The sequence below is a fragment of the Schistocerca serialis genome, chromosome 8 (genome assembly GCF_023864345.2).
Source record: "Schistocerca serialis cubense isolate TAMUIC-IGC-003099 chromosome 8, iqSchSeri2.2, whole genome shotgun sequence".
In the NCBI taxonomy this organism is placed as follows: Eukaryota; Metazoa; Arthropoda; class Insecta; order Orthoptera; family Acrididae; genus Schistocerca; species Schistocerca serialis.
The window spans coordinates 582,102,185-582,174,273 of NC_064645.1; positions in this window are offsets into that span (position 1 = coordinate 582,102,185).

Here is a 72,089-nt window from a genome sequence, read left to right on the forward strand (position 1 = left end):
ATATTCCTAGGAAGCAGCTGTGCGGAAGGCAAATGGGAGACGGATTTGTTGAAAGGATACTGCGAAAGCGCATTACATTCTATAAGAAAACTACATACAACCCTGTAATGTAACGAACTCTAAGAGTATTTCGCCAGCTCGTAATAAAGGAAGAGATCGAAGGAACTGACTTGATGGTGGGATCGTAACAAGTCGATATAGCAGAGACACTCAGCGAACATAAAGGAGATTTGTAGGAAGATCATTTAGAAAACAGTTGCCGTAAATAGACTATGCAGCAGTTCTGCTTGCTCCGTAATATACCTCGTCCAGTGAGAATAACAGAGATTTGGATCGTATGCAAGGACTTTTCTCTTTGTTCGTACAAGAAAGAATGAAATTCGACAAGGTGTTCTATAGATGTAGATATGCCTTAATAACTACATCTCTTCACACGGTCATTATAAATCAAAAGCAAAATATGATCTATTTCCATGGACGAGAAGTGCAAGGCAAGAGCGACATTACTTGAATTGTATACACTCATTATTTAGTTGCGCTTATATTTGTGTGTTACCCTACGAAAAACAGAGTTCACAACGCTGACACTAGAGAAAAGTCTATATCTTCGCCCAAAATAAATATTCTGCATAGGAGCTTTGATCCAGTATATGTCACTTCATACCAGTTTTTCTTTCTTTGCATTTGTGCGATGACTAGCAGGTCAATGCTGTTAGGTGCCAGAAAAAAAATAATAAATGAGAAACTCTGTGTACATCACACAACTGAAAATGTGAGTTAAGTAGTACAATAGACGCAACAACCTGTGATTTCGAAGTCATGTAACAACTACAATGGCTCCTGTTGTAGACTGAACTGTTCTTTGAAAGAGTGCAAATGAATATCGTCCGAGGTAACTTCCGTGCTTCTTCCTTCCTAGCCTCCATAAGACTAGATATGATAGGTGTAACGTTCCTTCCTCAGATTTACGGAAGGTTGCCCCTGGGCACTAAAACCAGGAGAGCCATGGCAGCAGCATACGCTCCCATCTTGCTCTTCTAAAACAGAATGAAAATAACTTAGTGAAATCATTTGGATTAAAAAACAAAAAAAGGCACACGTACAGCTGCAGAACGCAGATACGTACTCGTTTTCTATCTCGTCTTCGCAATCATGCGAGTCTTCGGGTACACTGTCCAATAGTGCGTCATTTTATAGCCTACCAATCAAAGTGTTTTCGTTGAATGGCAGCTACTTGTTGACGAAATATGAACTGTTAGAACGAAACCATTGGCTATTACCATGTGGTACTCAATATAATGCAAGAAACAGACAACCTCCAAGGCAACAAGAAGAATACACATCAATAAAATATTTTCTTCATTGCCTTCCAAAGATGCCTTCGTTTATTAAACTCGTACATTTACAAGTTTCTGTCGCAAAAGAAGAACCACACAGTGTAGAAAGGATTGTGGCTGTTGCACCGTTTTCACTGAATACTTGAAGTACTTCCCGTATTTTACGCGACACACTACGGTGCTGCCTAAATCACCTGAAACACACTTTGTCAGGCTACAACTGATGTTACAACTGAGAAAAGTGACGTCACCCTCGAGTGTAGGTTGATTTAGGCAACCAGTGACGCACACTGATTCGAGATTAGCGTTCGATTGCACGACAAAATTAAGCGTACGCTTTTTCAGATATTGTTTCCTGTCTTATACAAACGAAGACCATTTTAACCAGTATCATGAGACGGAGCAGTGAAGTTTCTGACCATCTTTATAAACTGCTGAAAACTTCCTTTCTTCCGTTACCAGATTTACCGCACTCTTAAAGCGATAATCGGCGAGCGAAACAAATTACTTGACGTACCGTTCCGCAGGTTTACTCGTAAACGTTTGTCGCGAGAGCAGGATTAATCGTCCTCACTGCTACACTATTAAATCAGTCTAAGTAAACGTCGCCAGCGTGGTTCCACCCGTGAGAGTAAGTTAAACTTCTCACTACTCCAAAGTCAACAAGTAAACGCTTGAACTATGTAAGCACTCTCAGCAAGATGCCGAGATTTGACCACTGGACTGGAAGATGAAGGCCGTAAATAGTTCACACTCCGCCTCCAAATGGCAACTTCCACTCATCTTCTCCTTAGAAACAAAACAGAGTGACTATAGTCAATATGAGGCTCAGCTATCATTTGTTGTCTTTAATTGAAACACTCTACATGCGCTTCGTGCCGTAACACCACCTCCAACAAGCGAACGTTCCCCTATTTGGTAATAGACCCGTTCCAGCTGCTCCAGTGCACACACGAAACCTGTGAAAGCCGGGAAGTGCCTACACAGATTTCCACGCCCACAAATGGGACGCATGTTCGCATAGTTGTAAACATTATGTACCGCAAAAGTAGCCTTGTTGGTCATGAAGGATCGCTAACCACAGAATTCCGAAATAAAAACCATTTGAAAATGATGTCACGCCCCCAGGGGGACGGGACATCCCATCCACAGCGGCGAAGGTAGCACTTGTATGTTAGTCCTCATTTATGTTAGATGCATTCCACTCTCTGTCTTCGTCTGTCGCTCCCTCTAGTACTATGGAAGTTATGCCGTTTTATGTAGTAGCAAGTGTCCTGTCAGTCCATTCTTCACGTCAGTGTTTTCAATGCTACTTATTTCGCCTATTTGCGGAAAACTTCCTCATTCCTCTTTTTATATTCAGCATTCTTCTGCAGCGTCACATCTCGAATGCTTCGAATCTTTTCTTTTCCGGTATTTCTACATTCCAATATTTACTTCCATACAATGCTGAGCCCCAAACGTACATTGTCATAAGTTTCTTCCTCAAATTGAGGCCTATGTTTGATACTACTAGACTTTTGGCCTTTAATGCCATCCATACAAACAAATTCAAACTCCGCCCGAACAGGCCTCGGAAGACCCAATGGCATCGACCGACCGCCGTGTCATCATCAGCCGATAGGTGTCAGTGGATGCGGATATGAAGGGGCATGTAGTCAACACAACGCTCCCCCAGTGTTAATTTGCTTCTTGTGTCTTGCTCGCTTCGTCCGTCATATTTTACTTTGATTCCAATGTAGCATAATTCCTTTACTTCGTCTACGTCTAGGTCTCCACTTTCGATATTAAGTTTATCGCAAGCCTCATCTCTGTTATTCCTCATTACTTTCATCGGTTTACTCTCCACCCATATTCTGTACTCATTAGGCCGTTCATTCCATTCAACACATCCTGTAATTCTTCTTCACTTTCACTGATGTTAGGAATGTAGTCAGCGAATCTGATGATTGATATCCTTTCATCCTGAATTTTAATCCCACTCTCGTATCTTTGTTTTATTTCAGTCATTGCTTCTGGGCTGTATAGAGCGAACAATAGGGGCGAAAGATTACAACCCTGTCTTATATCCCTTTTAATCTTTTTAACTGTTATTGTTTGCTCTTCCTTCTTGCACATATTGTATGCTACCCATCGTTCCTAACAGCTTACTCCTCTTTTTTTCTTGGAATTCCGAACATCTTGCATCATCTGACATTGTCGAATGACTTTACTAGGACGACAAATCTTATGAACGTGTCTTGATTTTTCTTCAGTCTTCCCTCCATTATCAAGTGCACGGTCAGTAATGCCTCTCCGGCGATTTAAAAATTCCGAATATTTGATTGCAAGTCTTTCAAAACTCAAACTCTGACTCCAACACTTGATTCCATTTGTATTCCATATTGTGTCCCATCTCTTCCTCCATCACATCATCAGTCATGACCCCCCCTCCTCCCCCCTACGTAGAGGCCTTCAGTGTCCTCTCTCCACTTGTGCAAGTCTCCTTTCACACTTAATTTTGAGCCACGTGCTTTTAATTTCTCTAAACCTGTTTTGACTTTTATATACGGTGAATCAGTCCATCCGATGACCATTTCTTTTTTGATTTCGTATTTTTTCTGCAGCCACTTGGCCTTGATTTCCCTGCCCTTCCTGCTCGTTTCATTGTTAAATGACATATTTCTGTAATTCTGAATTTCCGGACTTCCACTGCAGTAATAGTGTATAAAATCCCCTTTGAAGGTATAATGTTTGCCTATGGTTGACTCACTGGTATGCGAAAGACGAGTGTTGCTCTCGTGTTCCATGCACTTCCCACCTACTGTCCAATGTAGGCTCTACCACACTCATGCGGTATGCTGTAGACTTTCCCAAACCCACATCATCCTTTACCAAGCCGACAAGGGCACGGGTCTTTGTAGATGGTCAAAAGATTAACACAGTGTTTTTTTAGAATTCTGCCTAATTTTTAAGGGAAATATTACCCACGTGCTTCGAACACCCTGGATTTGATCTTTTCAGTGGTCACGTTCCTTTCTCGTTGAAGATGTGCTAATTTGATGTGGAGACTATCCATTATCTTTGAACACAGATTGTAGGTGTTGCGGCTCTTTTGCAACATTGTCTGTTTCAGACACAACATGTGCCCGGTGTACCAACGTTCGAAGTACGCCCATAGTTTGTGAAGGGTGGGTGGCGGTTTGACGCCTGAAAATGCAGGTCCGTATGTGTGGGCTAAACGGAATACCCTAATGACCCATTCACTTTCCTACTGTCTAACACGTCTAGAAATGCGAGACAATCGTCTTACTCCTTTTCCATCGTAAACTGGATATTCTTATGGACTGAATTTACGAGGGTCATTTCAAAGCTCCTGGACACTTCGCATGCGCGACCGGTACGTTGGCGTGAACAAGTTGAAATCCACGTCAGTTGTGAGCGAGACTTTAGATGTGACTGCTGGTTCGTGTGGCTGTGTCGTGAGCAATTCTATTTTAAAATGGAAGCTCAAACCGTGTCAATCGGGTTACACATAAGACCAGCGTTCCTACAACAAAATCGAATCCCTACGAGGAAAGAACCCGAAGGAAATTTACAACGCTTTAAGAGAGGTGTGGGGGAAAAGTGTAGTTAAATCGTACATAGTATCACGGTGGTGTCCTCGTTTCTGTAAAAGTGGAATAAGCACTGAGGGCAGCCTAAGAAGTGGAAGGCCATCAAATGCAACGGACTACACGAAAAAAAAAAAAATGTCTCTGAGCACTATGGGACTTAACTGCTGTGGTCATCAGTCCCCTAGAACTTAGAACTACTTAAACCTAACTAACCTAAGGCCATCACACACATCCATGCCCGAGGCAGGATTCGAACCTGCGACCGTAGCGGTCGCGCGGTTCCAGACTGTAGCGCCTAGAACCTTTCGGCCACCCTGGCCGGCCGGACTACACATCTCAGGTTATTGTTAATGACATTTTGAGAGAGGATCGACGAGAAATATGTGAGGAGATTGTATATTAGGCCAGAACGTCCGTCGCTTCAGTTAACAGAATCGTAACTGAAAAGTTGAAGATGAGAGAAGTTGTCGTCAGTTGGGTTCCGCATGATCTGAATGAAGAGCAGAAAGCAGATCGCAAAAGAATCGCGGAAGAACTGGTTCAGCGTTATCGAACAGAAGAAGAACAGTTTCTGAGAAAGATTCTTGCACTTTAAACCTGGATACGAGGTTTTGAGCCAGAACAGAAGTCTCAGTCGTCACAGCGGAAAAGTTCCGACTCTCCGCGTCCGACAAAAATTCGGCCGCCAACAGTCAAAGCTGAAACTAATGATCTCTATGTATGACATCAATGTAGTCGTAGTTACAGAGGGTCACAGGAAACGTCTGTAACAGGCGCGTGCTAGAAACTGTTTCTGCAAAATGTTTTGCGCCCGAAAATTCGCCAAAAAGCCCTGACATGCTTGCAGGCGGTGTCCTCATTTTGCACCGGCAGCGAAAGAACCGCTGGACAAATACCGTACGGTCCTGATATGAGCCCACCAGACTTTGATTTTAGAACTTTTAACATTGCAGCGCGTCAGCATTCGTCAATAATTTAGTGATTATAAAGAATCCGCCTCAACTGCAAATAGAAACGGGATGTTGACCTAGGTTTCGGTGCGGATAACCACGCCTTCCTCAGGTTTACCTGAGAGACCGCGGCCCACCGAACGTTGGCTGGTGTGAGGAAGCACGATTCTCACGTTTGAGCTAAGTACAGCTATTGACATGGTACACACGTACCGTTTATTTTACATTTTATGCGAGTCTTTTGCCCTTTTAGGCGTTCTCTATTAATGTTGGACCATGCCTCTTTAGGCAGTTTGTAGTTTTAGTGTTTTCCGAAGAAGGTGTGGTTATCCGCACCGAAACCTAGGTCAACACCCGGTTTCTATTTGCAATCGGGACGGATTCCTTATAATCTTTACACTTTGATTTAATTCCCAAACTGAAAACTCCGTGGAAAACGTTTTGATACAAGTGATGAAGGTTCCAGTGACGTGACCTGCGTAATCAGACCGCTCAACAATGAAATTACCCTATCCGGCATACAGAACTTGACAAAACGTTAAAGCTGTCATAAGCAATAATGGAGACTACACTGAAGATCTGTAAAGGTATTTTGAACAATAAATTAGTTTCTGCAGTTTTATCATTCCGTGTACAGAACTTTAGAAATGACCCTAGTAGATGTAAAAATAGTGACAGGTGTCCTCCACCGCGGGTCCACACTCTAAACTGTAATTGAGTTATCGCCAGAAGACATGTGGTTGAAAGTTCCGTCGAATCGAGTGGTCTCTCCTCAGTCTTTCATAACAAAGAGTGCCACAATAGGGGAGAGAAAACTACTCATATCGACAGCGCCAGTGTCTTCGGAATTCTTATAATTGAATAAAAAGTAGAATGGTGAAAGAGCATGATGAAATATCGCTGTTGAGTGACAACAAATCCGTGAGAAGGGCTCCAGTGAAAAGTAACTCCTGCTTCTAAGTAGTCAGTGTACCAGAGCGACTAACGACATTGCCACAGAGCTCAACGAGGAGGGTATCCATCATCAAAACATGTGTACTGTAAGGATGTGCCAGATGAAAGGAGTGAACAATGGACGAAACTCATTTCGCTGTGGCCGGCAAGAGACGGGTATGTACCAGGTCGCGGAGCGCCTCGCGTTGTATGTTCAGACGCCAGACATGCCATCCTCGCGTTAATCATAGCCACCAGGGCTCGGGACAAACGTTCCCACGAGCGACAGCAGTGAGACGCGCGGACAGCTGCGTAGCTCCCAAACAATACACCTGCCGTGGCCTTCCCGAGTAGGCGCCGCGCGTGCGAAGACGGCCCGCTTCCCAAGCAGCAGTCTGCTTCTGGTGCAGCGGTGCCTCTCGCCCACCAATGTTTGTTTCCTCCTTGCCTAATGTAGTCGAAGGGACACCAGCGAGATGTGCAACCAAGAAGGCGACTGGCATGCTGCGTTCTGCGGGCAGCGGGACGGAGCACACTTAAGGCGACCACACCCTGCCTATCTAAGCCGTGTTAATTTACGCAAGTACAGGGTTATTACAAATGATTGAAGCGACTTCACAGCTCTACAATAACTTTATTATTTGAGATATTTTCACAATGCTTTGTGCACACATACAAAAACTCAAAAAGTTTTTTTAGGCATTCACAAATGTTCGATATGTGCCCCTTTAGTGATTCGGCAGACATCAAGCCGATAATCAAGTTCCTCCCACACTCGGCGCAGCATGTCCCCATCAATGAGTTCGAAAGCATCGTTCATGCGAGCTCGCAGTTCCGGCACGTTTCTTGGTAGAGGAGGTTTAAACACTGAATATTTCACATAACCCCACAGAAAGAAATCGCATGGGGTTAAGTCGGGAGAGCGTGGAGGCCATGACACGAATTGCTGATCATGATTTCCACCACGGCCGATCCATCGGTTTCCAATCTCCTGTTTAAGAAATGCCGAACATCATGATGGAAGTGCGGTGGAGCACCATCCTGTTGAAAGATGAAGTCGGCGCTGTCGGTCTCCAGTTGTGGCATGAGCCAATTTTCCAGCATGTCCAGATACACGTGTCCTGTAACGTTTTTTTCGCAGAAGAAAAAGGGGCCGTAAACTTTAAACCGTGAGATTGCACAAAACACGTTAACTTTTGGGGAACTGCGAATTTGCTGCACGAATGCGTGAGGATTCTCTACCGCCCAGATTCGCACATTGTGTCTGTTCACTTCACCATTAAGAAAAAATGTTGCTTCATCACTGAAAACAAGTTTCGCACTGAACGCATCCTCTTCCATGAGCTGTTGCAACCGTGCCGAAAATTCAAAGCATTTGACTTTGTCATCGGGTGTCAGGGCTTGTAGCAATTGTAAACGGTAAGGCTTCTGCTTTAGCCTTTTCCGTAAGATTTTCCAAACCGTCGGCTGTGGTACGTTTAGATCCCTGATTGCTTTATTCGTCGACTTCCGCGGGCTACGCGTGAAACTTGCCCGCGCGCGTTCAACCGTTTCTTCGCTCACTCCAGGGCGACCCGTTGATTTCCCCTTACAGAGGCATCCAGAAGCTTTAAACTGCGCATACCATCGCCGAATGGAGTTAGCAGTTGGTGGATCTTTGTTGAACTTCGTCCTGAAGTGTCGTTGCACTGTTATGACTGACTGATGTGAGTGCATTTCAAGCACGACATACGCTTTCTCGGCTCCTGTCGCCATTTTGTCCTACTGCGCTCTCGAGCGCTCTGGCGGCAGAAACCTGAAGTGCGGCTTCAGCCGAACAAAACTTTATGAGTTTTTCTACGTATCTGTAGTGTGTCGTGACCATATGTCAATGAATGGAGCCACAGTGAATTTATGAAATCGCTTCAATCATTTGTAATAGCCCTGTATTTGACACATTTCTGAAAAAAACTATTTGTTGCAGGACCTTAATATTTTAACTGTATGTTACATGATGTTAATAGAGTCAACAGTACTAAAATCTACTTTGTCCATTTTATAGTTGTTAAGAAATACTTTTTAAATTTATTAACAAAAATATTAAGCTTTCTGCAGAAAATATTTTTTTGTAAACTTCCTAACGGGGGAATATTAATTAATGTAGTACAAAAATGGTTCAAATGGCTCTGAGCACTATGGGACTTAACATCAGAGGTCATCAGTCCTCTAGAGCTTAGAACTACTTAAACCTAACTAACCTAAGGACATCACACACATCCATGCCCGAGGCAGGATTCGAACCTGCGACCGTAGCGGTCGCGCGGTTCCAGACTGAAGCGCCTAGAACCTCTCGGCCACAAAGGCCGGCAGTTAAGGTTTGAATGCGTGGCGTTGCGTCGATCTTCTGTCAAAATAATTTCAACAAGACACAGTATGAAAATTCACCCATTGCTATAACACACGGAAAATTTTCAGTTAACACATATTCCAAAGAAAAGTATATCAGCAGTCAAGACAACTGAGGCCTGTAAGCCCAGGAAATCAAATAACTGGTGGCTAAGCATGAGGTACAGGCCTCAGATAAATCGGAAGAATAAGAGTTCAAATGGCTCTGAGCACTATGGGACTTAACTTCTATGGTCATCAGTCCCCTAGAACTTAGAACTACGTAAACCTAACCAACCTAAGGACATCAAACACATCCATGCCCGAGGCAGGATTCGAACCCGCAACGGTAGCGGTCGCACGGTTCCAGACTGTAGCGCCTAGAACCGCTCGGCCACTACGGCCGGCGGAAGAATAAGACATGAACTCTTTAGATAAAATATAAATGGCTCAGGGTGATTGCATAAAACAGTGTATAAATAAAATTCAAACAACGCCGCCCACAATGCTTTCACTAAAACAACAAGCAGTTACATTAGTCCTGAGTATTAAATAAAATGACACACAGGTAACGCAAACATCGATAAATTAAAACTCACTAAACAAGAATGACTGTATCATGAATAGACAGAAAACATTAGCAACGTAGATTAGCCACCGGTAAATAACAAAATTAGGTCAGACCTAAAACACATGATATATAATCTATACAAAAGAGCCGATAGCTCCGAGCGTACACACTAATGTCCTCAATAAGCCAGCCCAACGGCCGCCAGTGACTGTGATTCAATAATTCCACTTTGCTGGTGCATTCTGTAGCCAAAAATAACAGATCAATTTCCAGGGCTGCTATCCATCAAATCCGAGCACATGCTTCCCGGGCGTATAAGTTAATAGAATAGCGCCACCAGCTCGCTCGAAATAATGTTCAGTTCCAGCAATTGCTAATGGCTTCCATGTCTCACATGAGTGGCAGGAGTTGCCCTCGGATGGCGTTCCTCCAGCTATCGGTGGTAAACGAGTGAAAGCAGAGGACGAGGACCGCCGTTAAGCCGGCGCAGTAATGCATCGAGAATATGTCTTCAGTACTGACAGATAACATAAGTAATCGGAATGATTAAAAGTCTTTCGCGAAACACTTATAAGAAAAACGGAGAATTCGTTACCTACAACTTGCAGCGCAGCTCATCGAGAAGAGGTTCTCCCTATTCTCCAATCGCACGGAAGAATGCCTATTCACAGAAAAGAAATGCCTGTGTTTCTCCATAGCCAGAAAGAATCGTTGCATTCTGTGACGAACCTAACAAAGACGCACGTAATGCTGGTGCTCAAAGAGTTTCCTGCTTCGGGAATGTCCATAATGAGACGTATCTTATCTTCGGCAGGTATTTCATCTACTGTTTGATCTACAAAAAAAATGGCTCTGAGCACTAGGGGACTTAACTTCTGAGGTCACCAGTCCCCTAGAACTTGGAACTACTTAAACCTAACTAATCTAAGGACATCACACACATCCATGCCAGAGGCAGGATTCGAACCTGCGACGTAGCGGTCGCGCTGTTCCAGACTGTAGCGCCTAGAACCGCTCGGCCACTCCGGCCGGCGTTTGATCTACATCTGCATCTACATCTACATGTATACTCTACCTTTCGTGAAGTGCATAGTTTTACATCTCTGTATATTTAATTCAAATTGCCAATCGTTCCAGCACTTTGAAACTTTATCAACATTCATCTAAATATTTACGAATATTTTTCGGACTGTTCTTCATTACTAGTACCTGAATCCTCTCCGAAAAGGATTCAGGGTTACGTTGAGAACTCATCGCGCAGTACTTGCCTCGATTTCAGCTACGTTCGTAATAGGAGCACTGATCACAACATGTTTCAGGTAACCCCACAGCCAGAAGTCACACGAATTGGAGTCAGGTGGTCTGGCCGGCCAGGCTGTAAGGAAATGACGGCTGATAATTCTACTATATCCGAAATGCCTCTGTAACAGCCGATTCAGTGGCTGTGAAATGTGTGGAGGAGCGTCATCGTGCATAAAAACGATCCTACTCACACATCCATGCTGCTGAAGGGTTGCAATGACGTTGGTGCACAAGAGAATCTTATAGCGTGTACTAGTGACTGTACAGGACGGCACTACGATAAACGATGGCGTCATCCTGTACTTTTTTGGAATGCAGTGGTACCGGCTGATGTGCGTGCGTATTTTCTGTTGCCCATGTTCTGCTGTTCTCCGTACTGACAAGTCCTCAGAGATGAAAGTATCATTCGTCTGTCCTCATAATGTTCCATGGGCATTCATTGTCCACATCCACGCGAGGATAAAATTCCAGACCGAGCGTTTGTTTTGCTGGCAGGGCAGCAGGAAGCCACTTACGAACATGGGTGCTTTGTTTGGACAGCACCACTCTGCCCCTCCTGCAATGATATGGCCACATCTTCGGAGGACGTAGTATCAAGTGCTTTCCTCCCTCTCCCACACGGCGCTTCAAAAGAACCTGTCTTTTCGAATTTCGTGATCATTCTCTCCAGAAATTGCGTTTTTTCATACACTAGAGTGTCTGGGACTTACGCAGGGCTACTGACACACAGACAAACCCTGTCCGACCAGGCCTCTGCAGGCGCAACGGTGTCGTCCGACCGCCGTGTCATCCTCACCCCGTAGCCGCCACTGGATACGGATATGGAGAGGCACGTGGACAGCACACCAATCGCCCGGTCATTGTCAGTTTTCGTGACTGATGCCATTACTTCACAACTAAGTAGCTCCACAATTGGTCTCACAGGGGTTGAGTACAGCCCGTTTGCCAACAGCGTTCGGCAGACCCCGTTGATCAGTTATCCAGGTGTTAACTAAGTCCGACAGCTCTTAACTTCGGTGATCTGACGGGAATCGCTGTTACCAGTGTGGTAAGGCCCTTGGCGATGCACAGTCACCGTTTTAGTAGAAGAGCTGTACCAGGAGCGCGCGATGCATGTTGAGAGTCTCGGGCGGAAACAGAGGAACGTCCTTGCGCTCCGCGTCTGTAGTAGTTCTTGGAACTTCCCCTGCGTCAATAATATGTTGCTCACATTTGACGTAGTTCTGACCAGTGGTTCTCTTTCTATAGCGTTTTGAATCTGGAACTTCTTTAATTATGGATACTTTGTATACTGACACAATATTATTGCGCTTTAAACGTTGAGTGTTCGAGGGTCCCTTTGAGCGTTTGGTGTAGGGCTGCGTTCACAATGGCACCGACAACTGTCGTCAGACACCGTCTCCAGAGGTCGTCCGATAACATAGGTAAGAGCGTGGTCATAGTGCGTCTGATCTCCTTCGTCAGTTTTTGGCAGGGTCAAGGAGGTGAGGGTAGGTTAGGTTTGAAACTATTCTGTGTACGAAGTACGTTAGATTTTAACCTCTTAGGGTTGGGTAGATACCACGACGCCTCTGTGCTTGGATACGAGTGCTGCACAGCGGCTTCTGCTAGTTAAGAGACGGTGAATGCATGTGAATGAGCTTCCCGTCTCGTAAAGAACGCGGCGAGTGCTATACACCCTGTGCTCGGTTATAGGAATGACCAGACAAGTTATACGAACATATAAGATAACGGGAAAAACGTTCTGATACATACTGGAGATAATTCGTCGTGACCTTCAAAAGGAAGTTATAAACATGCTGTTTCGCAGTATTTACTTAAACTTGTGCAGACGAACGTCAATTAATCTTCAGTGACTGTCATTTAGCACACAAGTGAAACAAGCGTTTAGACTAGCATAGGATACTCTGATAACCTAGAGCGCTTAAAAGTGGAAAAATGTACCGTACACTGCATTTGCAAACAACTTCATATTAACAGAATCATCACCCTACTGGCATAAAACGCCAGTAAGCAGTAGTAATAATTTGTAGACAACTACCGCAAAAAAGTTCCAGTACAGTAGTTATAAGCAAGTAAGGTACGCCATCTTTTTCACTTAGACAAATTATTTATTGAGGTTATTATCTGTGCCTTAAATTCCCAACGAAGGTTTTGCTTGCCTATTTGAGGTTTCGAATAAACCTGCGATTTCAGTCCATAGATTCTGAACTACACTACTGGCCATTAAAACTGCTACACCAAGAAGAAATGCAGATTATAAACGGGTATTCATTGGACAAATATTATACTAGAACTGACGTTTGATTACATTTTCACGCAATTTGGGTTTATAGATCCTGAGAAATCAGTACCCAGAACAACCACCTCTGGACGTAATAACTGCCTTGATACGGCTGGGCATTGAGTAAAGCAGAGCTTGGATGGCGTGTACAGGTACAGCTGCCCATGCGGCTTCAACACGATACCACAGTTCATCAAGAGTAGTGACCAGCGTATTGTGACGAGCCAGTTCTCAGTCACCATTGACCACACGTTTCGAGTTGGTGAGAGATCTGGAGAATGTGCTGGCCAGGGCAGCAGTCGAACATTTTCTGTATCCAGAAAGGCCCGTACTGAACCTGCAACATGCGGTCGTGCGTTATCCTCCTGAAATGTAGGGTTTCGCAGGGATCTAATGAAGAGTAGAGCCACGGGTCGCAACACGTCTGAAATGTAACGTCCACTGTTCAAAGTGACGTCAATGCGAACAAGAGGTGACCGATACGTGTAACCAATGGCACCCCGTTCCATCACGCCGGGTGATACGCCAGTATGGCGATGACGAATACACGCTTCCAATGTGCGTTCACCACGAAGTCGCCAAACACGGATGCGACCATCATGGTGCTGTAAACATTATCTGGATTCATCCGAAAAAAATGACGTTTTGCCATTTGTGCACCCAGGTTCGTCGTTGAGTACAGCATCGCAGGCGCTCCTGTCTGTGATGCAGCGTCAAGGGTAACCGCAGCCATGGTCTCCGAGCTGATAATCAATGCTGCTGCAAACGTCGTCGAACTGTTCATGCAGATGGTTGTTGTCTTGCAAACGTCCCCATCTGTTGACTCAGGGATCGAGATGTGGCTGCAAGATCCGTTACAGATGCCTTTCATCTCGACTGCTAGTGATACGAGGCCGTTGGGATCCAGCACGGCGTTCCGTATTACCCTCCTGAACCCACCGATTCCATATTCTGCTAAGTCATTGGATAAACCGCAGTCGCGATGGGCTACAATCCGACCTTTATCAAAGTCGGAAACGCGATGGTACGCATTTCTCCTCCTTATGCGAGGCATCACGACAACGTTTCATCAGGCAACGCCGGTCAACTGCTGTTTGTGTATGAGAAATCGGTTGGACACTTTCCTCATGTCAGCAGGTTGTAGGTGTCGCCACCGGCGCCAACCTTGTGTGAATGCTCTGGAAAGCTAATCATTTGCATGTCACAGCATCTCTTCCTGTCGGTTAAATTTCGCGTCTGTAGCACGTCATCTCCGTGGTGTAGCAATTTTAATGGCCAGTAGTGTATATCGCGATTATGATCTATTCAATCTCAGGATGTCATGAACTACTCTTTCTTGGATTCAGCTTACCAGTTTCCACTCTCCATATTTCGTGTGTGAAAACGTCGGTCGACCTGATCGAAGAAAACAAACTGATTTGAATGCCACCGATTGTGTCAAGAGTCTTGTAACGTTCGGGAGAAAAGATCGGCTATAGTGTGACAGCGCACGCAGTGGCGTACTGATTTGAAAAGATCGGCCGTCCCCGGCCGATGTCGCTCGTCGGCGGAATCGACCGATATCGGAGCCACTGTGCCCGCAGCCTAGAGCGCCGCTGTTGCGAGGTCGGTCTGCAGCGGCGGCGCGCGGAGCGGTGGCTCGGGCCAGGCGGGCGGTTCGCCGCCAGCATCCGGCCGCCCCGCTGCGCCAGCTGGCCGCGCCGCTCTGTGGCCGGCTCTCGCGCGCGCCCGCGCCGGGTCGATGTCCCGCCGGATGCGTGCCGCCCGCTGCGTCCTCCCTGCTGCCCAGCGCCGGCCCCGCTTTCCTGCTGCCCGACATTGCTCCCTACCACGTGGCTAGCTGCAGCCGCGTAACGTTACACTAACGTCCGTCCTTCTTTTAGATACTCGTCGATCCGCAGCTCCAACGAAGCTCAGGAACTTCAGCATGACTGGAAGCCGACATTGCTGCATAGGATTTATTTTTAGAATGGTCCCAATGGCTCTAAGCACTATGGGACCTAACATCTGAGGTGATCAGTCCCATACACTTACAAGTACCGGGCGATCAAAAAGTCAGTATAAATCTGAAAACTGAATAAATTACGGAAAAATTTAGATAGAGAGGTTCAAATTGACACACATGCTTGGAATGACATGTGGTTATATTAGAACCAAAAAAAAAAAAACAAAAGTTCAAAATATATCCGGCAGATGGCGCTTCATCCGATCAGAATAGCAATAATTAGCATAACAAAGTAAGACAAACCAAGGATCATGTTGTTTACAGGAAATGCTCGGTATGTCCACCATCATTCCTCAACAATAGCTGTAGTCGAGGAAGAATGTTGCGAACAGCACTGTAAAGCATGTCCGGAGTTATGGTGAGGCATTGGCGTCGGATGCTGTCTTTCAGCATCCCTAGAGATGCCGGTCGATCACGATACACTTGCGACTTCAGGTAACCCCACAGCCAATAATCGCACCGACTGAGGTCTGGGGACCTGGGAGGCCAAGCATGACGAAAGTGGCGGCTGAGCACACGATCATTACCAAATGACGCGCGCAAGAGATCTTTCACGTGTCTAGCAATATGGGGTGGAGCGCCATCCTGCATAAACATCGTACGTTCCAGAAGGTTTAGCAGCCAGTCTGGGGATGATGCGATTCTGTATCATATCGGCGTACCTCTAACCCGTCACGGTAGCTGTTACCTGCTGTCCAGCGCCATCTGTCGGACATTTTGTGAACGTTTTTTTTTTTTTGTTCTAATAAAACCCCATGTCATTCCAAGCATGTGTGTCAATTTTTACCTCTCTATCTACATTATTCCGTGGTTTATTAAGTTTTCAAATTTATACTGACTTTTTGATCACCCAGTACTTAAACCTAACTAACCTAAGGACATCACACACATCCATGCCCGAGGCAGAATTCGAACCTGCGACCGTAGCAGCAGCGCGGTTCCGGACAAAATTTATTACGACCGATCGGCATCGGGCCTCATGAACTGCGGTTTGGGGTTACACTTTTTTTTCTTTTTAATGTATTAGCTTTAGGGAGGCCCCCACTCACCCAGATCAACAGTGGGATGTCAATTACGACGATTACTGTGTGATCAAAAGTACCCGAAGACCCCCAAAAACATACTTTTTTCATATTAGGTGCATTGTGCTGCCACCTAGTGCCAGGTACCCCGAATCGGCGACCACAGTAGTCATTAGACATCGTGACAGAGCAGAATGGGGTGCTCTGCGGAACTCACGAACTTCCAACGTGGTCAAGTGATGGGGTGTCATACGTATGTAAGCGAGATTTCCACACTCCTAAACATCCCTAGGTCCACTGTTTCCTATGTGATAGTGAAGTGGAAACGTGAAGGGACATGTACAGCACACAAGTGTACGGGCCGACCTCGTCTGTTGACTGACAGAGACCGCCGACAGTTGAAGGAGGATCGTAATGTGTAACAGGCAGACATGTATCCACACCATCACACAGGAATTCCAAACTGCATCAGGATCCACTGCAAGTACTGCGACAGTTAGGCGGGAGGTGAGAAAACTCGGACTTCATGGCCGAGCGGCTGCTCATAAGCCACACATCGCACCGGTAAATGCCAAACGACGCCTCGCTTGGTGTAAGGAGCGTAAACATTGGACGATTGAACAGTGGAAAAATGTTGTGTGGAGTGACGAATCTTGGTACACAGTGTGGCGATACGATGGCAGGGTGTGGGTATAGCAAATGTCCGGTGAACGTCATCTGCCAGCGTGTGTAGTGCCAACATTAAAATTCGGAGACGGTGGTATTATGGTGTGGTCGTGTTTTGCATGGAGGGGGCTTGCACCCCTTGTTGTTTTGCGTAGCACTGTCACATCACAGGCCTACAACGATGTTTTAAGCACCTTCTTGCTTCCCACTGTTGAAAAGCAATTCGGGGATGGCGATTGCATCTTCAACACGATCGAGCACCTGTTCATAATGCACGGCATGTGGCTGAGTAGTTACTCGACAATAACATCCCTGTAATGGACTGACCTGTTCTGACCTGAATCCTATAGAACGCCTTCGGGATGTTTTGGAACGCCGACTTCGTGCCAGGCCTCACCGACCGACATCGATAAATCGTCTCAGTGCAGCACTCCGTGAAGAATGGGTACCATTCCCCAAGAAACCTTCCAGCACCTGATTGAAAGTATGCCTGTGAAAGTGGAAGCTGTCTATCAGGCAGGTGTCCGGATACATTTGATCACGTAGTGTACGCATGGACGACATAGGATCCAGTTCCCGAGCGGAGAAAATCTCCGACCCGACCGGGGAAAGTGTACGTTTCAGACTTTCCTTTCGTCCGAATCTCAGAGTTTTGCGACGGTTCTCGTGTTTACATGACCTGAAAAATTGCAATTCACTGACACAGGTTGAATCAGGAGAAAAGGTAAATGCTTTGACGAGTGATCGTAGGCCTATTAGTGATTTTTAGCAAAAAACATCAAATGGACGTATGCCCCATTCCGAATGGTTTCCGAGTCAGAACACATTTAATATTAATTTTTATTTACTTTCAGAATTATTCAAACATTGGCATTGTTTACAGTCTACCACAGCAGGGGTATATCAAATCGGGAAACTACCTCAATTTGCCCTACTGAAACTACGAAAGCTACAGCGCATGCACGTTGCGCGAGATTTTGAATACTCTCGCGCTCTCTTCGCGGAAACTGTTAGTCCTAGAAAAAAAAAAAGAATAAGACATTTTTGTAGGAAAATGAATGTAGTTTAATTTCATACTGAGACACGTTTTCACTGGAGGGTACGGTTTTCGGATTCTTCAAGGACAATGTACAAAAGTGATATTAAATGTGTTCTATCCCCGAAACCACTCGGAATATTGTATACGTCCATAGGAAGAGTTTATTGTTCTGAATCACTAATTCTATCGCCCATCCTTCTGACTCTACCTGTATACAAGGGTTGGACAAAAATATGGAAGCAACGCGAAATGCATGCTTGAACATAAATGCAGATGCTAGGCAAGCCGGCAGGTTGCGCTGTTATATATGTGATCGCGAACCGCACCTGTGCAATGTCCTCAGTACACTGCAGGTGTCAGTATGGCTGGGACATTGTTCTGTGTAGCTGTGAGTGCCCTATGTCGGAGCTCAGTGGATTTGAACATGGGCAAGTTGTTGATGCTCGTATCATGCTTACTTCAGTAACCCTGGTAGTCTAACTATTTGGTATTGCAACAGGCATCGTATGAAGAATTTTACCGCATACAGGGAAAAACGTCATTCGCTAAGTCACAACATGGACGAAAGTGTGTGCTGCGCGACCGTGATGAACGGTCGTTGAAGAGGACTGTGACGAAAAATAAGAGAACGAAAACTGCAGAAGTCACTGTGGAACGTAATGTCGCACTTGCAAACCCTGTCAGCACCAAAACAGCATGAAGCTCCATAAGCAGAGAACTACAAGGCTAGCTGGTATTGCAAAATCACTCACCAGTGATGCAGATGCCCTTAACAGAAAACATTGTGCTGAAGCCGTAGAATAATGTCAGTTTGTCGGTTGGGTCTTGTTTCACACTGTGTCCAACTTCTGGCCGAGTTTGTGTCCCAAGTTCGAAACATAGCGGGAGTTCGGTGATGTTTTGGCCAGCCATGTCTTGGCATTCCGTTGTTACTCTGCAAGGTAGCATTATTGTCAAGGGTTATGTGACCACTCTGGCTCATCAGGTTCATCCCCTGATACAATATCTGTTCCCCAATGGTGATGCTGTGTTCCAAGACGACACCTTCCGCATCGTTCAGGGCTGTTTTTGTGACCACGACGACCAGCTGTCGCATCTCGCCTGGTCACTACAAGCACCATGTCACAGTATTATTTGTGGTCTACTTCGGACAGAAGAGTGCGTGATCTCTTGTCACTTGTTGTACAAAATATTCACACCTGACTGCTGTTACCGTACCGAACATGAGATTCATTGGTGAAATGGAATGGCCAGAAGGGGAAGATGGCTGGCATGGGGCGAGGCAGTGTGTGTGTCTTCGCAAGCGGCGCGCCGTTCCCAACCATCGGATGGGAGGTGCCGTCAGGCAATCCTTCCGGCGGCCAATGAGCCGCTGCACCGTTCGCACCAGTCGATCCCTCCTATCTTTCGCGCCTCAGTTGCAAAGGCCGACAAACGGCTGCATCGTAGGTGCTGCACATGGAAGGAGAATGGTGTATTCTTAGAGAAACAAGAAAAAAAAAGTATCGCCAGCAAGGAGAGAAGAAGCAAATGGTAATGTGGATCGCTACCGAAAACTGCTACAGATTTCAATGCTGTGTCAGTGTGCGATCTATTCAACGGAACATCATCGATATGGGCTTTCGGAGCCGAAGGCCCACTCGTGTACCCTTGATGTGTGCGCGACACGTAGCTTTATGCCTCGCATGGGCCAGTCGACATCGACATTGGAGTGTTGACGACTGGAAACACGTTGCCTGGTCGGACGAGGCTCGTTTCAAGCCGGCCACGGTGGTCGAGCGGTTCTAGGCGCTTCAGTCCGGAACCGCGAGACTGCTACAGTCGCAGTTCGAATCCTGCCTCGGGCATGAATGTGTGTGATGTCCTTAGGTTAGTTAGGTTTAAGTAGTTCCAAGTTCTAGGGGACTGATGACCTCCGATGTTAAGTCCTACAGTGCTCAGAGCCATTTGAACCTCGTTTCAAATTGTATCTAGCCGATGGACGTGTACGTGTATGGCGACCACTTCACCAATCCATAGACCCTGCGTATCAGCAGGGGACTGTTCAAGCTGATGGAGGCACTGTAATGGTTTGGGGCGTGCGCAGTTGGAGTGATATGGGACCCCTGGTATGTCTAGATACGACTCTGACTGGTGACATGTACGTAAGCATCCTGTCTGATCACCGGCATCCATTCATGTCCATTGTGCATTCCGATGGACTTGTTCAATTCCAGCAGGACAATGCGACACCTCATACGTCCATAATTGCTGTAAAGTGGCTCTTGGAATTCTCATCTGAGTTTAAGCACTAACCCTGGCCACTAAACTCTCGAGACGTGAACATTATTGAGGACATCTGGGATGCCTTGCAACGTGCTGTTGAGGAGAGATCCCCAACCCACTTACCGATTTATGGACCGCCCTGCAGGATTCATGGTGTCAGTTCCCTCCAACTCTACTTCAGACATTAGTCGAATCCAATCCACGTCATGTTGCGGCATTTCTGGGTGCCCGCGGGGATCCTACACGATATTGTACCGAGCGAGGTGGCGCAGTGGTTAGACACTGGACTCGCATTCGGGAGGACGACGGTTCAATCCCGCGTCCGGCCATCCTGATTTAGGTTTTCCGTGATTTCACTAAATCACTCCGGGATGGTTCGTCTGAAAGGGCACGGCCGACTGCCTTCCCCATCCTTCCCTAATCCGATGAGACCGATGACCTCGCTGTCTGGTCTCCTTCCCCAAAAACAACCCAACCTAACCCCTACACGATATTAGGCAGGTGATCCAGTTTCTTTTGGTCTTCAGTGTATTAGCAAGAAACTCTTCAATGCAATCACAAAGGTGATCCGATATTCCTTACGATCTTAATTTTATATTTAATTAGGGGAGACTGCCTAACTGTAGCGACGTATTCTGGAAGTCAAGGAACACGGACAGTATCAACACGACCAAGTGGCCGCTAGCACAAAGAAACGAGCCGGGGCCAGCAGACGTGTTGTGGGCGCGTGTGCCGCACGCTGAGGGCGGCGCGGCGGGACAAAGCGAGCCGGGGCCCTGGCCCCCAGCACAGACCGGCCTGGCCCGGCAGCCGGCAGCCGGCGAGCGCCGAGCAGCGGCGATGAATCACCCGTTATCTGCCGACACGCCGCGCACCGCGCACCGCCCCTCCAGCCAGCCGCCTTCCGGTAGCCCGCCCGTGTCTGCGTGCCGGGCTGCCTGCGTCCGCTCTCGTTCTCACAGCGAGCTGCACAGCCCCGCTCAGGAAGCAAGTAGCGTACAGTGCGGCCTTAGATCCCTCGGGCCGTCTTCACTACACAGCTTACACCCTCTCAGTTTCACTTGTGGCGCCCTATCGCGCGTTGTGCGGGATCTAATACTGGGAGGCAAGCTCTGAACGCCGCATACTCGTATATTCGATGTCGGTCTCGGACTTAAGCAGGCAGCATTCGGTTTTTTCGTGACTAGGTGTTACCTGCCTTCGTAGTGCAGATGATAAACGGGTATTCATGGGACAAATATATTATACTAGAACTGACATATGATTACATATTCACGCAATTTGGGTGCATAGACCCTGAGAAATCAGTACCCAGAACAACCACCTCTAGCTGTAATAACGGCCTTGATACGCCTAGGCACCCCATACCATCACGCCGGGTGATACGCCAGTATGGCGATGACGAATACACGCTTCCAATGTGCGTTCACCGCGATGTCGCCAAACACGGTTGCGACCATCATGATGCTGTAAACAGAATCTGGATTCATCCGAAAAAATGACGTTTTGCCATTCGTGCACCCAGGTTCGTCGTTGAGTACACCATCGCAGGTGGTCCTGTCTGTGATGCAGCGTCGAGCGTAACCGCAGCCATGGTCTCCGAGCTGATAGTCCATGCTCCTGCAAACGTCGTCGAACTTTTCGTGCAGATGGTTGTTCTCTTGCAAACGTCCCCATCTGTTGACTCAGGGATCGAGACATGGCTGCACGATCCGTTACAGCCATGCAGATTAGATGTCTGTCATCTCGACTGCTAGTGATAGGAGGCCGCTGGGATCCAGCACGGCTTTCCGTATTACCCTCCTGAACCCACCGATTCCATATTCTGCTAACAGTCATTGGATCTCGACCAACGCGAGCAGCAGTGTCGCGACACGATAAACCGCAGTCGCAAAAGGCTACAATCCGACCTTTGTCAAAGTCGTAAACGTGATGGTACGCATTTCTCCCCGTTACACGAGCCATCATAACAACGTTTCACCAGGCAACGCCGGTCAACTGCTGTTTGTGTATGAGAAATCGATTGGAAATTTTCCTCATGTCAGCACGTTGTAGGTGTCGCCACCGGCGCCAACCTTGTGTGAATGCTCTGGAAAGCTAATCATTTGCATATCACAGCATCTTCTTCCTGTCGGTTAAATTTCGCGTCTGTAGGGCGTCATCTTCGTAGTGTGGCCAGTAGTGTAGATTTGTTATGATGAGTGGCGGCGAGTAGCATCTCGTGGTCGTGCGGTAGCGTTCTCGCTTCCCACGCCCGGGTTCCCAGGTTCGATTTCCGGCGGGGTCAGGGATTTTCTCTGCCTCGTGATGGCTGGGTGTTGTGTGCTGTCCTTAGGTTAGTTAGGTTTAAGTAGTTCTAAGTTCTAGGGGACGGGACTGATGACCATAGATGTTAAGTCCCATAGTGCTCAGAGCCATTTGAACCATTTTTTTTATTGGCGGCGAGTAAATAAGCTACTGTACGTACAATAACGCCAGGTACCCTCACATGTCTGCCTGCGACCACACAGCACGTGGTACATTCTGCAACAAATTTAGTAATTTTTTATACTGTCTTTGTTCACTGATGTGATAAAATGCAGCACAAAAAAGTGATACTGATGAAGTCATAAATGCATTAGGCCAATTGCAGATGGGTGAAATGTGAGAAGCGTCTTGGCATAAGTAATGGCCATAGGTAGTCCACTCAGTCCGTGGTTGCCAATCACTGCATAAAGCGTTTCGAAAGACAGGGGCATCACTTTGCGTCTTGTAAACGAAAGATGTAATATAAGTACGTGGAGTCATACTGTCGAACAGTTCGATGATTTATTTTTTTACTAACATTATTGTCTTGGTCTGATAATTAGATTACATAGAACAGACCTCTGTTTTTAAACATCACTACCCATCCTTGTTCTAAGTAACTGCTACTTAGTCCCATCTCTTAGTAAGCCCAACGATGGGTCAGTACCAGGGTTTACTATCAAGCAAAACCACTGCTTCTTATCACAATTTATGTTCTCTCTCCTATAAATTTTGTTAAATATTAACTAATGGTGCTCTAACTAAGCTACTTATCACCAGGAGCACCTCAGTTTAGGAAACTGCATTGGATGGCTGGGAGGCAAACCAGCACCATATAGCATACTATGAATCTCTCTCTGTCGCTGATTTACGTTACGTGGGGTAGTAGCCCTACTTTTACACTACTCCCGGCGTTTTCCTAAGCCACTTTAGTAATCTCCATGCTAGTATTAAATTTACCGCGGGGATAGGAAAGGATCAACAAATTTCCTAGGTAGTTACGGGGAATGGTGATAACCGGGGTAAGAGTGGTATCGATAACCGACACACATGGATAAGTAGCTGTAAAAGCGTTCAAATCATTTCCTGGAGTCATGCTGTGGAACAGCCTGATGATTTGCTTTCGACTAACATTATTATATTGGTCTGTTAAACAGCTTACAAAGAACAGACCTCCGTTTTTAAACATCGCTACACACTCTTGTTCTAAGTAGCTGCTACTTTGTCCCGTCTTTTAGTAAACCCAACGAGGCCGAGCGGTTGTAGGTGCTTCAGTCCGGAACCGCGCTGCTGCTACGGTCACAGGTTCGAATCCTGCCTTGGGTATGGATGTGTGTGATGTCCTTAGGTTAGTTAGGTTTAAGTAGTTCTAAGTCTAGGGGACTGATGACCTCAGATATTAAGTACCATAGTGCTGAGAGCCATTTGAACCATTTGACAGCCCAATGATAGGTCAGTACCCATCAATAACTGCTGGCAGGTGACCCAGAAAAGAAGTGTGATTAATACACTCGCAACGTTCACAAATCGAATATGTGAGACGCAGCACCTCGGACGCAAGTTCAAACACTTAGAATAAGTTCTGGGGAACAATGGCTACTCCACCAGTGACATAAGAAGTTTCACAAAATTTAACACGAGTGTAGAGCCACGCCGGAAGAAGAAATGTCCAGTACAGCTGACGGAGAGACTCGGCAGTATAATCGCTAAAACGCTGTGAATACTATTTATAAACCGACCAAGAAGTTCAATGGAGTTATTTCCTGCAGAACGGAAAATTGTGAGAATCAGAAAATACTTTCCCATAAACAAGCTTCCACTTTGGGCTAAGTCATCCTGGATTTGTAGGTGAGTGTTTATCTAGGCAGGAACCTCAATTTAGGCTTTCGAGCCAAGTTAGCTAGACGATAGGGTTTAGCGAACGAGCATGGCAAGCCAGTGCTTAACTGAAGCAAATAAATAGCATTCATTCCCTGTAAATTCTGATTGTGTGTCTTTTGACCTGTTCACTTTGAACTGTACGGGGTAATTTAAAAAGAACGAACAGATTTTCAATTGTTTATTGCATACCCAATATGAAAGATAGAAACATACTGTGCGTGTCACTCAATGGAGGAAGGTTCAAAGTTTTTTCGCACAGCCACTGTATCATACACTCGACATGAGCACTAGACATTGCTGGTAGGAGGAGATTAGTGTTTAACATCCCGTCGACAACGAGATCATTGGAGACGGAGCACAAGCTCGGATTAGGGAAGGATGGGGAAGCAAAGAGCCCGTACCCTTTCAAAGGAACCGTCCTGGCATCTACCTGAAACGATTTAGGGAAATCATGGGAAACCGAAATCGGGATGGCTGGAGACAGGTTTGAACTATCGTCCTCCCGAATGCGAGTCCATCGAAACGGTAGTTCATTTCATTCCACACACGAATGACTGGTACATGTTTATTCAATCGGCAGCTTCAACAGTTCGATTTCTCAGCTCTTGAAGACTACATGCCACAGGTGAGACAAAGATTCTCTCTGATAGGCCTATATACCTCCATAGAAAAAAATCGGAAAGAATGTGGTCTGGTGACCTGGGAGTGAACAAGACCTTGTTGTCCAGCACTGTGGGATGATGTTTACACAGCAAACTTATCCCACCTCACGTCTTCGTATGAAGCAATTGTATAACGATTGGAATTCACGATATCCAGTAATTTATGGCTCTATACTAGTTCGTTTATTTGGATAGAAGCATATGTGGCCTGAAGATGACATAATGAAATGCTGATACTGGTTGCTTTTATAATAAAAAAAACAATATCGTAGAGTATAAGGCTGTTAGTGAATTTTATTGACATTCACAATTTTTGTCGTAGGTCGAAGCAAGGCTTGCGACCTCTACTTTAAACTCATTTTCCATGTGTAGCAGTGCAGAGAATTAATCTACATCTATCAATGAACGTTTCTGATTTAATCTGTAGAGCAATTCATTGCATTGCATTTCACCAAGTCGGCACCAGGTGATTGTGCAGATACTGGGTAATCATGATTATACATCTCTATGAGACGATTATTTGGTATCCACATCATCTCTGTGAGATGATTATCCAGTACGATAAGAGGGCCTTTGGATGGCATAGTGAGCACCAAACTCAGCTGCAAATGAAGATAACTGAAGGTGTCATCCCTACTACAAAAAGACAATAGGTAGAGGGGGAGCTAAAAAAGAAACTTTGTTAGCAGAGACTGTGCTAATAAGTAAGCTGTAACTACTTAAACCTAACCTAAGGACATCACACACATCCATGCCGGAGGCAGGATTCAAACCTGCGACCGTACCAGCAGCGCGGTTCCGGACTGAAGCGCCTAGAACCGCTCGGTCACAACGGCTGGCTTTAATGTAAGATTATACCTGTTAATGAGCAGATTATCACAGCATTTTTAATTTTTATATTCGACTGATCACTATAAGAAATACTGAAAATGAAGTGTTTACTATCCCTGAGAGCCAGACACTTAAGTGTGAATTGCAGAGTAGTTATGTACAAGTAGATATGGACAGGCAACCTGTAACTGAGTCGTCTGCACGGTTTAAACATGTAGTAATATGAAACTATTGCCTCACAACGTATCGAATTGAAATTATGACATTTCATTTTTGACTCAATAGAAACTCTGTTAGTAATGATTACGATCTATTTATAAGATGGTTCAAATGGCTCTGAGCACTGTGGGACTTAACATCTGTGGTCATCAGTCCCCTAGAACTTAGAACTACTTAAACCTAACTAACCTAAGGACATCACACACATGAATTTTATTGACATTCACAATATGTCTCGTAGGTCGAAGCATGGCTGGCGACCTCTATTTTAAACTCATTTTCCATGTGTAGCAGTGGAGAGAATTAATCTACATCTACGAATGAACGTTCCTGATATAATCTGTAGAGCAATTCATTGCATTGCATTTCACCAAGTCGACACCAGGTGATCGTTCAGATACTTGGTAATCATCATTATACATCTGTATGAGACAAGTATTTGGTAGCCACATCATCCCTATGAGATGATTACCCAGCATAATAAAGGGGCCTTTGGATGGTGTAGTGAACACCGAACTCAGCTGCAAATGAAGATAACTGAAGGTGTCATCCCTACTACAAAAATACAATAGGTAGAGGAGGAGTCAAAAAGGAAACTTTATAACTGGAGATTGTGTCAATAATTGAGCTAGATTTTGTCATCTCATTAAGAGAGATGTAGAAGTAATACTAAGATAAAATTTTAAGATTTTTTAACAGATTCATTTTAACTATTCCAGCATGTTATTCCTAGCCCAACGGAAGTTATCGGTAGCCTCGTAAACGAGCAGCTGGAAAAGTCGGCTCACGCGCGTCTACAGCACGGTGGCTGGCGCCGAATCTGCGCGGGTCGCACCTGCGCGCCGCGCTGGAGTCACGCGCCATTGTCGGCGCTGCGGCCGCTTGCTTATTCATAAGGCCGGCTGGCGGCTGCTGCGGCCTCTGGCGCGGCGCGGCGCGCCGCACAATCCCCGGCTGCATCCCGCCCCACCCCGCCCCCCGCCGCCCCCAACCGCCGCCCTCCGCCCGTCAGCTCCGGCAAGCCACGATGCGCAGCTCGGTCGCCCGCCGCCCGGCCTCGCCTCGCCTCGCCTCGCTCCGCCTCGCAGGCCACTAAGCCCGCTCGCGGAATATTTCGCCAATGCGCCGCTCGCTCGGCCGCCGGAAGCCGCGCTTGCCGATCGATCGGCCGATGCCGGCCGGAGCTGCGCCGCACGCCTCTGCGGGCCGCTACACTACCGCTGCCTCCCAGCTCTTTTTTTTCCCCCCCTTCCCAGTACAATCCCTTCACGCGAGGTCCCAATAAGTGGAAATATGGGAGATGTTGGGCACATAGATATAAACTGTACATTGATATGTTCTAGACATATCATGTTTTGGATATTAAAGTCTATGCACTTGCTCTTACTATCCTTGCCTTATGTTGCATGTGAGTTCATACACAGTGGCAAGGAGAAATGGGCTAATGAGTGGTGTGGCAGCTGTTGTTGCAGGTAAGCTGGACTAGAGTAGAAACAACTAGCAAACAAATCAACACAACTTGTATTTCTCCAAGCATATGAAGACTCATTAATGCAACAGGAAATAGAGTCCAGCTGTCGATGTCACAAGGAAGAGGCACCAAGTGCGAGTGAGTGAGTGGCTGTTAGCAGCTGTCCTATATCGCAACAGCAGAGGGCACTTGTGGTATAGAGCCAGTGCTGGTCTGGCTCAGTGGGTGCATGCCATTGGGTCCACCAGATCCCACGCAACCACTGTTGGCATCAGAAAGAAACTTATAATTCAGTTACCAGCTGTAGAACGCACCAGTACATGATACCACACCTTATCCCATCTGGCCAATATGGAGCGCTGCAATTACATATTTAGTTGTAAATATCACCAGCTCATCCGATTCGCTTTTGTGGATGCTGGAGCCAGTTTTCAGCATTCAGGGGCTTTGTCCAGAGTGATGGTCCGGCTCCCTGTATTCCCTCTGAATGGAATGTAGCCATGACATACTGTGTGAAATAAGGGTTAGTGATTATTCAGTGACAGCAGTTGTTGTTCACCATCTGTTGCAAATCAATTTTGAAAAGGAACAGTTCATGCAGAAGGTTGCTATTAGTTGGATCAGCACATCCGCAATGGAAATGCCAGAGGCTGATTGGTTGAAAGGCCTAAAATTCCACGGAGCAGTGTGGAGTAGTGAAATCTAGTAGTCGGCTGGCAGCCCTCCGTGATATAATTGGTCATGTTAAGTTACTTTTCCCAGATGGGAAACTTTAACGACTTCGTGACTGCATCGCCGTATGCGGACACAGCAGTCTATTTAGTCATTTTGCGGTCACCTAGGCAAGTGTCGCAGTTTTGTACGTGTCCACGTGCTCGGTGGACACAGGCCTTACATGAGATAGTGGAATTTATTCTGGTAGACCTGTGGAGAAAAACGTCTTATTATTTGTCTCGCCCAAAGCACATCGCCAAGAGGGTGTGGATTCAGGCTGCGGCCTCGTGTAGGACTTCACTTGGTTTCGTGTCTCGCTCATCTTCATCTCATTTGGATTATAGTTATAATTGTGTCCACAGCGCTATTCAGTTCTCTGATCCAATTGTTCGTTTACCGGTCATTTCCACCATGAATCTTTCCAGTGTTCCCTGGACATCATACAATATTTAGTGGATTTAGTATTTAACGTCCATGTCGTAGTGCAGTACGAGAAAAACCGGTAAATTTTCCTTTTCAAATGCACTGGAAGCCTAGTTTTGAAAACCTTGTTTAGTTGTCGAAAATCGCTCCAAGTTATTTCTGTTCTTCTGCTCGTTTCTTTTTGTTGCCCGTCCAGTCATTGCTTTCAACTGCCCTACATGAAAGAAAATCTCAACAACTGGTTGTACTGTTTTATTTTTATTAGCTCGATTGTGCTTTATTTTCTTCTTGATGTAACTGATTTTCAGGCCTATTATCAAACTTGCCCTGGAAAGTTGATTCATTCGTAGCTGAAGTTTGACTGCACTAGAATACAATCCACAAAATGGAGGTGATCCGGTTATGCTTAGTTAACACATCATTATACTTACTTCGTCCAATTGAAGAATATGGGTACTTCCTCTAGTCTCTATCTCTGACAGTTACTAGTAGCCTAATTATTTGTGGAGATTTAAGTTACAGCGTTATATTTTTGTTGGGTTCAGTGAAGATAAGAGAAGAGGGGACATATCAACAGAGAATCTCATTCAGATCTGCTGTCTCTTTGTAAATAGAGGCCGGCCGGTGTGGCCGTGCGGTTCCAGGCGCTTCAGTCTGGAACCGCGCGACCGCTACGGTCGCAGGTTCGAATCCTGCCTCGGGCATGGATGTGTGTGATGTCCTTAGGTTAGTTAGGTTTAAGTAGTTCTAAGTTCTAGGGGACTAATGACCTCAGCAGTTGAGTCCCATAGTGCTCAGAGCCATTTTTTTTTTTTTTTTTTGCTCAGAGCCATTTGAACCATTTTATAAATAGATCGTAATCATTACTAACAGAGTTTCTATTGAGTCAAAAATGAAATTTCATAATTCCAATTCGATACGTTGTGAGGCAATAGTTTCATATTACTACATGTTTAAACAGTGCAGACGACTCAGTTACAGGTTGCCTGTCCATATCTACTTGTACATAACTACTCTGCAATTCACACTTAAGTGTCTGGCTCTCAGGGATAGTAAACACTTCATTTTCAGTATTTCTTATAGTGATCAGTCGAATATAAAAATTAAAAATGCTGTGATAATCTGCTCATTAACAGGTATAATCTTACATTAAAGCCAGCCGTTGTGACCGAGCGGTTCTAGGCGCTTCAGTCCGGAACCGCGCTGCTGGTACGGTCGCAGGTTCGAATCCTGCCTCCAGCATGGATGTGTGTGATGTCCTTAGGTTAGGTTTAAGTAGTTCCAGCTTACTTATTAGCACAGTCTCTGCTTATAAAGCTTTTTTTTAGCTACCCCTCTACCTATTGTCTTTTTGTAGTAGGGATGACACCTTCAGTTATCTTCATTTGTAGCTGAGTTTGGTGCTCACTATACCATCCAAAGGCCCTCTTATCGTACTGGATAATCATCTCACAGAGATGATGTGGATACCAAATAATCGTCTCATAGAGATGTACGAGGGCTATCCACAAAGTACATTACGTTTTGGAATTAAAAATAAATAAAGTATTGGAAATTTTTTTTTAATTATATACAGATGAAAGCCACACTTAAATACTACTTTTCTACATAGTTGCCATTTAAATTAAGGCACTTATCGTAGTGATGGACAAGCTTGGAAATTCCTTCGGCGTAAAATTCGGCCGCCTGCGCCTTCAGCTACGTGGTTACCTCTTCTTGAAGCTGCGCGTCGTCATCAAAACGCTGCATAGCCAACCACTTCTTCATTGCTGGGAATAAGTGGAAGTCGCTCGGTGCCAGGTCGGGACTGTACGGCGGATGAGGGAACAACTCCCACTTAAAAGATTCGAGAACTTCACGAGTGGCATTTGCCGTGTGGGCCCGGGTGTTGTCGTGAATCAGCAAGATCTTTGAGCCCAACTTTCCCCTGCGCTTGTTTTGTATTGCTCTTCTGAGGTAGTGCAGAGTTTGGCAATACCTTCGAGAGTTTATTGTAGTGCTCTTTCCAGGAAATCCACAAAAATCACACCTTTTCTGTCCCATAAGAGGTAACTACGTGGTTGAAGGCGCAGGCGGCCGAATTTTACGACGAAGGAATTTCCAAGCTCGTCCATCGCTACGATAAGTGCCTTAATTTAAATGGCAACTATGTAGAAAAGTAGTATTCAAGTGTGGCTTTCATCTGTATATAATAAAAATAATTTCCAATACTTTATTTATTTTTAATTCCAAAGCGTAATGTACTTTGTGAATAGCCCTCGTATAATCATGATTACCCAGTATCTGTACAATCACCTGGTGCCGACTTGGTGAAATGCAATGCAATGAATTGCTCTACAGATTAAATCAGAAACGTTCATTGGTAGATGTAGATTAATTCTCTGCACTGCTACACATGGAAAATGAGTTTAAAGTAGAGGTCGCCAGCCTTGCTTCGACCTACGAGAAAAATTGTGAATGTCAATAAAATTCACTAACAGCCTTATACTCTACAATATTGTTTTATTTTATTATAAAAGCAACCAGTTTCAGCATTTCATTATGTCATCTTCAGGCCACATACGCTTCTATTCAAATAAACGAACTTGTATAGAGTCGTAAATTACTGGATATCGTGAATTCCAATCGTTATACAATTGCTTCATACGAAGACGTGAGGTGGGATAAGTTTGCTGTGTAAACATCATCCCACAGTGCTGGACATCAAGGTGTTGTTCACTCCCAGGTCACCAGACCACATTCTTTCCGATTTTTTTTCTATGGAGGTTGTAAGTGGGCTGTTTAGTTCTTATATTGGTAACGCCACCGCCACGTAGGGCTCTGTATGAAAATCACTGGCTGTGCTGTGTGCAGTCTGTGGCTGGGTGGCATTGTTGGAATTTGCTATTGTAGTGTTGGGCAGTTTGCTGTTAACAGCGCGTAGCGTTGCGCAGTTGGAGGTGAGCCGCCAGCAGTGGTGGATGTGGGGAGAGAGATGGTGGAATTTTGAGAGCGGACGATCTGGACGTGTGTCCATCAGAAAGAGTAAATTTGTAATATTGGATATCGTGGACTGATATTTATATATTATGACTTTTGAACACTATTAAGATAAATACATTGTTTGTTCTCTATCAAAATCTTTCTTTTGCTAACTATGCCTATCAGTAGTTAGTGCCTTCAGTAGTTTGAATCTTTTATTTAGCTGGCAGTAGTGGCGCTCGCTGTATTGCAGTAGTTCGAGTAACGAAGATTTTTGTGAGGTAAGTGATTTGTGAAAGGTATAGGTTAATTTTAGTCAGGGCCATTCTCTTGTAGGGATTATTGAAAGTCAGGTTGCGTTGCGCTAACAAATATTGTGTGTCAGTTTAAGGACAGTCATGTATAATTATTCTAAGGGGACGTTTCAAGGTATATCGGCCTACCAGAGAGAGTCTTTGTCTCACCTGTGGCACGTAGTCTTCAAGAGCTGAGGAATCGAATTGTTGAACCTGGCGATTGAATCAACATGTACCTAAGTGTAGGGGGCTGATGACCTCAGATGTTAAGTCCCATAGTGCTTAGAGTCATTTTTTTAATCTTACGTTAAGTGTTTATCACGAAAAGAAAAGTATTCAAGTAAGAAACTGTATGAATGTCTTGAGGCACCATGAATCATAGCGCGCAAATTACCCAGGTTGTATTTATCCAATGTTTGAGAATGGTAGCCCTTAACAACTTCCAGTAACCTTTACAGATAAGTTCATGTCTTTACAAAAATTTCTGTCGCTTCCCGAAATGATGAGAGGAAAAAAGTTTATCGTTTACTGCATTCTCGCTGTTATACAGTGAAACACCAGCATCTAGCATAAAATTTTAATTTATTACATCTTTACTACGAACTCTATTCGTTACTCATTTGGCAGACAGTATCGACATATACCACCGAATGTGCATGCAAAAGTGTGTCTCTCCGAAGAGAAATCGGGCGCAATTTCTATGGTGTTTCGGCAAATATTTGCAGTTTCGTTTTTGAGACGTGTAGCTGGAGGCAGCGCAAACGAATGCTGCTCACGACGTGTTTCATGCGACGCCTAAAGTGGGTTTGTTTCCAGTGTCAAACAAAATTATTTTTAAATCGGAACTTTACTTGCCCATTCGATAGAGAACTACCAGACCGATCTAACGCTATATTCGTTTTACCGGTAAGTATTAACAGCAACAATAAAACACGAAGAATAACAAGTACTATAGCAGCGACAGCACCATCGTGGCCCCCTCTGACTGCTACCGCCATGTAGAAGCGTGCTTCTCAGTCGCTGTTGCAGTACTGGTTATTCCTCGCGTTTTACTGTTCCTGTTAATAAATACCGGTAAAACATATATCGCATTAGACTATTGTGGTAGCTCTCTATCGAATGGGCACGTAAAATTCCGGTTTCAAAATAATTTTGTTTGAAACTGGAAACAAACCGACACATTCTGTCGACGCTGCGCATCGCATGAAATATGGTTCAAAGGACATAAGATCTGAGGTCATCAGTCCCCTAGAACTTAGAACAAACCTAACTAAGCGAAGGACATCACACACACATCCATGCCCGAAGCAGGATTCGAACCTGCGACCGTAGCGGTCACGCGTTTCCAGACTGAAGCGCCTAGAACCGCTCGGCCACTCCGGCCGGCATGAAATATGTGGTGAGCGATGTTAGTCTGGGCTGACTCCAGCTACACGTTGCAAAAATGAAACTGAAATATCTTCCGAAACACCAGAGAAAATACGCGTCACGACTCACAGAAGAGACACGCGTTGTGTCACAGTACGATACATTGTTCAGGAGATGTGATGCCAAGAGCACTCGGATGAGTGGAAAATTAGCTTTTCGTAAAGTGGAGCTGTTCTATACGCGAGAGTCCAATCCTTTATAGGGTCGGTGTGGGAGCACTTGGCCGCGAAAGGTAAAGGTCTCGAGTTCGAGTCTCGGCCCGGCATACAGTTTTAATTTGTCAGGAAGTTTCATATCAGCGCACACTCCGCTGCAGTGTGAAAAGCTTATTCTGGAAACATCCCCCAGGCTGTGGCTAAGCCATGTCTCCGCAATATCCTTTCTTTCAGGAGTGCTAGATCTGCAAGGTTCGCAGGAGAGCTTCTGTAAAGTTTGGAAGGTAGCAGACGAGGTACTGGCAGAAGTAAGGCTGTGAGGACGGGACATGAGTCGTGCTTGGGTAGCTGAGTTGGGAGAGCGCTTGGCCGCGAAAGGCAAAGGTCCCGAGTTCGAGTCTCGGTCCGGCACACATTTTTAATCGGTCAGGAAGTTTCATATCAGCACACACTTCGCTGGAGAGTGCAAATCTCATTCTGGTGTGGGAGAGATGGCATTTGGCTCAAAGTTAAACATAAAATAAATTAGCTGAATCATGAAAATCTCGGATTCCATACGAAGAAACAAACGCTAGGAAAGAGAGAGAGAGAGAGAGAGAAGGAGAGAGAAATAATGAAGGACTTTGAGGCAGTGGTTGTAGATAGAGACCCCATATGATTCATTGCCTCCAGAATCAAATTTACTATTCGTTATCAGTAGTGTCTTTCTCTCTTTTTCTTTTTCTTTTTTTTTTCTACCGGCCGTGTTCATTAGCCTTCCTGAGGGCGGATATTTTTCTTCACTGGAGAAGTAGTTGCTCGTTACCGCTGCGCCAGTAGCGGAGCCGCCGGATCGAGCAACGCAAATAAAAAGAAAAGCGAAGGAATGATGGTGGGGGGAGGGGGAGGGCTGGAGAAGACGCGGCGGCGCGGACAGAAAAAGACCGGCCGGCCGCGAGGTGTGGAAGGCGGCGGCGGCGGCGGCAGAGCTGTGTGGCAGCGTGTGCGCGGCGCGCCCGCGCTGGCCCGGCCAGGCCGGCACGATTTATCGCGGGTGGCCGCAGCGGCCGCCACAAATCACCGCCAGCCAGCAGCCGCAGGCGCGCCCCGGCTCTACTGTGCCGCGCCAGAGCAGGGCAGGCGGCGGCTGCTGCTAGCGCGCCGTTCACTGCGAGTAGCCGCCACCTCTCAGCCAATAGACACACCTGGCAAAAATAGTGCCTCTAGACTTGGTCAGGTCAACGGCCTTGCCGCAGTAGTAACACCGGTTCCCGTCAGGTCGTCGAAGTCCAGCGCACTCGGGCTTGGCTAGCACTTGGGTGGGTGACCGTCCAGGTTGCCGAGCGCTGTTGACAAGCATGGTGCACTCGGCTCTTCTGAGGACAACTCAGGAGCTACTTGTTTTGTAAACCCTCGTCAGCAGTTTACTAAAGGCTGTTTAGGTTTTTATGTTGGTAACGCCACGTAGCGCTCTGCATCAAAATCATTGACTGTACTGTGTGCAGTCTGTGGCTGGTCGGCATTGTTGGCATATTCGCTATTGTATAGCGTTGTCCAGTTGGAGGTGAGCCGTCAGCAGTGGTGGATGTAGGGAGAGAGATGCCAGAGTTCTGATAGGGGACGATCTGGACGATTGTCCGTCAGAAAAAGGAAATTTGTAAGACTGGATGTCATACGGGGTGTTACAAAAAGGTACGGCTCAACTTTCAGGAAACATTCCTCACACACAAAGAAAGAAAATATCTTATGTGGACTAGTGTCCGGAAACGCTTACTTTCCATGTTAGAGCTCATTTTATTACTTCTCTTCAAATCACATTAATCATGGAATGGGAACACACAGCAACAGAACGTACCAGCGTGACTTCAAACACTTTGTTACAGGAGATGTTCAAAATGTCCTCCGTTAGCGAGGATACATGCATCCACCCTCCGTCGCATGGAATCTCTGATGCGCTGATGCAGCCCTGGAGAAAGGCGTATTGTATCACAGCCGTCCATAATACAAGCACGAAGGGTCTCTACATTTGGTACCGGGGTTGCGTAGACAAGAGCTTTCAAATGCCCACATAAATGAAAGTCAAGAGGGTTGAGGTCAGGAGAGCGTCGAGACCATGGAATTGGTCCGCCTCTACCAATCCATCGGTCACCGAATCTGTTGTTGAGAAGCGTACGAACACTTCGACTGAAATGTGCAGGAGCTCCATCGTGCATGAACCACATGTTGTGTCGTACTTGTAAAGGCACATGTTCTAGCAGTACAGGTAGAGTATCCCGTATGAAATCATGATAACGTGCTCCATTGAGCGTAGTTGGAAGAACATGGGGCCCAATCAAGACATCACCAACAATGCCTGCCCAAACGTTCACAGAAAATCTGTGTTGATGACGTGATTGCACAATTGCGTGCGGATTCTCGTGAGCCCACACATGCTGATTGTGAAAATTTACAATTTGATCACGTTGGAATGAAGCCTCATTCGTAAAGAGAACATTTGCACTGAAATGAGGATTGAAACATTGTTGGATGAACCATTCGCAGAAGTGTACAAGTGGAGGCCAATCAGCTGCTGATAGTGCCTGCACACGCTGTACATGGTACGGAAACAACTGGTTCTCCTGTAGCACTCTCCATACAGTGACGTTGTTAACGTTACCTTGTACAGCAGCAACTTCTCTGACGCTGACATTAGGGTTTTCGTCAACTGCACGAATAATTGCCTCGTCCATTGTAGGTGTCGTCGTCGTTCTGGGTCTTCCCCAGTCGCGAGTCATAGGCTGGAATGTTCCGTGCTCCCTAAGACGCCGATCAACTGCTTCGAACGTCTTCCTGTCGGGACACCTTCGTTCTGGAAATCTGTCTCGATACAAACGTACCGCGCCACGGCTATTGCCCCGTGCTAATCCATACATCAAATGGGCATCTGCCAACTCCGCATTTGTAAACATTGCACCGACTGCAAAACCACGTTCGTGATGAACACTAACCTGTTGATGCTACGTACTGATGTGCTTGATGCTAGTAGTGTAGAGCAATGAGTCGCATGTCAACACAAGCACCGAAGTCAACATTACCTTCCTTCAATTGGTCCAACTGGCGGTGAATCGAGGAAGTACAGTACATACTGACGAAACTAAAATGAGCTCTAACATGGAAATTAAGCGTTTCCGGATACATTTCGACATAACATCTTTTCTTTATTTGTGTGTGAGGAATGTTTCCTGAAAGTTGGCCGTACCTTTTTGTTAACAACATACATATATTATGACTTTTGAACACTATTAAGATAAATACATTGTATGTTCTCCATCAAAATCTTTCATTTGCTAACTATGCCTATCAGCAATTCGTGCCTTCAGTAGTTAGAATCTTTTATTTAGCTAGCAGTATTGGCGCTCGCTGTATTGCAGTAGTTTGAGTAACGAAGATATTTGTGAGGTAAGTGATTCATCTAAGGTATAGGTTATTGTTAGTCAGGGTCATTCTTTTGTAGGGATTATTGAAAGTCAGATTGCGTAGCGCTAAAAGAAAAAAAAAATTGTGTGTCAGTTTAGTGTTGACCAGAGTAAGTAAAGAGAGAAATGTCTGAGTACGTCCAGTTTTGAAACTTCCTGGCAGATTAAAACTGTGTGCCCGACCGAGACTCGAACTCGGGACCTTTGCCTTCCGGTACCTCGTCTCCTACCTTCCAGTCTCGGTCGGGCACACAGTTTTAATCTGCCGGGAAGTTTCATATCAGCGCACACTCCGCTGCAGAGTGAAAATCTCATTCTGGAAACATCCCCCAGGCTGTGGCTAAGCCATGTCTCCGCAATATCCTTTCTTTCAGGAGTGCTAGTTCTGCAAGGTTCGCAGGAGAGCTTCTGTAAAGTTTGGAAGGTAGGAGACGAGATACTGGCAGAAGTAAAGCTGTGAGTACCGGGCGTGAGTCGTGCTTCGGTAGCTCAGATGAGCCGGCCGGACTGGCCGAGCGGTTCTAGGCGCTACAGTCTGGAACTGCGCGACCGCTACGGTCGCAGGTTCGAATCCTGCCTCGGGCATGGATGTGTGTGATGTCCTTAGGTTAGTTCTAAGTTCTAGAGGACTGATGACCTCAGAAGTTAAGTCCCATAGTGCTCAGAGCCATTTCAACCATTATGGTCAGAGAGCCGGTTGGCCTCTGTAATAAAAAACTGAGTGGAAGGATCAACCACCGAACTTGAACAGGATGTCTTGCGACGTCCGGAACGACCAAACACTACGATCGATAACAAAAAAAAAAAAAAAAAAAAAAAAAAAAAGATGGTAGAGCACTTGCTCGCGGAAGGCAAAGATCCCGAGTTCGAGTCTCGGTCGGGCACACAGTTTTAATCTGCCAGGAAGTTTCATATCAGCGCACACTCCGCTGCAGAGTGAAAATCTCATTCTACGTCCAGTTTTGCTCAGCTGTTTGACAATCAAATAACGTAAGAGGTTTTCCAGCACTGTCATTTATAAATTTTTGTTAGGGGATTTTTCAAGGCCTTGTCGCTACTGCTGTAGAGTTCGAGTTGCCGCTGTTGCAACGTTAGGCCGAGTTTGTGAGTTAGAGAAACGGCGTCTGGTGCAGTATAGCACTAATACTATTTCTCCCTGCCAATATTACACAGTTATGCCCCAGTGTCAGGTAACAGGATATAAGAACGAATGTTCTTCAACACTCCAACAAATTAGTACCAAAGTCACACAAATGAGTTAAAAGGATTTAGTTATCTTTGTGACTTCTCGAATAATGAAGTCTGCAACAGAGCTTGTAATACGTAAGGGGCGTTCAGAAAGAAACGAGCCGGAGGCATAAGTACAGAAGCCAGTACCGGTGTGTTAGAAGTATTGACCCTGGCTGTTGAGACACTTGTCCCACTGTGACACAAGGCGTTGAATGGCTGTCTAATAAAACACCCGGGGCTGCGGTGTTAACCAGTTCCACACGTACAGATGGACGTCGTCGTCCGAGATGAATCGTTTGCCCCTCAGTGTCTTTTTAAGGGGACCAAAAATGGCGTAATCACAGGGATAGAGGTCCGGACTGTAAAGAGGGTGGCCGAGAACCTCCCGTTTGAATTTCTGCAGGAGTGTCGCGACTGGCCGGCCTGTGTGGACGTGCGGTTCTAGGCGCTTCAGTCTGGAACCGTGTGACTGCTACGGTCGCAGGTTCGAATCCTGCCTCGGGCATGAATGTGTGTGCTGTCCTTAGGTTAGTTAGGTTTAAGTAGTTCTAAGTTCTAGGGGACTGATGACAACATATTTTAAGTCCCATAGTGCTCAGAGCCATTTGACCCATTTTTTTGTCGCGACTGTGTTGGCTGTGTGAGGCTTCGCACTGTCGTGGAGCAAAATGACCCGACGGGTGAGATTGCCTGGTCGTTTTGATTTGATCGCTTGGCGAAGGGTGGTCAAGGTTTCCGAGTAACGCTGGGCGTTCACTGTTGTCCCATGCTGCAGGAAGTGAAACAGAAGATTACGCCATTTTTGGTCGCCTTAAAAAGGCTCTGAGGTGCAAACGATTCACTTCGGACGACGACGTCCAGCTGTACGTGCGGAACTGGTTATCATCGCAGCCCCGGGAATTTTATGAGACAGCCATTCAACGCCTTGTATCACAGTGGGACAAGTGTCCCAACAGGCAGGGTCAATACTTCTAACATACCGGTACTGGCTTCTGTACTTATGCCTCCGGCTCGTTTCTTTCTGAACGCCCATTATATATTACAAGCACTGTTGCAGATTTCATTATTCGAAAAGTCACAAAGATAACTAAACCCTTTTAACTCATTTGTGTGACTTTGGTACTAATTTGTTGGAGTGTTGCAGAACATTCGTTCTCCTGTCCTGTTACCTGACACTGGGGCATAACTGTGTAATTTTGGCAGGGAGAAATTGTCTTAGTGCTGTACTGCACCAGATGACGTTTCACAAACTCGGCCTGTTCACGTTTCACTTTCGCACAAGCTGTACTCCAAATACTCTCTTTTTCACAAATACAGAGTGTCCATAATTAAAGTTCCAGTTTCAAAACGCTATAAAAGAGAACCACTGATCAAAATGACGTCAAATTTGAACAGCAATTATTGACGCGCGGTGAAACGTCATAGAAAAAAATTACGAAAATTTTACCAATATATGGTGCTGTAAGCATTTCAATGTAAATGGAGTCCGCTACAAATGACAAATAAATCGCAATACGACAGCTATGGTTTGGGTTGCACATTACAGCATCCGTAGTGTTCAATGTGCATGACTGTTCAAGTTGGGAGGTCAGTAGTTGTGGCACTGTTAGGGCAGCACATCCGTCACGGCAAGGTAGTACCACATCGAATGGAAAGAAATCGGTTTTTACTTGAGCTGGAGCCAGAAACCGCATAAAGATCAAAATGATATCGGGTTTTGTCATGGAACTAAAGACCGCATAAAAAGCAAAGTGACAACGGTTTCTAATTGTCGTGAGACCGACGCAAGACGTATTCAATATTCTGTCCATCGTTTTGTGCCACAAGCTGAAATCGAGTAACAGTATGTTCCACAACAGGTTGGAGTGTCTTGGGGGTTACATTGAGAATGCGTCGCTCAGAGCGTGCCTTGAATTCACCTGCGTTCGCCATTGGAGCACTGAACACAACATGTTTCAGATAACCGCACAACCAGAAGTGACACGTATTACATTCAGGTGATCTGGCCGGTCAGGTTGTAGGGAAATGACGCCCAATAATTCTAGCATTTCCGAAATGCCTCTGCAGCTCCCGCTTCACTGTGTAATGTGCGGAGGAGCGTCATCTTGCATAAAAATAATCCTACTCACACATCCACGCTGTTGACGGGCTGGAATGACGTTGGTGTGCAGGAGGCTCTCATAAGGTTTACCAGTGACGGTACAGGTAAAAGAGCACGCAGAACTCATCTCCTCGGAAGAATACGGCCCTGTGATAAACGAGCCGGCCGAAGTGGCCGTGCGGTTAAAGGCGCTGCAGTCTGGAACCGCAAGACCGCTACGGTCGCAGGTTCGCATCCTGCCTCGGGCATGGATGTTTGTGATGTCCTTAGGTTAGTTAGGTTTAACTAGTTCTAAGTTCTAGGGGACTAATGACCTCAGCAGTTGAGTCCCATAGTGCTCAGAGCCATTTGAACCATTTGTGATAAACGATGGCGTCAGCCCGCACCACACAGTCACCTTAGCAGAACGAAGTGGTACGGGTTGATGTGTGTGCTCGTTTTCCGTGGTCCGTATTCTGCATTTTTGCGTATTGACATGTCCTTGGAAATGAAAATTATTTATTTTTTTTATTTTTTATTTATTTATTTATTTATTGTTCCGTGGGACCAAATTAAGGAGAAGTCTCCATGGTCATGGAACGAGTCAATACATGAAATTATAACACGATTGTAGAAACAGATAAAATGAAATATAAAAAAAAACATATTCAGGTGACAAGTCGTAAGTTTAAATAAAGAAAATCAACAATGTAACACTGGAATTTGCTTAATTTTTTAACTCTTCCAGGAGCTCCTCGACAGAATAGAAGGAGTGAGCCATGAGGAAACTCTTCAGTTTAGACTTAAAAGATTTTGGGCTACTGCTAAGATTTTTGAGTTCTTGTGGTAGCTTATTGAAAATGGATGCAGCAGAATACTGCACTCCTTTCTGCACAAGAGTCAAGGAAGTGCATTCCACATGCAGATTGGATTTCTGCCTAGTATTAACTGAGTGAAAGCTGCAAACTCTTGGGAATAGGCTAATATTGCTAACAACAAACGAATTTAAGAAAATATATACTGTCAGGGCAATGTCAGAATTCCCAGACTATTGAATAGGCGTCGACAAGAGGTTCTCGAACTTACACCACACATAGCTCGAACAGCCCGTTTTTGAGCCAAAAATACCCTTTTTGAATCAGAAGAATTACCCCAAAAAATAATACCATACGACATAAGCGTATGAAAATATGCGAAGTAGACTGCTTTTCGTGTTGAAGTGTCACTTATTTCAGATACTGTTCTAATGGTAAATAAAGCAGCATTTAGTTTCTGAACAAGATCCTGGACATGGGCTTTCCACAACAGCTTACTATCGATCCGAACGCCTAGGAACTTGAACTGTTCCGTCTCGCTTATAATATGCCCATTCTGTCTGATCAAAATATCGGTTCTTGTTGAATTGTGAGTTAGAAACTGTAAAAACTGAGTCTTACTGTGATTTAGCATTAAATTATTTTCCACAAGCCATGAACTTATTTCATGAACTACGTTATTTGATACTGTTACACACAAGATGCGCTTCGTCTGTGGACAGAATGTTCCATGGCCATTCATTGTCCATTTCCATGCCAAAGAGAAATTCCAAAGCGAACGTTTGTCTCGCTGGGAGGCTAGCAGGAAGCAATCCTGCAGACTGGATCATCGAAGAGTCTTTTCAGGTATTCAGTCATATTACGTGACACCTAGGAAACTATTGGTTTTCGGACCTCATTTTACTGGGATAATGTAGTCCTTCTTTTGTAATCTACTCGTCCTTTTCGAGTGTATCAGTAATAGCCAAACATCCTGTATAATAAGTGTCAATTGATTGGCCTACTAGGTGTTGCCTGACCAGTGCGTCAGTCTGGGATTCCCCTGCTGCCACCTCAGCCGGTGAATGCGGGAAGCGCCGCGAGTGCTGGACTCCTGGGTCGGGGAGTGGGGGACGCGGAGAGAGGCCTGCCTGAGTTATGGGCGACCTTTGTGTGGGCGGCGCCGGCCCGCTGGGAGGCGCTAATTGCGTCTGCGGCCCACACACCTGCCGACTAGACCTCCGCCACGGCACTAGCGTGCTGCACTTCCTCGGTTCAGAGGAGGACCTATGGCAGCGCTATCTAGAGGGCCAACCATAGCGCCATCTGTTTTCCCCTTTCAAGCTACATAAGTTTCGTTCTTCGTAGTGTTTTCGTTTGATGCTTATTTCGTGAGATATTTGGCCGGGTCACGATCAATGGACCACCCTGTATAGTTGGAGCCACAAACGATGACGGTCGAGTTTAGGCTCGTTCTGCGCACCTCCGTCACGCGTGGTCCGACAGCCAATGGGCGTTCAGTTCGTTTTGAGAGCTCTGTTGTGAGTGCCGTAGCTAATGCGAGCATTAAACGTGATCGTAGCGAGTTTTTTTAGTGAATTTAGATTCAAAAAATGTTGGAAATGGCTCTGAGCACTATGGGACTTAACTGCTCTGGTCATCAGTCCCCTAGAACGTAGAACTACTTCAACCTAAGTAACCTAAGGACATCACACACATCCATGTTCAAGGCAGGATTCGAACGTGCGACGGTAGCGGTCGCGCGGTTCCAGACTGTAGCGCCTAGAACCGCTCGGCCACTGCGGCCGGCCCTTTTAGATCCAGTTTGTTGCCAGTTGTCATCGCTGATTGGGGTGGTAAGTGATAAATTCTGCATAAATAAGCGAAACACATAATTTGCAGGATTTACGTTTTCTTCAAGCAGAAAGCACGCGCAAGCGCGTACCGCAGTTGTCGCTTGGAATCGCCAGTCAGTTCCTCGTTACAGAGGGTGCCCGGATACTTTTGAACAGACAGTGTACCGACGTCCTCAAGCTGGGACGTGGAAGCCGGACGACATGAGCGCCTGGACGGAGTGCCCGCGTGGCGAGTGGCGAGCCGTAACGGCGGCGCCTGCAGCTGCGGCTGCCGCCATGGCGCCCGCCCCGGCGAGAGATATTTTTGAGGCCGGCGCGGCGCGCAGGCTGTGACGACACGCGGGCGGCCGCGGCGCGCTGCAGTGTCGGCCGCCGCCGGCGCTGGCTGCGGCAGGCCACCAACCTCGCGGCCGGGCCGGGCTCCGCGAGCTGCGTGCCGTGCCGTGCTGTGCTGTGTGCTGGCACCGCGCCAGCCAGCTAGCCGCCGCTGTCCCGGCGCGGCGGGGCCGAGCCGGCCCGGCCCGTCCCAGACGGCGGCTACGCCTGCGGCCTGCCGCGCATACCGTAGTCGCCATATGTAGCTCCCAGCCCTGAATAACGAGTATTGCACGAGGCTCCAAGTACAGTTTTGTTCTTGCCTCAATCTTTGCTTTACTTGCACGTTTTTTTCGGCATAAACTGACGTTGACTTCTACACTGAAGCGCCAAACAAGCTGCTGTAGGTATGCGTATTCAAATACAGAGGCCGGCCGCGGTGGTCTCGCGGTTAAGGCGCTCAGTCCGGAACCGCGCGACTGCTACGGTCGCAGGTTCGAATCCTGCCTCGGTCATGGATGTGTGTGATGTCCGTAGGTTAGTTGGGTTTAAGCCCGAGGCAGGATTCGAACCTGCGACCGTAGCGGTCGTGCGGTTCCAGACTGTAGCGCCTAGAACCGCTCGGCCACCCAGGCCGGTCTAACGTCCAACCAGAGCACGAGACTGTTTATATCGGTTCAAATGGCTCTGAGCACTACGGGACTTAACTTCTGAGGTCATCAGTCCCCTAGAACTTACAACTACTTAAACCTAACTAACCTAAGCACATCACACACATCCATACCCGTGGCAGGATTTGAACCTGCGACCGTAGCGGTCACCCGGTTCCAGACTGTAGCGCCTAGAACAGCTCGGCCACCCCGGCCGACACACTTGTTGCACCAATAACCTCCCGTTCATCCCCGTACCGCTTTCTGCGGTGTGCATCCTTCATTGTGCCAAACAAAGGGAAGTCGGAGGGTACGAGATCTGGGCTGTGGGGTGGATATGGAATGGCAGTCGAATGACGCTCTGTGAGCTCCTCTCGAGTTCGCAGACTTGAGTGAGGCCTTGCGTTGTCACGGAGTTCTGTGAACTTTTGTGGCGAAGAACACGCTGAAGTCGTTTCTTCAATCTCCTGAGGGTAGCACAATACACTCCAGAGTTGATCGCTTCACCACGAAGGAGGGTATCAAACAAAATAAGCCCTTCAGAGTTCCAGAAGACGCACAGATACTCCTCCGTGGCTTTTTATCGTGTTGTGTTAGACGACGAGTAACCCAGCGGCCGCACACACCTTTGAGTACCCAAACTAGTGAACGAGTGTGTCAGCACCACCTACAGAGACGTCCAGTTGAGTAGCGAGGTGTTTGATTGTGATCCGTCGATCACTTCGAATGAGAGTGTCCGCACGTTCCAGCGTTGCAGGAGTCACAGCTGTGTTTGGCCGGCCGTTCCACGGGTGATCCGACAGGCTGCTATGATGATGACAGAAGCTGAGCCAACGGCTCAATGTACTTATGTTCACTGTCAGCTCTTACGAATACCTCCAATGCTGTGGTTTTTCGCCAAACTCAGTGACAGCTTTCTGCTTGGAACACACCTCCATTACCGACGCCATTTTTAAAGCTACTTACACAGCCCCCGTCTGTCGGGTCTTTATCAAACTATAACGGCTGAAGCGGGAATATTTCATGACGTCACTCAACAGATACGGCATTTTCTTCAACCGAACTTGGCCGAGAAAAAGAATTTGTCGCACAACTTATTGACCGCCTCTCGTATGAGAGGCCTCTGGCTAAACAGTGCCGCGACTGGCAGTTTGCGTCACGTAGCCGCGCAGAGCGGAGTGGAGCGGCTGTGTGCACCCGGCCGTGCCGCCACGCTGGCGTGCGGGCCGCCGCTTCCGGCAGCACTCGCTCTGCCTCCTGCCTGCCCTTCCCACGAGACCAGCGCCACAACTAGCCAACAGGTGGCCCGAGTCAAGGAAGAAGGAACAACACCTTCCATACTGCTGCAGCAACTGGGGACGTCAACTGCTAAACATATTACAATAACGAATAAAACTATTCCCTCTTATTGCTGTGTCTCCGATCAGCTGTCTATTTTTCTATTTACTATCAAATTAGGGGTGGTACATGGCGGGCATACAGGCCCTCACCGTAAGGTGGCGTAATGTCGTCGCCTTGAATAGAAATTATATTGAAAAACAGGGTTTGGTTGCCAAAAGAATGGATAGTAATATAATATAGGGGTAATGCAGGAGTAGGTTTAATAATGGATAGGAAAATAGGAATGCGCGTAAGCTACTACAAACAGCACAGTGAACCCATTATTGTGACCAAGATAGATACGAAGCCCACGTCTACCACAGCAGTACACGTTTATATGCCAGCTACCTCCGCAGATGACGAAGAGAGTGATGAAATTTATGATGAGATAAAATAAATTATTCAGAAAGTGAAGGAGACGAAAATTTAATAGTCATGTGTGACTGTAATTCGATAGTAGGAAAAGGGAGAGAAGGAGACGTATTAGTTAATATGGATTGGGGGGAAGAAATGAAAGAGGAAGCTGCCTGGTAGAATTTTGCACAGAGCGTAATTTAATCATAGCTAACACTTGGTTCAAGAATCATGAAAGAAGGGTGTGTACATGGAAGAAGCCTGAAGATACTAGAAGGTATCAGATAGATTATATAATGGTAAGACAGAGATTCAGCAACGAGGTTTTAAATTGTAAGACACTTCCAGGGGCAGATGTGAACTCTGACCACAATCTATTGGTTATGAACTGTACATTAAAACTGAAGAAACTGCAAAAAGGTGGGAATTTAAGGAGATGGGACCTGGATAAACTGAAAGAACCAGAGGTTGTGGAGAGTTTCAGGGAAAGCATTAGGGAACGATCCACAAGAATGGGGGAAAGAAATACAGTAGAAGAAGAATGCGTAGCTTTGAGAGACGAAGTAGTGAAAGTAGCAGGGGATCAAGTAGGTAAAAAGACGAGGGCTAATAGAAATCCTTGGGTAACAAAAGAGATATTGAATTTAATTGATGAAAGGACACAATATAAAAATGCAGTAAATGATGCAGGTAAAAAGGTGTACAAACGTCTCAAAAATGAGATCGACAGGAAGTGCAAAATGGCTAAGCAGGGATGGTTAGAGGACAAATGTAAGGATGTAGAGGCGCATACCACGAGGGGTAAGATAGATACTGCCTGCAGGAAAATTAAAGAGACCTTTGGAGGAAAGAGAACCAGTTGCATTAATACCAAAAGCTCAGATGGAAACCCAGTTCTAAGCAAAGAACGGAAAGCAGAGAGGTGGAAGGAGTACATAGAGGGTCTATACAAGGGCGATGTTCTTGAGGACAATATTATGGAAATGGAAGAGAATGTAGATGAAGATGAAATAGGAGATGTGATACTGCGTGAAGAGTTTGACAGAGCACTGAAAGACTTAAATCGAAACAAGGCCCCAGGAGTAGACAACATTCTATTAGAACTACTGAAAGCCTTGGGAGAGCCAGGCCTAACAAAACTCCACCATCTAGTATGAGACAACAGAAATACCTTCAGACTTCGAGAAGAATTCCAATCCCAAAGGAACCAGGCGTTGACAGATGTGAAAATTACCGAACCATCACTTTAATAAGCCACGGCTGCAAAATACTAACGCGAATTCTTTACAGACGAATGGAAAAACTGGTAGAAGCCGACCTCGGGGAAGATCAGATTCCGTAGAAATATTGGAACACGTGAGGCAATACTGACCCTACGACTTATCTTACGAAATAGATTAAGGAAAGGCAAACCTACGTTTCTAGCATTTGTAGACTTAGAGAAAGCTTTTAACAATGTTGACTGGAATACTGTCTTTCAAATTCTGAAGGTGGCAGGGGTAAAATACAGAGAGCGAAACGCTATTTAAAATTTGTACAGAAACCAGATGGCAGTTATAAGAGTCGAGGGACATGAAAGAGATGTTTTGCAAGAGACTTGCCCTCTTCGACAAATTATAGATTCAGGTATATCTTCTGAAGAAAGCTCAATTATTTGGGCTGAAACCTAGGTAAGGGTTGGTTTCATTACCGCAGTCGAGGCTGATAGTTTCTTATATAGTGATAGCAATGTCATACCTGGACATGATGCAAAATCGATTGTTTCGTCAACTTCAAGAAGATTCCAATGATTTCATTTTTATGCATGACGGCGTCCCGCCTCACTTTCAGCTTGAGGTGCGTATTTACCTTAAACCTGCCATCCCACAACAGTGGAGAGGGAGGAGGAGGAGACTAGTGTTTGACATCACGTCGACAACGAGGTCATTAGAGACGGAGCACAAGCTCGGATTAGGGAAGGATGGGGAAGGAAATCGGCCGTGCCATTTCAAAGGAACCATCCCGGCATTTGCCTTAAACGATTCAGGGAAATCACGGAGAACCTAAATCAGGATGGCCGGAAGCGGGTTTGAACCGTCCTCCTCCCGAATGCGAGTCCAATATGGTGACTACTGCGCTACCTCGCTCGGTCTCAGCCCACAACGTTGGATTCGAAGAGGTCACCTAACCTCACGTCTTGCGGTTTCTTTCTGTCGCCGTACATAAAAGACAGACTCTTTGTCCCATCTATGCCAGCTACTCCTCAAGATCTGAGAAATCGACCTGTTAAAGACGTCGATTCAATAAACAAGGACCTGCTGTTCGGTGTGGCGAAAAGGATTACTGCTTCGTTCTAGAGCATCGCATTTTGCTGATGTTGAGTGTATGATACAGTGCCGTGGGGCCGCGCGGGATTAGCCGAGCGGTCTGAGGGGCTGGAGTCGTGGACTGTGCGGCTGTTCCCTGCGGAGGTTCGAGTCCTCCCGCGGGCTTGGGTGTGTGTGTTCGTCCTTAGGATAATTTAGGTTAAGTAGTGTGTAAGCTTAGGGACTGATGACCTTAGCAGTTAAGTCCCATAAGATAAAAAAAATCGTGCGAAAATAAAACTTTGATTCTTCCTCTATCCAATGAGAAGCGCATTGTGTTTCTATATTTCACAGTTTGTGTGTACTAAAGAACTGACACCTATTCTTTCCTTTTGAACCATCTTGAATTTCCTTCATTACAACGCTACATCTCTTTCTGCACAGGACTCTGTCACCCAGGCTGCTTCTTTTGGCTGCAAAAGCTCTGAACACCCATCGCCCCTTGTATTCTCCGCACATGTCACCCAGAATGACAACATCTTGATTTCCTTCGTGAAACGTTTCCTAAGCAGCCCAGACAGGCACTCCTGCAACAAAGGTATCTGCCAATTCATCTATCATTGAAATTAAAAAAAATCGCATTGAAGAACGAAAATGTAGAGGAGGGATAACACCATCGTCCAGTTTCAAGATCTATGATTTTTTCGAGTTTTTAATGAAAGCTTTATGATGGCCTTTCGTGGTAAGGTGGTATGTGGAGGAGGCAGATACGGGCGCCCGTACACAGACCACACACCTGCTGCCTGAGTTCCTCCGGTCGTGGCCGCCCGGGCGGGACTTTCTCCAGCGCCGGCCCTCGGCCTGGACAGCACCTGGCGTAGCCGCGGCTTGGCGCTTCCTCTGCCCGCAACACTTGCTGTGTGGTCAATATACACTACTGGCCATTAAAATTGCTACACCAAGAAGAAATGCAGATGACTAACGGGTATTCATTGGACAAATCTATTGTACTAGAACTGACATGTGGTTACATTTTCACGCCATTCTGGGTGCATAGATCCTGAGAAATCAATACCCAGAACAACCACCTCTCGCCGTAATAACGGCCTTGATACGCCTGGGCATTGAGTCAGACAGAGATTGGATGGCGTTCACAGGTACAGCTGCCCATGCAGCTTCAACACGATAGCACAGTTCATCAAGAGTAGTGACTGGCGTATTGTGACGAGCCAGTTGCTCGGCAACCGTGGGCCAGACGTTTTCAGTTGGTGAGAGATCTGGAGAATGTGCTGGCCACAGCAGCAGTCGAACATTTTCTGTATCCAGAAAGGCCCATACAGGACCTGCAACATGTGGCCGTGCATTATCCTGCTGAAATGTAGGGTTTCGCAGGGATCGAATGAAGGGTAGACCAACGGGTCGTAACACATCTGAAATGTAACGTCCACTGTTCAAAGTGCCGTCAATGCGAACAAGAGGTGACCGAGACGTGTAACCAATGGCACCCCATACCATCAAGTCGGGTGATACACCATCACGCTGACGAATACACGCTTCCATTGTGCGTTCACCGCGATGTCGCCAAACAGGGATGCGACCATCATGATGGTGTAAACAGAACCTGGATTCATCCGAAAAAATGACGTTTTGCCATTTGTGCACCCTGGTTCGTCGTTGAGTACACCATCGCAGGCGCTCCTGTCTGTGATGCAGCTTCAAGGATATCCGCAGTCATGGTCTCCGAGCTGATAGTCCATGATGCTGCAAACGTCGTCGAACTGTTCGTGCAGATGGTTGTTGTCTTGCAGCTGTCCCCATCTGTTGACTCAGGGATCGAGACGTGGCTGCACGATCCGTTACAGCCGTGCGGATAAGATGCCTGTCATCTCGACTGCTAGTGATACGAGGCCGTTGGGATCCAGCATGGCGTTCCGTCTTACCCTCCTGAACCCACCGATTCCATATTCTCCTAACAGTCATTGGATCTCGACCAACGCGAGCAGCAATGTCGCGATACGATGAACCGCAATCGCGATAGGCTACAATCCGACCTATATCAAAGTCGGAAACGTGATGGTACGCATTTCTCCTCCTTACACGAGGCATCACAACAACGTTTCACCAGGCAACGCCGGTCGACTGCTCTTTGTGTATGAGAAATCGGTTGGAAACTTTCCTCATGTCACCACGTTGTAGGTGTCGTCACTGAGGCCAACCTTGTGTGAATGCTCTGAAAAGGTAATCATTTGCATATCACAGCATCTTCTTCCTGTCGTCTGTAGCACGTCATCTTCGTGGTGTAGCAATTTTAATGGCCAGTAGTGTACAAGCTGATACAGCTGCCCCCACTGATGGGTTTTATACAACGTGCAACACCTTAAAGTACCACTCGCAAAAATTTCAGATTCTCTCGCTCGCCACGTGCAAACTGTAAGTACTACAGAGGAAATGAACAGGACCTTTTTGTAGGAAATTTAACGTAGTTAAATTCTGTAGTGGGATACGTCTTCGCTGAAGGTCGCGGTTTTCGAGTTATTCAAGAAAAACGCGTCTGAAGATCACCTTTGTATGTTTTTCTTGAACAATTCGAAAACTATAGCCTTTATCGAAAGCATATCCCACTACAAAATTTAACTGCGTCAAATTTACTGCAAAAAGATCCTCTTCATTTTTTCGATACGACTAATAGTTTCTGCGTAGCGAATGAGAGAATATGAAAATCTGGCACATGATTTTTGAAGGTATTACAAGTTGTATAAAACCATTTATGTTCGTATGATACAAAGCTGATCACACCAATGGAAAGCCAAACAACCCATAGGTTACATCTACATCTACTTGATTACCCTGCTATTCACAATAAAGTGCCTGGCAGAGGGTTCAATGAACCACCTTCAGGCTGTCTCTCTACCGTTCCACTCTCGAACGGCGCGCGGGAAAAACGAGCACTTAATTTTTTCCGTGCGAGCCCTGATTTCTCTTGTCGTATCGTGATGATCGTTTCTCCCCGTATAGGTGGGTTCAAATAGAATGTTTTCACAAACGGAGAAGAAAACTGGTGATTGAAATTCCATGAGAAAGTCCCGTCGCAACGAAAAACGCCTTTGTGTTAATGATTGCCACTCCAATCCACGTATCATGTCTGTGGCACTACCTCCTCTACTTCGCTATAATACATACTTCTAGATGTCATCCGTCAGTCCCATCTGAGGCGGATCCCACACCGCACAGCAATACTCCAGAATAGGGCGGACAAGCATGGTGTAAGCAGTCTCTTTAGTAGATCTGTTGCACCTTCTAAGTGTTCTGCCTTTGGTTTGCTCTACCCACAACATTATCTATGTGATCGTTAAAAATTAAGGTATTTGTAATTGTAATCCCTAAGTATTTGGTTGAATTTACAGCCTTCAGACTAGTGTGACTTATCGTGTAATCGAAATTAAGCGGATTTCTTCTAGTACTCATGTGAATAAATTCACACTTTTCTTTATTTAGGGTCAACTGCCAATTTTCGCACCATACAGATATCTTTTCCAAATCATTTTGCAATTCATTTTGGTCATCTAATGACTTTACAAGACGGTAAACGACAACATCATCTTCAAACAATCTAAGACGGCTACTGAGATTGTCTCCTATGTCGTTAATAGAGATCAGGATCAATAGAGAGCCTATAACACTACCTTGGGGTACTCCGGATATTATTTCTGTTTTACTAGATGACTTTCCGTCTATTACTACGAACTGTGATCTTCCTGACAGGAAATCACGAATCCAGTAGCACAACTGAGGCGATATTCCACAGGCACGCAATTTGGTTAGAAGACGCTTGTGAGGAACGGTGTCGAAAGCCTTCTGGAAATCTAAAAATTGACATCCCCTGTCGATAGCATTAATTACTTCATTAGTATAAAGAGCTAGTTGTGTTTCGCAAGAGCGATATTTTCTGAATCCGTGCTGACTACTTGTGAATAAACCGTTTTCTTCGAGGTACTTCACAATGTTCGGATACAGTATACGTTCCAAAACCCTACTGCAAATCGACGTTAGTGATATAGGCCTGTAATTCAACGGATTACTCCTCCTTCCCTTTTTGGGTATTGGTGTGACTTGAGCAATTTTCCAGTCTTTAGGTACGGATCTTTCTGTGATGGTAGCTACATTATCCCCATACTCTATAGGAAATCCATCACTGTCATTCAGCGTTGTTGCGTGGAAGCATATGACAGTATCATACGCAGAATACGGATGTTTCAAAAAGATTCGCCCAATTTCAGAAGACTATATTTCTCACGTGAGTGGAGGTAGAAACTTGGCATCAATTTTATCTTACGAATCGAAACGTTGCGCCGCTTGTAAATCACTAGTTTATGTTGTTGGCAGTAGGGGTCGCTCATTCATACCCAGCGTCAGGCGAGCTGAGTTGGTAGTACCACAGCAACAGAAGGTATTTTGCACTCTCTCAGCTGGTGCAATTCAGTTAGGCTACAACAGCGTGGCGCATGTCGGCATCACGCCATTGGCCTCGTCTCTCGGTTTTTTCTTTTCTTTATTATTATTATTAGGTCTCTGAAGCACTGTGTCTATGTGCCTTTCCTTCCAACAACATTGGGCGCCGCACAGAAACAACTTCGAATGCAGTAACTCCAAATTTGTTCGCAAAAGTACGGGACGAGTCTGACTATCGTCTGGATGTTTATCGCATGTCCAATGGAGGGTACGCTGAACATTTCTGAAAGGTAAATCAAAACCTTGACCCTAATGACCTATATGACATATCCCCTTGTAAAATGGGAAAGTTCTTTCTCAAAATAGAACCTCTGTAACCTATTCGCGAAATTTATCCGTGTAGAAGAACTGACTTTATGTCAGGTCTTGAGTAATGGGAGAGGTTGACTATAAACATCGTGAGGCATCAAGGATAGTTGATTTGGTAATGGTGGAAAGTGTTGGGGCTAAACATTGCAAAGAGGACCAAGGCCTGAGTACAATAAGCACACTCGGATAAATGTAGGGTGCAGCAGTAACGTAAGTATAAGAGGACGTGTACATGTTAGCATAGCGTGCAGAACTCCATCAAACTAGTCTGATGACGACAACAACAACATATTCAAATATTTGGTTTCTACCCACGCTGCTAACCTTGACTGCAAGAAGGGAACATTGCTGGTATGCCCTTTCCGGTCTTTCCAAAGTTCTGTCGGTGTCGCCAGTTCTCCGGACAGCGTTCATCAGATAAAAAAAAAAAAAAAAAAAAAAAACGGTTCAAATGGCTCTGAGAACTATGGGACTTAACATCTATGGTCATCAGTCCCCTAAAACTTAGAACTACTTAAACCTAACTAACCTAAGGACAGCACACAACACCCAGCCATCACGAGGCAGAGAAAATCCCTGACCCCGCCGGGAATCGAACCCGGGAACCCGGGCGTGGGAAGCGAGAACGCTACTGCAAGACCACGAGATGCGGACTCATCAGATAAAAGAAGAGTTAAAACTATTTCACTGTTGCGATGTCGAGGTCAAAAAGCGGCTGAATGCGGGCCTGTAGCGGCAACCATTGGAACATTTAAAGTAGCAGACAGTTTGCAATTACGATAAATACCTTAGAGGTGTCTATTTCCTCTAGAATTTACCTCAAGTTACCTCATGTTAACATCAGCCCACGTCGCTACACAACTCTGACAGCATTTACGGGGTATACGACGTTTTCGTGAAAACATGACTTGCGTAGCGGTTGATTCCATTTCCTGGCGAATAATTATATAAAGTGGTTCAGACACGAACGTAACGGACATTTCCACTATTTTGTAGCAGCCTTCTTCTGGACGTAGGCTGTTGTAGCTAGAGGAAGGTATGGCAAAACACTGCATTTCGTCCGCTATCGTAAGACCACCGACGTCCGAATTCTAGGTTTTATTTGCCGTAAAATGTTAATGGTTGAGAGAAGGGATGACTGAGAGACGATTCGTGGACTTCAAGGCATTCAGATTACTGGTACCCAGTGTGTATCGGTGACGAGCTTCTGGAGACCATGTTTTCCTGATGACAACCGCAGAAACATGCCAGTTTCGCCTGCAAAGGTAGAGGTGGACTGGGTTGCAAGTGGTACACGTCGAGTTTGAATGATTACGTGCATCTGTAAACAGTCTTCTCTTACCTTGATCTCATGGTTCTTACACGAAGTATTCAATGTCAAAAAAATCTGTCTTCCTTGACTGTTTGTTCCTTAAATTTGCGTAACACTATTTAGCGGAAAGAATACCACCTTTCTTTCACACAGAAGTTTCACCATCTGCTTCAACCAGTACAAGTGTGTGATGGGAATACTCAAGGGTCTCTTTCAAGACCCTTTAGTATTCCCGTCACACACATGACCTGGTTGAAGCATGTGGTGGCATTTCTGGTAGCATCCATCTACATCCTATAATACTTAAAAACTGGTTGAACAAGTGTATTGTACACATTTACTGTTTCAGTATAACTGCATAGAGTCATGCTACATGTACAATTCTTAAAATTAACCCAATCACTTACTCAAGACAAGCAATGAATGTTTGCAATGAAATTCTCCATTGTGAGGTACTACGAGTTAGGAACCGGTGTGTTGTTGGAAGCTGGCTGCTCATTCCAAAGATGAATGTAATCACTCCCGTTAACCGCTACCTAACGGAATGGATTTCGTCTGTAGTGCTATGCTACACACTCGTGACGATAGCTGTACCACCTGTCTGGAGAGCCGAAAGACGTACGAGGCACTTCTTGCGAGTAACGCTTTAATGCAGCAGTTAAAAATCAAGCTATTTTACACTGCACTTTTATTACGCGGGAAACCGGTTCTTGTCAGCCGCGTGGTCTGGAGAAATGACAACGAGATAATGGTGCAAAACCGGCCGTCGACGTAATAAACGAAAACAAATCTGTGGCACTCAACTCGTGTCCTGTCGTCGGTGTTTGGTATTTAATGTAGCACTGACGTTACAATTAATACTTGTGGCAGTGTCACGCTGGATTTACAGTCACACACTGATTGTGCTTTTTGTTTTGCGTCTGATTTACGCAATAGTTTACGAGACTGGAATGTCTCAATAGAGGAGGAATAAAGTATCGGAGTATGTCATGTCTGTTCTTTTGATTATCCTTCCTGCATGTTATATTAAAATATTACTCTGATTTTTTTGTGTTACTAATTAATATAAAGTTTCCATCCGTAGGAAACAGGGGAGGATTTGTTAAATCCAACGCTTGCTAAAGTTAAAAGCAGTATGTATAGTGTCGAAGACTGTAAATTTCTATTAAATATAAATTATTTTGCTATTTAGGAATATGTAAACGTATCTATACATGAAAGTGAAACATGGACGATAAACAGTTTAGACAAAAAGGGAATAGAAGCTTTCGAAATGTGGTGCTACAGAAGAATGCTGAAAATTAGATGGTTCGATTATGTAACTATTGAGCAAACACTGATTAGAATTGGGGAGACAAGAAATTTTTGGCACAACTTGACCAAAAGAAGGGATCTGTTAATAGGACACAATCGGAGACATTAAGGGATCACCAATTTAGTATTGGAAGGAAGTGTGATGTAACAATCGTAGAGGGAGACCATGAAACGTCCCCTTAGAAAAATTATTGAATTACAGTGCTGATAAACCTCTTACATTATTTGATTTTCAAACAGCTGAGCAAAACTGAACGTACTCAGACATTTCGCTCTTTATCTATTCTGATCAACACTAAACTGACACACAATATTTTTAGCGCAACGCAATCTGACTTTCAAAAATCCCTACAAAAGAATGGCCCTGACTAACATTAACCTATACCTTTCACAAATCACTTACCTCACAAAAATCTTCGTTGCTCGAACTACTGCAATACAGCGAGCGCCACTACTGCCAGCTAAATAAAAGATTCAAACTACTGAAGGCACTAACTACTGATAGGCATAGTTAGCAAATGAGAGATTTTGATATAGAACAATGTATTTACCTTAATAGTGTTCAAAAGTCATTATATATATATATATCAGTTCATGACATGCAGCCTTACAAATTTACTGTGTCTGTCCAGATCATCCGCTCTCAAAACTCCGCCATCTCACTCCCCACATCCACCACTACTGGCGGCTCACCTCCAACTGCGCAACGCTACGCACTGTTAACAGCCAACTGCCCAACACTACAATAGCACATACTTCAACAATGCAAACCAACCACAGCCTACACACAGCAGTCAGTGATTTTCATATAGAGCGCTACGTGGCGTTACCAACATAAAAACCTAAACAGCCTACTTACAAGACCAACAGATCAATACAGTTAGCAGATTCAGAAGGATGTAGGTTGCAGTAGTTATTCGGAGATGAAGAAGCTTGTACAAGATAGAGTACAGCGGAGAGCTGCATCAAACTAGTCTTCGGACTGAAGACCACAACAACAATATATCTTTCTCGTAAACCGACTGGTTCACAACATTTTGGTGGAAATCATTCTCACTAATGTTATTAACTAACTTGTATTTCGAGTGTATCTGTGCAGTAGACGTGAAGTAACAGCTCGTCATTTACAGGGACAAACGCGGAACCATGAACAGTATTGGCTCCTGGCACCTATAGCCCCTTCCGTCACATCAGGTGATAGTGTACTCCAGAATTCGAACGTGCCACGAAATGTAAGCTACATGTAGCACCGCGCGAGGGAATTATGTTTCATCACTTACATGTAACTGGAATCATGCTAAGTCACAGTGAAAATCAACCTCATAAAACTGTTGAAGCTTTCGTTGAATTATTGCATGTTGGCTTTTGTCTCTGAACCTTCGGCTGACATTTGTCTAACGATTTTTCTGATGTTTCGCCAGCTGTAATGTCTTCTCAGCAGCAACGGAGGGTGAACCTTTGACAATGCCAGCCATGGCAAAATGTCAGAAAAATCAATAAGCAAACGTTGTCCGAAACTCCCAATCCAAAATCCAACAGGCAACATGTCGCCTTCATAAAATTATCAGTACGAAATAAGACGTCCTGTCCGCCGCCATAGCGTAGACTGCTGCCATGCGAGGAACCTGAGTTCGATTCTCTGTATTGGAATGGACCTTTTCTTGGTGGGAGCACTGGTACAGGATACACTCGTCCTCTTAATGCCAACTGCGCAACTTCTTGACCGAGCACTAGCGGCTGGAAAGACTGCAAAACGGCCGTCCACGTCTTGACCACGTGCCCCTACATACGACATCCACATGCCGCAAGGCAAACGATGACACATTGGCCGGTAGACATCCCTTGAGCCATCACGACTTGGACGAGGAGTTCGTTAAACATAGGAAGTCCAACAAAACACGGAATATAATTATATCAGCCAAATATTACAAATGTAATACTGAATTGAGGATACGCTAAATGACGATCAGTTTGGCTTTAGAAAAGGTAAGCCGGCCGCGGTGGTCTCGCGGTTCTAGGCGCGCAGTCCGGAACCGTGCGACTGCTACCGTCGCAGGTTCGAATCCTGCCTCGGGCATGGATGTGTGTGATGTCCTTAGGTTAGTTAGGTTTAAGTAGTTCTAAGTTCTAGGGGACTGATGAACTCAGCTGTTTAGTCCCATAGTGCTCAGAGCCATTTGAACCATTTTTTAGAAAAGGTAAAGGCATCAGAGAGGCAATTCTGACATTGCAGTTAATAATGGAAGCAAGACTAAAGAAAAATAAAGACACGTCCATAGAATTTGTCGACCTGGAAGACGCTTCGACAGAATAAATTGCTGCAAGATGTTCGGAATTCTGAGAAAAATAGAGTTACGCTATAGGGAGAGACGGGAAATATACAGTATGTACAACAGCCAAGATTGAATAATAGAAGTGGACGACAAAGAACGAAGCGCTCGGATTAAAAAGGGTGTAAGACAGGGATGTAGCCTTTCGCCCTATTGTACAGCCTAACGTCGAAGAAATGAAAGAAAGTTTCATGAGTGGGACAAAAATTCAAGGTGAAAGGATATCAATGATACGATTCGCTAATGACATTGCTATCCTGAGTGAAAGTGAAGAAGGATTGCATGATAGGCTGAATGGAATGAACAATCTAATGAGTACAGAATATGGATTGAGAATAAATCGAAGAAAGATAAAAATAATGAGAAGTAGCAGAAATGAGAACAGCGAGTAACAACATGAGGATTGATAGTCACGAACTAGATGAAGTTAAGGAATTGTGTTACCTAGGCAGCAAAATAACGAATGACGGACGGAGCAAGGAGGGCATGAAAAGCAGACTAGCACTAGCAAAAAGGGCATTCCTGGTCAAGAGATGTCTGTTAGTGTCGAACTTAGGCCTTAATTTGAGGAAAAAATTTCTAAGGATGTACGTCAGCAGCATACAGCTGTATGGTAGTGAAACATGAACTGCGGGAAAACCGAAGCATTTGAGATGTGGTGCTGCAGGCGAATGTTGAAAATTAGGTGGACTGATGAAGTAAGGAATAAGGAGGTTCTGCGCAGAATCGGAGAAGAAAGGAATGTGTGGAAAACACTGACAAGGAGAAGGGACAGAATGGCAGGATATCTGTTAAGGCATGGGGGAATGACTTCTATGTTACTAGAGGGAGCTGTTCAAAAATGGTTCAAATGGAAAAGATTCTGTCGATAAATCAGCACAGATGTATCCATTCCCGATGTGTCTATAAACTTTTATCAATAGCAGAACCGCTGACTTTCACAATTCTTTTGTAAATAGTGCAACAGGGCATACGCCTGTAGAAAAAAAATGGTTCAAATGGCTCTGAGCAGTATGGGACTTAACATCTGAGGTCATCAGTCCCCTAGAACTTAGAACTACTTAAACCTTAACCTAAAGACATCACACACATCCATTCCCGAGGCAGGATACGAACCTGCGACCGTAGCGGTCGCGCGGTTCCGGACTGAAGCGCCTAGAACCGCTCGGCCACACCGGCCGGCTTCTGCGCAGAATCGGAAAGGAACATGTGGAAAACACTGAGAAGGAGAAGGGTCAGAATGACAGGACATCTGTTAAGGCATGAGGGAATGACTTCCATGGTACTAGAGTGACTTGGACAAAAACTGTAGCCGAAGACAGAGATTGGAATACATCCTGCAAGTAATCGAGGACGTAGATTGCAAGTGCTACTTTGAGATGAAGAGGTTGGCACAGGAGAGAAATGAGTGGCGGGCCGCATCAAACCAGCCAGAATACTGACGAGCTAAAAAAAAAAAAAAAAAAAATGTGACAAATGTTGATGGTGTTGAGACAGCAACCAGCCACAGATTTATTTTTAGTTTGTTTATTCAAAAGGTACCGTTAACGCTTTCGAATCATTAAGGTTCATATTCAGACGGTTTTCATGACTTCATTACAACATGTGGTGAGTTTTTTACAGATTAATTATCCAAAAATATAAATAATACATAATTATAAGCACGCCACACAGATAGGTGCGTACAGATTTGCATTGGATGTGACTTACATGAACTTCAAACCGACATGTCACGTAAATCACTTCCAGGTCTGCCTTGCCTTGGTGTGTTTTCACTTCATTGTCACTCAACCAACAGTCGACATGAGCAGCTTTGGAAGGGTCGAAATATCCCTGCTGGATCTGTTACTCAGGTGACATCCAACGAGTAGTCTACGTTCGAAGTCATTGAGCCCCGCTGACCGACTCATTCTATCACCGCTACTCTACTGACAACGCAATACTTTCCGCCTTCGTTTACACTGATGCGTCTTCACATCGTGACATCTAGCGGTTAGTTCCGAATTATGTAGGATGTTGAGATATGTTTGATCAGAAGGCGTTCTGTTAAGTTCTAGGGCTGCTGATACCTTACAAACTTCTCCCAAAGCGTATGTGGACAACAGGTCGACAAGTTCAGGTTTTGCTCTCTCGCCGGAACACCCATTGCTTTCCTGCTGAGCCGGCGCGTCTCTTTCCCAAAGTCGGCGTGCGCTCGTCTGTGTTGCAAAGAACAGATAGACCTCGTTGGCCTGTTATGCGGGTCCGCAGCGCACCGTCTCGCTCGGCGCTGATTAGACGCCCGGCATAAATAATACGGGCCGCCTGGGGAGCCGTGATAAAAAGGTGGCAAAAAACCTGGCCGCGGCGGAATTCGTGGCGCCTGGCGCGGCTGGCTCAAGGAGACGGGCGGCGCGCCGGCCGTGCGGGCGCGCCTCATTTGCATAGCAGAGGCCGCCGCCCGGCCACGCCCACACCCGCCGCAGCAGGTTGCGGACCGCGCTCCGGCTGCGCACCGCCCGCGTTGCCGGCTCTGAAGCTCCGAGTACACCCGTCTCTCCACACGGCGTGTTCTGGATAAAGAGACGTCCACTTTATTTTTACATTTTACGTATACAGCTTGTGTCAAAAGGAATCACCCGATTAAAAAAGAATCACAACTGTGACGTGATCCGAGATATGTGCGTGAACAACGTACTGTTGGAAAGAGCAAACCCTCGAGTTTTACATGGTTCCCGCTAGGTAGCAGCAGTGCGCGCCCACTTCAGTTCTAGTAAAAATGGTGTCGGGGCAACAGAAATCGTTTTGTGTTCTACGTTTTGGGCAGTCAGCTAAAGTTCCACAAAACCACAGCAACGCCATACCTTACTTAAGGGGGGGGGGGGGGGGGGGTAGGACGTCAAGCGGGCCGACTTGGAGCAGGAGAGGCACCACAGGACATTTTAATTTCCACTGTCTATACTTTTACAAATAAATTCATAAAACTTTGTCAGCATAACCAGGAAGGATTCAGAATTCACACTCATAGCAGTGGAAGTTCGAAAACATAACGTAATAATTTTCTTTACATGTGAAGTTTCATCAGTTTTTTCACTTATTAATGGCACGATTTGTTGCTATAGGTACACTTTTCTTAATAAGTAAGAGAGATTCTTCGATGAATTTTGCACAGCATACAAACCATACTTAAAGGTGTATGAAACTCTAGAATTTTCCAAATCTGTTAAAAACTGTGGTAAAAATTGAGGTAATTAAGTATAAAATTTGTGTTTTTTCTAAACATGAAGTTTAAAATATAACAGTTCATTCGTTTTTCATTAATTAAATAAATTCTAGAGTTTCATACACCTGTGAGTATGGTATGTATGCTATGCAAAATTCATCGAAGAGTCTCTCTAACTTATGAAGAAAAGTGTACCTATAGCAACAACTGCAGCCATTAGTAAGTGAAGAAATGGTGAAATTTCGCACGTAAAAAAAATTATTTTGCTATGTTTTCGAACGTCCACTGCAATGGGTGTGAAGCCTGAATCTTTCCTGGTGATGCTGACAAAGTTTTATGAATTTATTTGTAAAAGTGTAGACACTGGAAATTAAAATGTCCTCAGATGCCTCTCCTGCTCCAAGTCGGCCCGTTTGACGTCCCACCCCCCTTAAGGAAATGAGGTTCAAATGGTTCAAATGGCTCTGAGCACTATGGGACTTAATATCTATGGTCATCAGTCCCCTAGAACTTAAAACTACTTAAACCTGACTAACCTAAGAACAGCATACAACACCCAGTCATCACGAGGCAGAAAAAATCTCTGACCCCGCCGGGAATCGAACCCGGGCGCGGGAAGCGAGAACGCTACCGCACGACCACGAGCTGCGGACAAGGAAATGAGGTGTGGGAAACAGTAGAAGTAGAAGTGGAACACAGGCTCAGGAAATGAGGTTTCTAAGAACAGTTGAAGGATGTGCAAGAGAATAACGTAAAAGAAATGAGGATGTAAGGAAAGATTTAAGAATATATAAGGTGAAACAGAACTCCATCGACAAACTTGAGGTGGCAGAATTGACCAAAAAAAGGTCTAGTGAACACGGCCGCATTAAGAGCTACGTGGACGTGGTTAGAGAAATGAATGCAAGGGGCGTGAGTCGTGCTTCGGTAGCTCAGTTGGTAGAGCACTTGCCCGCGAAAGGCAAAGGTCCCGAGTTCGAGTCTCGGTCCGGCACACAGTTTTAATCTGCCAGGAAGTTTCATATCAGCGCACACTCCGCTGCAGAGTGAAAATCTCATTCTGGAAACATCCCCCAGGCTGTGACTAAGCCATGTCTCCGCAATATCCTTTCTTTCAGGAGTGCTAGTTCTGCACGGTTCGCAGGAGAGCTTCTGTTAAGTTTGGAAGGTAGGAGACGAGATACTGGCAGAAGTAAAGCTGTGAGTACCGGGCGTGAGTCGTGCTTGGGTATCTCAGTTGGTAGAGCACTTGCCCGCGAATGGCAAAGGTCCCGAGTTCGAGTCTCGATCCGGCACACAGTTCTAATTCGCCAGGAAGTTTCATATCAGCGCACACTCCGCTGCAGAGTGAAAATCTCATTCTGTAAGCTAAACGTAAATGTCGTGTGACAAAGGCCTCCCGTCGTGTAGACCGTTCGCCGGGTGCAAATCTTCCGATTTGACGCCACTTCGGCGACTTGCGCGTCGATAGGGATGAGATGTTGATGATTAGGACAACACAACGCCCAGTCCCTTAGCGGAGAAAATCTCCAATCCAGCCGGCAATCGAACCCGGGCCCTTAGGATTGACATTTTGTCGCGCTGACCACTCATCTACTGGGGGCGGACCAGATTAAGCTAACAAGTCCAAAAGCGCGTAACGAGGAGAGAAAAAGAAGAAGAAAAATAACTGTGATCTAATCCTGTGTTTACAATACCATAAAATTAACTAGTTTTCTCTCTGGTTATAATACAAAAGTTATACGACAGACCATGCCTCTCTGGCGGAGATAGCTCAGAGCTACGTGAAGTTTTTATTTGAAGATGCTGGAAGAAATTGAGATTTACGCCCTGCGGCTAAAAACCCACGAAGAACTGTTGATTTTGCGAGTAATAACTATTATCAGACTTGTAAAGACGCGTTTTTGCTTTTGTCAGCTTTGGGATGGGACGGGCCTAACGCAGCGCAGATTTTGACACGACGAAACTAAACCTCAGCGTGGTGCTACTTTCGGCCTGTCACTTAGCTGTTCCCTCTACGGTCGTTCGTTTTTAAAAAAGAGAGGCTGATATTTAAAAGTTTTATAAGTTTTTATGTTAAATAAAACATGTTTGTAAATCTACGAAATCCTCATTAATGTTTTGTGCATAATACTTTGGAATATTTTATGAATAAATTATTTCGATATTGTATTTTAAATCCGTTAATACATGTAGAGGGCACTATTTAAGGCTGCAGGCTTTTTACAGCAATCAAAGATCTTTTAAAATTTTAGTGCAAAGCGATAGGATTCAAGTGTGGCTTTACTATAAGACAGTGGACTGATAGTTCCGTTAAGACTGGTTACTCTGTAACTACAAGATATGGTACGGTCGTAATCCGACGCGGGTCGCGCATACTTACTTCAGAAGCTCACGCTCAGATGAGAGATGACGTGGGATTTTGAGGTCATCTGTTTCTTGGTACACCAGCTGCTGCGTACAGGACTGAAACAGCGACGGGGTCAGACAGAGATTTTTCATGTCTCTGTCGTCTGAGATACAACTGAAAGACTCGGATGCTAAGCCAAGGATGTACATAATTGTGATGATACGAGAAAGGAGGCTCGAGATTGGCTTACTGGTCTACTTTTTATTGAAAAAGAGCACCGACACTGCTTTTATAAGAACATAGATGAGGCTTACTAGCTTCTCCAATCAGTTACCAGAACAATGGCCACCTTGGCTTATAATAGGATTAAGATTCGGATATACACAGTCATGTGTGGTGCTACAAACCACGAATCTCGGAGGTGACAGATTCCACTGTTCTTATCGAGCCCTTTAGGCTCAAGTACTCGTCCCACTGGAGCTGACATACAGACATAGGTAGGTGCAGACAAATGGACAATGGAAACCAGTAAACGTAACACAGAGGTACGTACAGGCAAGCTTTGCAAGTCCTTCTTATGCACAAAGTTAACTGATTGTACTGCTCAGTCACATGATACCTGCTGTAGGCTGTCGGTCAACAGAGGGTGGAACTCATCTGATCACTGGACGCTTGAACTCTCGAACTTAGCCGAACCCTGCCTTGCTTAGCTTTGAAGGCCTGTGTAAAGGGTTTTCGGAAATTCCCGTTACAAACTTCTTGTAATTCTAGAGTGGAGTGAGTGCATAGTATTTTGAATACGAACCCATGTCCGGAAACCTACCTTTTTCGTTCTATGACGGTTTCAGTTTAGATGTTTACCTCGTCCATTTTTGTTTGAGGATTTGAAGTAGGCGTGACGCAGTACAATTAGGCAACAATTCTAATCTCAGAAGAACCATCAATAAATGTTTACGTTTAGAAGAAAAAAACATAAACAGCAGCAAAATAAACCAATAAATTTGAAAGGAAAGATAACGAAACGTCCATTTTTATCAGTACCTTTGCGTTACAACAGCGGCTCACTGTTTTTTTTTTTTTTTTGTCATCAGTGCCTAAGCTTACACACTACTTAATCTAACTTAAACTAACTTACACTAAGGACAACACACACACACACACACGCCCAAGGGAGGACTCGAACCTCCGACGGGGGGAGCTGGGCGAACCTTGGCAATGCGCCTCAGTGTGGCGACCACGAACATTATTACACACATTGTACGTACGAAGCATGTTCTGGTACACACTCTCTCTCTCGCACCTGGTGCAATTTCTAGTGAAGCGGCCAAAACTCTCGCCAGAAAATCTTCCTCCCCGTCTCTCTCTCTCTTCAGGAGTCTCATAAATTAAACTTTTCACACGTTGTGTGACATCAGGTGATCTGACGTAGTACACCTCGTCCTGTCTACCACCTATTGCATACTAGAACAAGCAACTCTGAGACTTTTCTCCTTTCCTCAGCAAATGTGGACGCGTTACGTATCTGAATGGAACCATCGTACACCGGACGCGGGTTCCTATTCAGAATGATATGTACTCACTTCTCTCTACAAGTCCTAGAGCTCAGCAACGGAAATTTCCGAACACCCTGTGTGACCGATTATAGATGATATGTGACTGCGTCGCTTTCTGCCTCCGATAAGCAAACAGTGTGTGTGAAATCACTGCGTGTGACCGACCTGTTACTGGACTGACGAAAGCGGCTTGTTGCACTGTTCAAAAATGACTCAAATGGCTCTAAGCACTATGCGACTTAACTTCTGAGGTCATCAGTCGCCTAGAACTAATTAAACCTAACTAACCTAAGGACATCACACACATCCATGCCCGAGGCAGGATTCGAACCTACGACCGTAGCGGTCGCTCGGCTCCAGACTGTAGCGCCTAGAACCGCACGGCCACTCCGGCCGGCTGTTGCATTGTCCTCCTCTACCTAAGTCACAAGACTTACAACTAATATTCATATTTATTTCTGACAACCTTTCATGATTCGATCACTACAGTATGTTATACAACTTCTGTATGGTTATTACATAGACTTTTTTAGCTTTGCAATATTGTAAAAACACAGGATTATAACACAATTGCAATATTTTTTAACGGTTCTGAAGAGAGGTGACACTGCCCGAAACCGGTCATTTTCAAATAAGAACAGTGAACAACAGAAAGAAAATTAAGCTCATTTTGGCGAAACAAATATTTCGTAAGTGGTTCGTCACAGATATTTGCGCGTATATTCGAAAGGTATCTGCGATAAGATTCATGAGGTTGGCAACTCCGAGCGGCAGTAGAATGTTACGTGCCACACGTGTTAGCACATTTCGTTTGTTCGTGCTAGGAACTGGGGCCGAGTGTAAGTAAAATCGCCAAAACGAATACGGAAGCGAAACCGGCCCTGCACCCCGCAGTGGTGAAACCTACAATTAGACTTGAGCACGTGGCTAACTGCCAAACATTTTCACGGCCCATCCGCGAGTTACGGCGGACAGTTTCACGCGTAATTCCTGACAGCGCGGGACGCGTCGCCCCGGCCAGTCCGCTCACCGCCGCCCCCTTTGTTCGCCGGCGGCGGGCCGCGCGACGCCCTCTCCGCCCCCGCCGCCCCCGCCGTTATTTATGGCGGCGGGGGCCAGAGGGGAGGCGCCCTAATGCGGCGGCCTGCCATCTGTCAGCCCGCGCCGCCGCCGCGGGACACGGACGTCTCCGCCCCCGCTCCGGCCGCCGCCGCCGCCCCCGCCGCCTCCCCACCCCCGCCAGCTGCCGCCGCAGTCGCCCCGGCCCGCAGCGGTAACAAGACGGTTTACACTCACCCCAGTCGCCGCCTTCTGCGTCTTGCGCGGCGCTGCTGATTTATTATAAGAAAAAGGCAGCGTTTTCCTACAAGTTCCCTCGTGTTTCGCTAAATTCGAGTCGCTTTCCAGTCAGATTTCTCTAATCGAGTTTTTCTCTCCATACTCGCCTCCCCTTACTTTTAAGTTCTATTAGTCTCTAAACGAAATTTCGTCAGTGGAAAAATTGTGTGTTCCATCGGGCTCTGTGTCGGCACCTTTTTTGTTCACGCAAAAGACCATCCAACTGGTTCTAAGAAACATTTAAGACATTCAAGGCCGCGTCTTCAAGTGTTATTTAATTGTCGGTCGGACTTTCATCAGCACTCGTGACTGGTACTTTCATTATTCATTAGGGGCAGCGAGTCGTTTTGGAAAAACAGTTAATAATGTTCAAAATCGCTCCAAGCACTATGGGACTTAACATCTGTGGTCATCAGTCCCCTAGAACTTAGAACTACTGAAACCTAACTAACCTAAGGACATCACACACATCCATGCCTGAAGCAGGATTCGAACGTGCGACCGTAGCGGTCGCTCGGTTCCAGACTGAAGCGCTTAGAGCCTCTCGGCCACACCGGCCGGCAGTTAATAATGTAGCAAGTATCACATGAAATTGATATCCTTAACACAATCGTAGTATCTTAGCCCTAGTGTCTCACAGATAATCCACCATGAACTGTGTAGTGACTTTTTGACGCATACAATAAATTAACGAAGTACATACGGAATGATACAGCTGCCCCTAGCGCTGTTGATTTATGCAACTCGTAATGTCGTATGTGACCACGCGTGAGATTTTCATGTCCTTTCGCCCGCTACGTGCAAATTATGCGTCCAGCAGAAAAAATGAACAGGATCTTTCTTTTTTTATAATCTTTAATGTGGACAAATTTTGTACTGGAATACGTTTCCACTGGGGGCAACAGTTCTCGAGTTATTCAAGAAAAAACGTATAAAACTGACCTTCAAACGCACATCCACCCACAAACTCATCCCTCGGCAGCCAGGATTTCTAGTATGTTGTTCGTGGCACTCCATCCTACAAAAATTTCCGACTACACGAGCTAGTCCCGATATTCGACTTTTTTTGGTCTTCACTGACTGGCCTTATTATGGCACCGGCTTAGTGGAGTACGTACCATCGGTAAAATTGATGTTTGTGTAAGTTTCACCTAACAATTTTGTGAATTTTAAAAGCATAAAATAAACAATTACATCGCCGTATTCGTGAGGCCTTCCGGGTACGAAACTGCTGTGCTTGTAAGTTTTAAGTTTGGATCGAATTGTCAACGTAATTAGTTTTAGCTTAACGTTTACAACAGTGGTTTTTGTTTCATGACCCTCACGGATATGTTTAAATTAATAATGATAACGAAATAGCCGACTATGCTGGTGGCGTTGCAGCCGAATCAACAGAGACCAAAAACAGCCGAATATCGGGAATAATTCGTGTAGTCGGAAATTTTTGTACAATGATAGGAGGGAGAGCTGCAAACAATATACTAGAAATCCTGACTGGTGAGGGATGAGTGTGGAGGTGGAGGTGCGTTTGAAGGTCACTTTTGTACGTTTTTCTTGAACAACTTGAAAGCAATGGCCTTCAGCGAAAACGTGTCCCAGTACAAAATTTAACATAAAATTTCCTACAACAAAAGATCCTATTCATTTTTTCTGTAGAACAAATAGTTTGCGCGTAGTGAGCGAGAAAATATGAAAATCTCGCGCATGGTTAGATATAACATTGCGGATTGCGTAAAACGGCAGCGGTGTTTGCAGCCAAATCGTCTTGTAATAATGAAACAAAAAGTTATGTGCATTCTTCATACAGAGCTAACGATACATGGGAAGACAGTTTAAGTAATTCATACGTAAAATTATAGGCAATGGGCTTGACGCAGTGATAACACCGGTTGCCGTCAGGTCACCGAAGACAAGCGCTCTCAATCACTTGATTGGGCCGGCCAGAGTGGCCGAGCGGTTCTAGGCGCTACAGTTTCGAACCGCGCGACCGCTACGGTCGCAGGTTCGAATTCTACCTCGGGCATGGATGTTTGTGATGTCCTTAGGTTAGTTAGGTTTAAGTAGTTCTAAGTTCTAGGTGACTGACGACCTCAGAAGTTAAGTCCCATAGTGCTCAGAACTATTTTTGAACTTGATTGGGTGACCGTCCGGGTGTGCCTGGCGCTGTAGGCAAGCGGGGTGCCCTCACTTGCAAGGCAAATTGAGGAGTTACTTGATTAAGAAGTTACGAAACCGCACAACGGCCGGGAAAGCAGTGTGTTGACCACATGCCTTTCCATGTCCGCGTCCAGTGATGCCTTTCAGTTGAGGATGACACGGCGGTCGGTCGGTGCTGTTGAACCTTCCGAAGCCGGTTCAGACGGAGTTTTAGTTTTTACAACTAAAATAATCACAGTATAAAGACTTCATGTAGCTGCTACCCTCTAAACAAAACACGTTGTTGACAAAATTATAGAAAAGTTGCAGTCGTGAAACGAGCGAACTTTGTAAACACTGTAGGTGTAGTAGTTTTGGCTGTGAGTGCTATACTTTTGCTGCTTTGTGAGCTTCACGCGAAGGTAGTCCGATAGCAACATGTGGCTACTTGAATGAAATTATGACTCTGCAGCGAAGTGTGCGCTGATAAATATCTTCCTGGCAGATTAAAACTGTGTGCCGGACCGAGACTCGAACTCGGTACCTTTACATTTTGCGGGCAAGTGCTTTGAGGACTGGTTTGAGTCGTGCTTGGGTAGCTCAGATGGTAGAGCACTTGCCCGCGAAAGGCAAAGTTCCCGAGTTCGAGTCTCGGTCCGGCACACAGTTTTAATCTGCCAGGAAGTATCATATCAGCGCACACTCCGCTGTAGTGTGAAAATTTCATTCTGGAAACATCCCTTGTCTGTGCCTAAACCATGTCTCCCCAATATCCTTTCTTCCAGGAGTGCTAGTTCTGCAACGCTCGCAGGAGTTCTTCTGTGAAGTTTGGAAGATAGGAGACGAGATACTGGTGGAAGATGTGAGGACGAGTCGTGAGTCGTGCTTGGGTAGCTCAGATGGTAGAGCCCTTGCCCGCGGAAGGCAAAGTTCCCGAATTCGAGTCTCGGTCCGGCACACAGTTTTAATCTGCCGCCGGCCGGAGTGGCCGAGCGGTTCTAGGCGCTACTGTCTGGAACCGCGCGACCGCTACGGTCGCAGGTTCGAATCCTGCGACGAGTATGGATGGATGTGTTTGATGTCCTTAGGTTAGTTAGTTTTAAGTAGTTCTAAATCATTTTTTTTTTCTCAAGTTCTAGGGGACTGATGACCTCAGCAGTTAAGTCCCGTAGTGCTCAGAGCCATTTTTTTAATCTGCCAGGAAGTTTCATGTGGCTACTTGTTCGGCTATAGCTTTCTCAGGCATTCTTGGGCAGGCGTGAGCCTGGCTAGCCCAGTCGGTAAAAACATAGCCCTGCAAAGACAAGGTCGTGGTTTCGAATTCTCCCAGGAAGTTTCTAAACTCTTGCACACCATCCGCAAGAGAAATAAGAAAGGATAAGGACTATGAAACTCGTCGACTACATACCTGTTGCAACAAGCTACGCCGTAGAGGTAGAATAAAAGGAAGGAAGAGACCCGGCGAAAGCTGGGCACGCAGCGGTTGGCAGGCCTGTCGCGGTGCGCGGCTGGCCAGGAAGCGGCGCCACGGACGGAGGCGCGCCGACCGCCGCTTTTTATGGCGCGAGCCTTATCGGGAAACGGCTTCATTACGGCCAGATGGCCGCGTGGGCGGCGGCCGGGCCGGGCCACGCCGCGCCGGGGCCTGCGGGACGGCGCCAGGGCGGCCAACTACGCGCCGGCTCCGGTCGACCCATTCGTCCCAGTGAGACAGGGAGCTCCGCCTGCGCTAAGTCCCCGATCACTGGGCACTTCGCGACTGCAAGTGATTTGCTCGTGCCATTATTAACATTGTATCTCCAGACCCCAAATGTCATATATCCTAAGATTATATTTGATTAATATTGCCAGAAGTTGCCATTTGTTTATCTATGATTTTGTTGTGAGACGATCAATGTTGCCACAGGTTGTCATTTTACTGGAATAGATCAAAGTAATTGTAATTCGTGTCTCATTTAATAATCATAAGTTTTCCCGTGTGGTATCGATAGCTACGATGCCACAACGTAGATCCGATCTGCTAGGTTGACACTACAAGAGACACCGACGACAGCACCCTCTAGCAACATCGACTAAAAGGAAGGCCTCGGCGCTTGTTCGTGACGTCACGTCAGCTAGACACGGCGAACGCCAGGACTGTTGCAGGCATACTCATAATGGCGGTGTCTCCCTCTCTGACACAGGAAAATGTGAAACTATTGGCGGTAGTTGACCAACATACATTGTTCTGAAAGATTTCTGCAATCAATTAATTGTGCAATTCATTACACTTCTTAACAAATAGTGTACTCCTGAACTTGAATTTCCACCTGTTTTAAGGATTGACATACAAAAACAACTTCATGGTCCAGCAGCAACAGAATTCGTCCTTCTTTACACTTTGGGGGAGGGGGTGGGGGACAGAAGAAGAGGCAAAAGAGAGATACTTGTTTTATCAAATAATTTTTTTATCTTATAAAGTTTCTCCTTTCAGTTGCAAGAGGGGAATATTTATCTTTTCTAATGTGCATGTTTAAAAAAGTTTAAGCTCAGCAGTATTTTCGATGTATGAAGCTATTTTGTTTCCTGTTTAGGATTCCTTTCGTTGAAAAAGACTGTAATCTAATGACTGGCACCAGTTGGACATTCACACATGTAAATTAGTTCACATATCCAGTGACGATGTCAAACGAAAATAAATGAATAAGTAAAAAAAACGAGCTCATTGTAAGGGGTTTGGGGTAAGTTTTGATGTGACTTGGCAAGACAGCCAAGCCACTATGAGAGGAAGCCGAAAGGCACGCGTTTAAGCTCACGCAGGCTGGCGTGAGGTCTGGAACAGTTAAAGGAATAGAGATTAGCAAAAAAAGGTACGTAGCTTCTGGAATACTTAACTTTAATCCATAATTGGTGAACATCGGTCTGACGGTACATGCATCACAAGATAAATAGCAAATGATAATGGCGCCTTGCTAGGTCGTAGCAAATGACGTAGCTGAAGTCTATGCTAACTATCGTCTCGACAAATGAGAGCGTAATTTGTCAGTGAACCATCGCTAGCAAAGTCGGCTGTACAACTGGGGCGAGTGCTAGGAAGTCTCTCTAGACCTGCCGTGTGGCGGCCCTCGGTCTGCAATCACTGACAGTGGCGACACGCGGGTCCGACATATACGCCAACGGACCGCAGCCGATTTAAAGGCTACCACCTAGCAAGTGTGGTGTCTGGCGGTGACACCACAAGTTTCGATAACAAAATGGATCAAGTAAATATAGTTACTTGAATGTAAAATTTCCGAAGCTTGCAATGGAGCAAAGCGTCTTCTCATATTGATCTACGTTTGTTTCGACAGGATTCAGTAATACAGAACTATGGTCTTCATTTGTAGCTTTACGATAGTAAGAAAATCTTTCATCTAAATAGAACTGCAGAATCCAAAACAATACCAAACATTTTGTCCATAAATAAGAAATTTATAGTGATAAGCCGAGCGGTTAAAGGCACTACAGTCTGGAACCGCATGACCGCGACGGTCGCAGGTTCGAATCCTGCCTCGGGCATGGATGTGTGTGATGTCCTTAGGTTAGTTAGGTTTAAGTAGTTCTAAGTTCTAGGGGACTTATGACCACAGCAGTTGAGTGCCATAGTGCTCAGAGCCATTTGAACCATTTTTTTTTTTTTTTTTGATTCTGTACTGACCGAAAAATCCTACGATGCCCT